Here is a 65,450-nt window from a genome sequence, read left to right as displayed (position 1 = left end):
AGACTCCATCTCCACCTGGACAGCAACTGCAGGGGAAGAACCCTCTGATGTAACCGTCTGGGAACTCTGGAGTCTGCTGATGGCTTCCAGGGAAGCCTTGGATGGTAAACCGCAGTTCATTTTGGTCAGTTTCAGCTCTTGGTACCATAGAAGCTGCCCACCCCACCTCCCCCAGACAGGAGGCCCGAGGCCAGGAGGCCATGCACCTGTTTCTGGAGCAGCCTGCCCACAGCCTGCAGGAACTGATGGGGCAAAAAAGACCCTGTACAGATATTGGGGGCCTCTGCTCTGATCACTGATTGCTGCTTCTGATCAGAGGTGCAGATGAACAGGCCATTGTTGTTGCACCTCCCCCATTATTGCAAGACCCTCCCCCTCCAGCTGAAGTGACTTGCAGGGGACTTAAAGGGCTAGTGCCTTTTTTAACCCCTCTGCATTTTTTGCTTTTTCTCCCTTTTGGGAACCAAACATTAAAGACAAGGACATTCAAAAACAACTGCAAATGCAGGGAAAATTATTGATAGAAACTGACCATGCACGCCCAGAAATGACCTGAGAAGACCTTAGGTTTACACCTTAGGCTGGTCCTCAGCACAGAGACAGCCTACAGCTACGAACAACAACAATAACACCAAACAGCAAACTCTGGGGAAGGGGGAGAATCTGATTTCCAGAATTACCACATTATGAGATCCGACTGTGCAGTGTTCAACAAAAAAGAACAATCACAAGGCCCACAAAAAATAGGAAAGGTACGGCCTACACACCTACACAGAGGAAAACATAAGTCAACAGAAACTGCTCCTGAGAAGAGATCTAACGGCAAACACGCTGGACAAAGGCTTTAAAACAACTGCCTTAAAGGTGCTCGAAGAAGTAAAGGAAGATATGGAGAAAATCAAGAAAACAATGTGAAAACAAAATGGAAATACCAGTGAAGAGATGGAAGACCCATAAAGAAACCAAAAAGAAATTCTGGAGCTGAAAAGCCTAATAACTGAAATTTAAAATCCACCAGAGGGATTCAAAGGCAGATTTTAGCAGGCAGAAGAATCAGTAAACTTAAAGCTAAGACAATGGAAATTATCAAGTTTGAAAAACAGAATGAAAACGATGAAAGAAGAGTGAACAGAGCCTGAGGGATGTGCAGGGCACCATCAAGCAGGGCAATGTGCATGCTTGGGAGTCGCAGAAGGAGAAGAGGAAGGAAAGGGCAGAGAGAACATCTGCACAAATGACGGCTGGAAACCACTGAAATCTGATAAGAGACATCAAGACAAAAAGCCCAATGAACTCCAAGTAAAATGAACTCAAAGAGACCCCCACTAATACATATTATAATCGAACTTTCAAAAGACGAAGAATCTTGAGAGCAGCAAACTGTCACACACAAGGGACCCTTAACAAGACTGTGGGGGCCAGAAGACTGATGCATTAAAGGTGCCAAAAGGAAAAAAAGCTATCAACCAAGAATCCAGTATCTGGCAAAACTGTCCTTCAAAAGTGAGGGAGAAATGAAGACATTCCCAGAAAAACAAAAGCTGAGGGGGTTCATGACCACTAGACCTGCCCTGCAAGAGCTGTCCTGCAGGTGAAATGAAAGGACCTCTCAGCTGTATGGAGAAATAAATACCCCAGTAAAGGTAAATACACGAGCAATTATAAAAGCTAGTATCATTACAACAATGGTTTGCAACTGCAACTTCATTTTCTACATGATTTAAGAGACGAATACGTTTAAAGAAAAAAATTGTTAGTGTAAAATCTAGTAATACCATAACTTTGGTTTGTAACAACAAATCTTGTTTTCTACATAATATAAATAAGAGACTAATGCATTTAAGATAATTATGAGTTTGTGTTTCGGGGCGTACAATGCATAAAAGTGTAATGTTGTGGGACCTCCCTGGCAGTCCAGTGGTTAAGACTCTGTGCTTCCACTGCACGGGGCACAGGTTTGATCCCTGGTCAGGGAACTTAGATCCCGCATGCTGCATGGCATGGCCAAAAATGATAATAATAAAAATAAAATTTCAAAATGTAATTTTGTGACATCAAAAACTGAAAGGGATGGGAAGAGTGCTGTAAAGGAGCAGAGTTTTTGTATGTTTTTGAAGTTAAGCTGGTATAAATTCAAATTAAGAGTGTTATAACTTTAGGATTTAAATGTAATCCCTGATAACCACAAAGAAAATAGATATAAAATACACGCAAAAAGAAATGAGAAGGGAATGTAAACACTCCTCAACAGAAAAATCAACTAAACACACAGAAAAGACCGTAATGCAGGAAATCGGGGCCAAAAAAACCCTCTAAGGCTTATAGAAAACAAACAGCAAAGTGACAGTAGTCCCTCCCTATCAGTAGTTACTTTACATTTAAATGAATTAATTTTTCTCATCGAAAGATGCAGATTGGCAGAACGGATAAAAACACATGATCCAACTTTATGCTGTCTGCAAGAGACCCACTTTAAATCCAAAGACACAAATAGAGTGAAACTGAAAGGACGGAAAGAGACAACGTTCCTTCCTGATTTCCTGCATTACTGTCTTTTCTGTGTGTTTAGTTGATTTTGCTGTAGAGGAGTGTTTACATTCCTTCCTCATTTCTTTTTCTGTGTACTTTATATCAATCTTCTTTGTGGTTATCACAGGGATTACATTTAAATCCTAAAGAGAGCAGGGGTGGCTATACTAATATCATATAAAGCAAATTTTAAATCAAAAATAGTTGTAAGAAACTAAGAAGGACATTATACGTTAATAAAATTTTCCATACAACAAGGAAATATAGGGACTTCCCTGGTGGTCCAGTGGTTAAGACTCTGTGCTTCCACTGCAGGGAGAGTGGGTTCGATCCCTGGTCAGGGAACTTAGATCCCGCATGCCATGCCGTGCAGCCAAAAAATCTTTTTTAAAAAAAAAGAATAAAAAAAGGAAAATATAACAATTATAAACATTTACACACTTAATGACAGAATATCAAAATATATGAAGAAAAACCTGACAAAATTGAAGGGAGAAATAGACAGTTTTACAATAATAGTTGGAGACCTCAATACCCCACTCACAATAATGGATAGAACAACCAGACAGAAGATAAGTAAGGAAACAGAGGACTTAACCAACACCATAAACCAACTAGATCTAACAGACATGCACAGAACACTCTACCCAATGACAACAGTATACACAGTCTTCTCAAGCGCACATGGGACACTTTACAGAATAGATCATATGTTAGGCCACATATTAAGTCTCAATGGATTTTCAAAGGTGATATCATATCAAATATCTTTTCCAACCACAACAGGATGAAGTTAGAAATCAACAGCAGAAGTAAAACTGGAACATTCACAACTTTGTGGAAATTAAACAACACACTCTCAAACCAATGGATTAAAGAGGAAATCACAAGGAAATTAGAAAATACTTAGAAAGGAATGAAAACAAAAACACAACATACCAAAACGCATGGGATGCAGTGAAAATAGTGCTGGGGTGGGGGGGTGGGGGGTTATAGCTATAAACACATTAAAAAACAGGAAAGAGCTCAAGTCATCAATCTACCTTTATAATCTAAGGAACTAGAGGAAGAAGAAAAAACTACACCCAAAGCTAGCAGAAGGAAGGAAATAATAAAGATTAGAGATAAACAAAATACAGAATAGAAAAACAACAGAGAAAAGTCAATGAAACCAAAAGCTTGTTCTTTGAAAATACCAAAAAAATTGACAAACCTTTATCTATATGGACTAAGAAAAGAAGAGAGAAGACTCAACTTACTAAATCAGAAATGAAAGTAGGAACATTAAAATCAATACTACAGAATAAAAAGGATTACAAGAATACTATGAATAACTGTACACCAATAAATTAGATAATTTAGCTGAAATGGACAAATTCCTGGAAATACAAAACCTACCAGGACTGGATCATAGAGAAATAGAAAATCTGAATAAAACTATAACTAGTAAGGAGATTGAATCAGTTGTAATAATAATAATAAATCTCTTGACAAGGAAGCTGGACCTGATGGCTTCACTGGTGAATTCTACCACACATTTAATGAGGAACTAATACCAATCTTCTCAAACTTTCCAAAAAAATTTAAGAGGAGGGGACACTTCCTAACTCATTCTTTGAGGCCATTATCACCCTGAGCCAAAGCCAAACAAAGACACTACAAGAAAACTACAGACCAATATCCTTTATGAACACCGATGCAAAAACCGTCAATAAAATATTTGCAAACTGAATTCAGCAGCATATTAAAAGGATTACACACCACAACAAAGCGGGATTTATTCCTGGAATGCAAGGATGGTTCAACATATGGAAATCAATCAATGTATTGAATATTATGACACATCAGTAGAATGAAGGCAAAAGAAAACAACACATGATCATCTCAAGTGATACAGAAAAACCATTTGACAAATTTCAAATTGATGCAGAAAAGCATCTGACAAAATTTCATTATAAAAACATTCAAAAAACTGGAAATAGAAGGAAATTACCTCAACATAATAAAAGTCATTTATGAAAAACTCACCACAAGCATCATACTCAATGGTGAAAGAAAAAAGCATTTCCTCTAAGATCAGGAACAAAGCAAGGATGCCCACTTTCATCACTTCTATTCAACATAGTACTGGAGGTTCCAGCCAGAGCAATTAGATAAGAAAAAGAAATAAAAGGCAACTAAATTGGAAAGGAAGAAGTAAAATTGTCTCTGTTTGCATATGTTCTTAAACGTAAGAAATCCTAAACATCCCACCAAAAATCTGTCAGACCTAATAAATGAATTCAGCAAAGTACCAGGGCACAAAGTCAACACACAAAAATCAGCTGCATTTCTATTCATGAACAATGAAAAGTCTGAAAAGAAACTTACAAAAACAATTACATTTATAGCAGCCTCAAAAAGAAGAAAATACTTAGGAATCAATTTAACCAAGGAGATGAAAGACTTGTACAGTGAAAACTATAAAATATTGCCAAAGAAATTAAAGAAGACATAAATAAATGGAAACACATTCTATGTTCATGGATTGAAACACTTAAAGTTGTGAGAATGCCAAAACGACCCAAAGCAATCTAAAGATTCAATGCAATCCCTATCAAAATTTCAATGATGTTTTTTCAGAAATAGAAAAACCCATCCTAAAATTCATATGGAATCTCAAGGAAACTCAAATAGTCCAAACAATCTTGAAAAAGAAGACCAAAACTGGAGGACTTAAACTTCAGGATTTCAAAACTTACTACAAAGCTACAGTAATCAAAACAATTTGGTATTGGCATAAAGGCAGGGATATAGACGAATGGAATAGAATAGAGGGCCCCCAAATAAACTCTCGCATATATGGTGAAATGATTTTAACAAGGGTGCCAAGACCATTCAATGGGGAAAGGACAGTCTTTTCAACAAATGATTCTGAGAAAATTGGATATCCATATGTAAAAGAATGGTGTTGGACCCTTATCTATACCATATACAAAAATTAACTCAAAATGTATCAAGAATCTAAATATAAGACCTAAAACAATAAAACTCTTAGATGAAAACAGTAGAAAAGCTTCATGACATTGGATTTGGCAATGATCTCTTGAATATGATACCAAAGGCAGAGGCAACAACAAGAAAAAATAGACAAATTGAACTTAATGAAAATTTAAAACTTTTATGCATCAAAAGACACTAGCAACAGAATAAAAAACCATATATCTGATAAGGGATTAATATCCTGAGTATATAGAGAACTCCTAAAACTCAACAACAACAAAAACAAACAACACGATTCAAAAATGGGTAAATGACTTGAATAGACATTTGTACAAAGAAGATATCAAATGGACAATAAGCACATGAAAAGATGCTCAATGTAACTAATTATTAGGGAAACGCAAATCAAAACTACAACGAGATACCACTTCACACCCAATAGGAGAGCTACTATCAAAAAACAGAAAAAAATGAGTGTTGGCCAGGATGTAGAGAAGTTGGGACCCTTGTGCATTGTTGGCGGGAATGTAAAATGGTGCAGCCACTGTGGAAAACAGTATGGCAGTTCCTCGAAATGTTAAAAGTAGAACTACCCTAGGATCCAGCAATTCCACTTCTGGGTATATACCCAAAAGAATTCAAAGCAGCCTCAAAGAGAGATCTGTACACCCATGTTCGTAGCAACATTATTCACAATAGCTAAGATGTGGAAGCAACCCAAGTGTCCACTGATGCACGAATGGATTAACAAAAGGTGCTACATCCATAAAACGGCGTAAGAAGGAAAGAAATTCCGCAACATGCTACAGCACGGATGAACCTCAAGGGCATCGTGCTAAGTGGAATAAACCAGTCACAAAAAGACAGACACAGCATGACTCCACTTAGCTGAGCTACTCACAGCAGTCAGAATCATAGAGACAGAAAGCAGAAGAGTGGTTGCTAGGGGCTGGGCAGAGCGGGGGAAGGAGAGCTACTGTTCAATGGCTTCAGCTCCATGAGATGAAGAGGATTATGGAGATGCAAAGTGGTGACGGTTTCACAACAGTGTAAATGTATTTAATACCACTGAACTGTACACTTAATATTGGTTAAGAAAGTAAATTCTGTTATGTGTAACTTACCACACACACAATAAAAGGACATAGGAGCCAAACTGAAGGGACTGCCACTGGCCAAATGTGGGGTCATGTGCGCATCTAGAAGAATAACAACTACAATATATGGGGAAAGCATTAAATACGTAACAACTCATGAGTTCATGATGATACAAGACGGAAGCCCCACTGGTCACCACAGGAGGTTACTGAGGCACCGGTGTCTCACTTTGGAAGTTGATAATTACAGGGAAAGAATCAAGCATGCAGCCTGCCTCTGCTGTGCGGACTGTACTTCAGGGTAACCAACCAGCTGATGAGGGACCGCTAAGGAGCTTGTCCGAGGTCACACAGGGGTACGTGCAGAGGAGGCATTCCAGACGGGCCCACGTCTGGGCTGTGAACACCACCCCGTAGCCCTTCTCAAAGGAGAAGCATGGTGGTTGCTATGGTCTAAATGTCCCATCAAAATTCGTATGCTGGAACCCTAACGCCCAACATGACGGTGTTAGGAGGTCGGCTCTGGGATGTGATTAGGTCACGGATGGGACCAGTGCCTCACAGGAGGCCCCACAGAGCCCCCTCGCCCATTCTGTCACATGAGGACACAGTGTGAGTGTGGCCCTCTGCAGCCCGGAAGCAGGCCCTCACCAGAACCCAACCAACCTCCAGAACCGTGAGAAACAAACGTCTATTGTCTGTGCACTGCGCCGTCTGTGGTGTTTGGTTGTAGCAGCCCAAACAGACTATGCGGGTGGTCAGGGAGGGACATGGCGTGGAGGACACGGGTCAACAGGAAGGGAAAGGCTGAAGCCCCCGATAGAGCAAGGTCCCTGACGACAAGGAGGAGGGCTCCAGTGCCAGGAGGGCTGGGGGCACAGTCACAGGTGGAGACAGAGACAGAGGACCTGTGCCTGGTGGCCACTGCCTCCCACTAGGAATGCACCCAGCAGCCACCCCACCCAGTGCCAGAAAGGCCACCGTGCACATCTTGTACTGAAGGCCTACTGTGTGCCTGGCACAGAGCTAGGACCTCCTACTACCGGCCTCACCTAGGCCCAACCACATTGCTGTGAGGTCAGTGCTACCACTAGCTCCCTGCTTTACAGATGACAACCCTGGGGTCTGCTGGCCTGTCTGTGTTCTCACAGCTAAAAAGCAGGTCAGTGAAACAACCCAGCCATAGGAGCCTAATCTCTTAATCCAAAAGCAATGCTGCATTTTCCCCGTTTTTCTACTTGTTTCAAGAGTATTCATAATTACTTGCTGAAGCATTCTTTTGACAGCACACTCACATTTTTAAAAAATGGCGGGAGGTGGGGGGAGGAGGGAGTGAAGGCTGCTTGGGGGGGGGAGAGAAACGCAAGTCTGCCGGGCCTGGGAAGGGGTGAGAGCTGGAGTCTAACAGAGTCCTCACCCCAAACTCTCTGAGTCTCATTAAAAAATGAGTGTGCAAACGCTGATGAAATCCGTGTAAGGTCTGTAGTCTAGTTAGCTGCACTCTGCCAATGTCAAAGTCCTGGTTTCCTTGACGGCTGTGCAGTCCGCTGGTCATGTAAGATGTTACCGCTGCGGGGATCTGGGCGATGGGTACGATTTCTGCCACTTTTTCTGAGTCTATAAATATTTCAAAATAAAAGGTTTAAAACGAAAACATTGCGTGCCAGAGCGGAAAGAACATCATAAATCACACTGGGCGACTTTAACTGTTTTGTTTTTTAATGAGAAAACGGAGACTCAGAGAGTTTGGGGTGAGGACTGTGTTAGACTCCAGCTCTCACCCCTTCCCAGGCCCGGCAGACTCGCGTTTCTCTCCCCCCCGCGGAAGCAGCCTTCGCTCCCTCCTCCCGCCACCTCCCGCCAAGCAGTGGAAGCGACCAGAGAATGGCCATTTGCGTTTGGTCACTCCCGCACAGCTCAGGCCATCTCTGGGCCTCTGCCGGGTGCGGCGCTTCGGGGTGTCCATGGCTTGTCCCTTGGCCTCACTTTGTCTTTCATTCCATTGGAACATTTCAAAATCCTTAAAAGGAACCGATCCAAAGGAACTCTGATGTCATCACGCTTGGCAAGGTCCCAGGGTTCAGGCGTCTTTTATCTTGTTCTCTGGGACCTGCTGCAGTCACCTGCCCAAGTGTAGCCACCATATGTCACTTCTCACAAAAATCAATTTACAAAGCTATCCAATGAAATGTAAGCACTCGGTAAGCAGTACCACCTGCAACGGACCCATTTCAAAAGAAGCAGAACCAGAGGCGCCAAAAGCAACAGAAATGCCAATGTTAACGTTTCTCTTGAGTTTTTGTTTTTCACTTTCAACGGCTTTTTATTTCCACGCAGGGGAAAGAGAGGAGAAATGCATAATAGAAGACATTCCAAGTGACACCTTGATAACAGGTGGGTTAGATGAACTCTGCTGAACGTTGAACTCGAGATGTCATCTTGCGGTGGTGTCACGCTAACCTCCGGTGGTGTCGCGCTAACCTCTTCTGTTTCTAACATCTTTATTGGACGTGCTATCCTCTTGACGTGCATGCTCTTTGGCAGAGAGCTTCAAGCTGTGCGCTTTTCTCTCGAGACACATTAGCAAATTATGCAGAACTGGCTTGAAAACAGCCTTAAGAGGGAATTGCATAATTCGTAAAACAGGAAACCCAAACACAAGACCACAGGATCCAAGCTTGATTTGTTTTTCCAGTTGTCAGGTTACCTTAAGTAAAACAATCTCTGATGCCGTTAATCATGCTAATTGTGGCTGAATTCTCAAAGGATAAGTGAGGTCTCTAGACAGGTCCAGGAACACGAGACAAAGCAGCAGAAGTCAGTGTGTCTCTGAACTTCAGCTTCCAGAGGCTGATTTAATCATCAGCCTGCTACTCACATGTGCCAAATGCTATAATAGCGTCCCCTCGACACAGTTCTTAAACATCTCCTTTAAAAGTCCTTTTTGTAAAAAATTTCATTGCACATTTACTCTCTGCTTTTTGTTCACTGTGTGCTGCAAGCCCCTAAGTCCACAGCCAGGACCTTAGCTCAGCCCATCTGCTCTGAGCGTGAACACATTCCCGACCGCTGTGGGCTCTCCGCGCTTAGGCTGCCCGCACCCCAAATACCTCTGTTTCCACTCCTGTCTCACTGAACTATCACTGAACCTTTGCTGCCTGTCAAATCCCTGACTCTCACTTAGTGATACTTGATCATAAATGCGTGTGTCAAACCCTGCCTGGTTAAGAAGTGTCAACCCAGAATATGCTAGATTTAATGTTTAGATCACCACTAAAATGGAAAAACAAATGTTAAAATTTCTGTGGATCTGTGGGGACCTGAGGCCATGCCTGGTGGCCCAAGTCTAGGAGGAGCACACGGCAGCTATGCCTTTTCTCTTCACATCTCTGAGTCCCTATGAAGTCCGATGAAACACACCGTCTCGAACGTCCAAGAGAGATGACCTCAAAGCCAGTCATTTAGTCAAATCTACCTAAAAGCGTGATTTTGTTCCTCGGGACTAAAAGTAGGCTGCCGCCTTCCCCAGGCGGAGGCCGCGCAGGGCACCGCAGGAGGACAGAGGTGTGCCGGCCATTGCCGCCATTGCCAGCAGCTTGGCAGCGACTTTGAGCCTCGTCCCCTTATCCATGAGCTGGAGGCAGCACCTGCCTGGAGCACCTGGCAGCCCCGACCAGCTGCAGGCGTGCGTCCCACTTTCTCCCAGCCTCTTGGACTCTGTTTTCAACCTGTCAACTCGGCCTCCCAGGGTCTGTCCGAAGGTACCAGAGAAGCAGGTGTGGCCCTGATTCTGGCTCCAACCCCTCCCTGAAAGGAAGGAAATTCCTGAGAAGCAGAGGAGAGCCTGGAATCCCTCTGCTGGAGGCTGAAAGGGAGACAAACCCACCTGTGCACCTGTGAACCGTGCCAGTGCAGGGCACTGCCGCCAAGCGCAGGACTAGAAATCCTTGCGCTGTAAATTGGCTTGGAAACTTCAAAGTCAAATATGTTTTGTACTTTTATACTGTTTCTCTTAGCTCCTCTTAGTAATGCTCTTTAATGATAAATTCCAGGTTGTTTTGAATGAACACAGGGGGCGAGGTTTTTAGGAGGAGAGGGACGAGAGGGACGAGGGAGCTCTGGGGGGCTGTGGGGTAAGTGACCGCCGCTGGCCCAACGAGCTTTACAACCACCTACTTGCTGGTCCTTGGAAACACTTTTTTAAAATATAAATTCATTTATTTTTCATTTATTTATTTTTTGCTGCATTGGGTCTTCCTTGCTGTGCACAGGCTTCCTCTAGTTGCGGTGAGCGGGGGCTACTCTTCGTTGCAGTGTGCAGGCTTCTCATTACGGTGGCTTCTCTTGCTGCGGAACACTGGCTCTAGGCACATGGGCTTCAGTAGACGCAGCACGTGGGCTCAGTAGTTGTGGCGCACGGGCTTAGTTGCTCCACGGCATGTGGGATCTTCCCGGACCAGGGCTCGACCCGTGTCCCCTGCGTTAGCAGGCGGATTCTCAACCACTGCGCCACCAGGTAAGTGCGGAGACACTTTTTAAACAAGGCTGTCAGTTCTTATAGAAAGCAGGTGCTGAGAGAAGGCGAGAAGTACCGCGGAGCACAGTGATCCTGTGTGGGAGGCTGTTCATTAAAAGGAAAAGAAGCAGAATTCAGAAGCGATGAAGTCTCGCTCCTGGTCGCTCCCTTTCACAGGGTCCTTGGACATGACCCTTGCACTTGGCCGAAGTCTCCAGGGTTCTGTAGTTCTTTTTCTTCAGAGTGCAAACCTTCAGCAAGACCAGGAGATGGAGGAGGAAGAAGCAAAGCTAAACGAGGATCATCGCTCATCACCACACCTCAGGGGGTCAAGGGCTGGGTGCCTGCTGAAGCCCCCCCACTCCGAGCCAAGGAGTCAAGCGCAAGTGATTCATTAAGGGGGCGTCCCTCAGGAGAAGGAGGGAGAGAGGCCAGGCTCAGACTGAGCCCGGGGAGCTCGGGAACGTGAGCCAGCACTGCAGATGCCCACCCAGTGCCCCCACCGCCGAGAGGACACCTGGGAGTGAGGCTGGGGACCCAGACAGACCCTCAGACCCCTCGTTTGGGCAGCATCATTCACAACAGCCAAAGGAGGCAGCGACCCGTGTCCGTCAACAAACGGATGCATGAACAAAATGCGGTCCATGGCACAGTGGAATATTATTCAGTCGTGAAAAAGAGTGAAATGAATAAAAATGAAATTCAGAACCCACTGTAGCATGCAACAGGACAGATGCTGTGTGGTTCCACTTGTACGAGGTCCCTAGAGGAGTCAGATTCAAAAATCAAAAAGTAGGAGTGATGTGACCAGGAGCTAGACAGGGAGGGGAAGGGCAGCTACTGCTTAACCAGGTGCAGTTTCTGTTTGGTGGAGAAGTTCTGGAAACGGATGGTGATGGCTACACAGCAAAGTGCACATCCTTAATGCCATCGACTTGCACACCTTAAAATGCTTACAGTGTTAAATTTTGTTATATATGTTCTACCACAATCTTAAAAAGTTAAAAAGTAGTTGGCTAAGAAGCCCCCCAGAGTTTTCCCACCTCCCAGCAAAGGAGCTGGTGGCCGGGCCCCACCCCACACGCCGCCTCTAACGCTCTGGACCCCTCCCAGGCCCCGCTCCAGCCTCGGGGCGCACAAGCTACGAGAGTCACGGCCGCTCTTTCTGCCGTCTCAGCGGCACCAACGTCTCTGGACGCCCCGCCTGCCCCAGGCCCTCCGTCTGCAGACACCCCCGGATTCTACGGACACGGATTTGGGAGACGTGTCTGCATGTCCAGCCTCTCCTTGGTGACACAGCTTTGACACCCAGAACGAGTGTGCAACTAAGATGCACACCTCTGCACGGAAGGGACCAGCGTGGAGGGGACCATCCATGGGAGGGAGACGCAAGCTGAAGAGCAGCAGACACTTCACAGGAGGCGGAACGCAAACAGCCAGGAGCGGGGGGAAACGCGCTTGACTCCGTGCCCGCCAGGCAACACAAAGCCCATGAAACACTGCCATGCACCCACCGGTGAGAAAACCGAGTGTGCCGGTAGGTGTGCACCGCCACCCCTGCTCCAGGCTGCAGACTTCACCCCAAAATGGTGCCCCCCCGAAGATGAACACAGGCCCAGTCCACAAGCCGGGTAAATGCAGGACATGCCCAACAGAAATGCACACACGTGCTCAGCTGCACAAGAATCTTCAGAGAGGCACGACCCAAGATGGCCCAAACCAGGCCCGTCCAGTGCCCATCCACGGACAGATGGACAATAAAGCCAGCCGTTCACATGATGAGGCACTCAGCAGCCGCAACAGGGGACGGTCTCCACCGCACGTGACACGGACGGACCCCCACACACACTGACGGTGTTCACAGAAGGACACGCGCTATATAAAGTACAAAGACACAAAAACGCTGTCTTCACAAGCCAGGGGGCTGGCGGCCTCCGGGACGGGTGGTGAGGCCGCGGGGTGTCTGGGGCGCCAGCAATGTTTCGGCTGGTGAGTTAGTGGCAGTTACTCATTGACTGTACCCTGATGGCGTGTGTGGCACAGGAAGTGTGTGCTCACGTCCCGTCAGTGACACGTCACCTCCTGCGCGCCCTCCACACAGGAAGGATCTCAGAAAGGCTCACAGGTCAGAGGGGAGCCAAGGCGCTCGGGGAGCCTGGAGCGCCTGGAAGAGGCCACTCTGTATTCACGGCGACTCTTGGGAGCAGCTGCTTTCTATGCCCGCGTTGCACCCGGGTCAACAGGATGAGCTGGCTTTGAACGCCCTCCTGTCAGGCGGCCCGTCCCAGTTCCTTCTCTCGTTCCTCAGACACTGCGTGGCCAGGTTGTCTGCAGAGCTCTGTGCTCAGCACTGGACAAACGACCCTGGATCTTTCTTCAGCTCTCTGAATAGACCTCAAGTAGGTTACAGAAGAACATTTAAGGACAGAAACACGGCCACGAAATTGGCTGGAAAACCAAATCAGAGATGTACAGTATGATTCCATTTGTTTATAAAATATACAATGTGTACTTCCAGGGAAAAAAGGCTAGAAGGATAATACTGAATACCAAAGACTTCTGGAGGGGATTTTTACTTTCTAAAATTCCTACAAGAGATGCATTTTACTTTTCTAGTATCAACTCAGACGGCCCTCAGTTCCAGGCTCAAGGACTCACAGGCCGGAGCAGAAGAGCGAGCCACCTCAGGGGTCGCAGGACGAGCTGAGTGCCTGAACGGGGCGCACACAGGGTCCCAGGGAGGCAGGTGGCCTCCTGTGGCATGCGGCTCACGCCTGGCACCCAATAGCGCCCACCCAGGGTCACTGAGTGGAGCCCCCAGGAGGAAGGGCCCCTGGGGAGCTAGGTCAGCACAGAAGTTCTGCCGGAACTACACCTGGGGCTTAACACGCGCCACACAGCCCGGGGCTGCGTGTAGAGCCGGGGTGGAGTTTGTGATGAGGGGCCGAGCGCTGAGTTGGGAACCGAGCCTGCGGAGTTTTCATCCGGGCTCAGCCTTTTATTTTCTGGGTGGTGTTAGACAAGTCCCGTAGCCTCGTCTGCAAAGGTGGGTATTATTATACCGACTTTCCAGGGTTGTAGGCCCTAATGGGCGTTGACATCAAAAGCCCAATAATAACGTAAGGAATAATTCATCAAGTGCTTGCATAGCGCTTACAACGTGATAAGTGCTGCATTAAGCCGTTTACAAATACTAACTGGGTCTTCACACCCCAAGTGGTATACACCGTCGTTATCCTGATGAGAAACACGTGAGGCAGCCTGGCCCGCTCTGGGCACCCGTCACATGTACCTGTCCTGTCCACGCTGGGAGGACCGCCGGGCCCATGCACCCGCGAGCAGTGCTACTCTTCTGCCACCTGGTGGTAGCCATAGGGCATAACACCTCCCTCTGGGCCAGGCACACCGGCGCTGTAACCAGGGGCCAAGGGTGCGCATCCGTTCAAAACCCGTTATCGAACACGGTCAAATCTTCAGCGAGCTCTGCCCTCGCTCAGTCCGGGCGCAGGAGGCCCACAGAGGAAGACGCCGTACGTCCCCAGACCCCAGCCCCTCCCAGAATAAATGCGGGGGTTGGGGGGCGGCACTGGGACAGTTGGCACGCGGACAAGAAGAGGGCGGATGGTGAGTGTGGGGAGAGTGACAAGCGCAGAGCCCTAGAGGGCAGGGAGGGGAGGCAGAGGCGGTGAGCTGCCGGGGTGAGGGTGCTCGTGGTGAGGGACGGAGACGCTGAGTGCGTCCACGTGGGCAAGGCAAGCCCCGGACGGGCGAGGGGCTGGAAGAGGCTCCTGAGGAGACCGTCGTCTCGGAGGACGGGAACCCACGCGGGCATTTCCAGGCGGCTGTCCGCCTGCCTGGTTGTGTGCTTTTCTCCAGGACGTTCGGCTGCTTCAGCAAAGGTGCCGCATCAGGTTTAGGGCTTTGTGGCCTAACTTGGTGAAAGTTCCACGTACACTTGAAAAGAAATGTGTACCCTGCTGTTTGGGGGCCGTCCCAAAAGTGCCAAGCCAGGCCCTGCTGGTGGACGGTGCAAGTCAGCTCTCCCACGTCCACTAGCCCTGTCCACGGCTGAGGAGCGCTGACGACCCATGGGGTGGACTCGTCCACGTCTCCTTTCAGCAGTTTTACTTCATGTGTTTTGAAACTGTTGATGCGTGTAGGATGGTTATGTCTTCATATTGAATTGACCCCTTTATCATTACGTTAAGGCCCCGCTCCGTCCTTGGTAACTTCCTTTGCTGTGGAGTCTACGTTATCTGATATTTATAGAGCCACGTGAGCTTTCTTTTGACTGTCGTAATGATGTCTTTTCTATCCTTTTAACTTACCTATAGCATTATACCCAAAGTGATTTTCTCAAAGACTGAAGAGTTGGTTCATTTTTTAAAAAATCCATTCTGACAATCTTTGTCTTACCTCCGTTTATACCATTTGCTTGTAACGTAATTACTGGTGCGTCAGGATTTAGGTCTGCTGTTTTATACCATTTGCTTGTAACGTAATTACTGGTGCGTCAGGATTTAGGTCTGCTGTTTTATACCATTTGCTTGTAACGTAATTACTGGTGCGTCAGGATTTAGGTCTGCTGTTTTATACCATTTGCTTGTAACGTAATTACTGGTGCGTCAGGATTTAGGTCTGCTGTTTTATTGTTTTCTTTTTGCTCCCTTTGGGTTTTGTTCCCATTTTCTATTTTGTACCTTCCTGTGGGTCACTTGAATGTTTTGTAATCCATTTTGTGTTATCTATAGTATTTTTCACTGTATCTCTTTGTATAGTTTTTGTTAGTGGTTGCTCTAGGGGTTACAATACACATACTTACCACAGTCTACAAGGATCAATATTTTACCATAGCAAGAGGAATATAGAAACCTTATGACCATGTAAATCCCTCTGCCCCCCACCCTGTAACATAGTTGTTGTAAATATTATGTCTACATACTTTGAGAACACCACCAGGCAATGTTGATTTTTTTTTTACCTTCAACCATCAAACAGCTTTTTTTTTTTTTTTATTGCGGTATGCGGGCCTCTCACTGTTGTGGCCTCTCCCGTTGCGGAGCACAGGCTCCGAACGCGCAGGCTCAGCGGCCATGGCTCACGGGCCCAGCCGCTCCGCAGCATGTGGGATCCTCCCGGACCGGGGCACGAACCCGTGTCCCCTGCATCGGCAGGCGGACTCCCAACCACTGCGCCACCAGGGAAGCCCCAAACAGCTTTTTTTTAAAGGGGAAAAGAATCCTCTATTGTGGTTTCCCCGGTGTTAACTTCCCCATTGTTCTCCCTTCATTCCTGCTATTCCAAGTTTCCGTCTTACCGTTCTCTTTCTGTCTGCAGAAGTTCCTTTAGCAATTGTTTTACAGTAGGTGTTGAAGTGAAAAAATCCTTAGTTTTCCTTGAGCTTAAGAATATTTTGACTTCATTCTGAAGGGTATTTTTGGTGGATATAGATTTGACAATTCTTTTTCTTTCAACACTTGGGAATGTGCCCCTTCCTTCTGGCCTCCATGTTTCTGATGAGAAGTCTGCTGTTACTCAAATTGTTTTTCCCCATCAGTAATGCAGTGTCTCCCTCTGGCTATTTTTCATAGGTTTCCCCCCCCTTTGGTTTTGAGAAATTTAATCATGATGTGTCCGGTGGCAGATTTGGGGGAGTCTGGCCTTGTAGGGTTCACTTAGCCTCTTGAGTATGTAGGCTTATCTCTTTCATCTCTTTCCCCCAGTTTGGGAAGTCTTTAGCCATCATTTCCTCCAGTGTTTACTCAGCCTTACACGCTTCCTCCTTTCTTCTGGGACTCGCAAATTATAGACCTTTGATTATTGTCCCACAAGTTCGTAAGACTTTGTTTTTTTTTTCAATCTATTTTCTCTCCATTGACCAGATTTGATTACTTCTATTGATCTATAGTTTTTTGTTTGTTTGTGGTTTTCTTTGTTGTTGTTTTGGCCATGCCATGCGGCATGTGGGATCTTAGTTCCCCGACCAGGAATGGAACCCACGCCCCCTGCAGTGGAAGCGCGGAGTCTTAATCACTGGACCACCAGGGAAGTCTCCATTGATCTAGCTTCAAGTTCACTGACTCTTTCCCTGTTGTCTCTATTCTTTTATTGAGTCCATTTGGTTATTTTTCAATTTCAAATATTATATTTTTCCTGTTCTAATGTGTCCATTTATTTCTTTTTATATCTCTATTCTTTTTCTGAGACTTTCTACTTTTCCATTTAAGGGTGTTCAAACTCCTTGTTGATGCATTTTTATGACGACTTTAAAATTCTTGTCAGATAATTTCAATGTCTATGTCATTTTGGTGTGTCTACTAGCTGTCTTTTCTCATTCAAGTTGAGGCTTTCTTGGTTCTTGACATGGTATGTAATTTTGTAATGTATCCTGGACATTTTGAGTATTATAACTCTGGTTCCTATTTAAATATTCTATTCTAACAAGTAGTCAACCCATTTAGTTTCAGATCACACAACCTAACCTTATTTTTCTGAGACTCTGCACTACTATTCTGGCCTACCCTGCTTGCATACTACCCAGGGGCCAATCTGAAACCTGGGTGTTTTCCACACCATGATTGGATTCCCAGAGTTTCTGCTGTACTTATTCTGGTTGGTCTCATGCATAGGCTGCTTAGGGGTGTGCCCAGGACACCCATACACAGATTTAAAGATCGCCTCTCCAGCTCCCGCCTCTCTGTCACCCTCCCCATCTCTGCCTCTTCACTGTCCTTCACTAAGTGCAGGTCAGGCATCTCCACAGGTCTTCACCCCAGTCCCCACATGAAGCAGCCGGTGGAGAGGGTGCCGTTCCTTTCACAGGGTTCGTCTGGAGTAGGGCGGGTGTAGTCAAAGGGGTTCCACCCTGTTGGGTCACCCTATTCCAGATCCTTTTGCACGAGAGCGCAGACTTCTCCTGAGCGGGTTCTCTTTCCTCCTCGCTGCCTCTCTTTCAGTTTCATGGGGACTGCTGTTTGCTCCAGCACCCAGGCCAGGATATGGGGGTGGGGGACAGACAGGGAACTCACAGCTGAGTCACACTTTGAGTCCTTGGCAGTCACCTTCTCTTCTCCACCTTTCAGAGTCTTCTGATACTTGCTTTAGACATTTTGCCCAGGGTTTTTAGTTGTAATTAGCGGGAGAAATAGGGTGGAATGGGCTTACCCCATCTTTTCTGGTATCACCAATGACACCTTTTTTAAAGATCCTCTTCAGCTGGAACATTCTAACAGTCTATAACGTACACGACACAGAGTTAACAAACTTGTGGAGACAAGACAACCAGCACTGCTCAGTGAGGCCTGAACTGAAGCCGCTCCGAAGTGCAGGCAAGGCTCAGGGGCGTTGCCGCCCGCCTGTCCCAGGAAACCCGTCCTCTCCCCAGGGCTGCCCGTGCGGTCGTGTCCAGGGTGAGGTTCCCGTCAGGGATGCGTCTCCCTCTGCCTCCCAGGGAGTCAGTGTGGTTCTGGGCTTCGGGATCAAACCACCTCGGATCTAATTCTGCCCCTACAGCTTATTCACTGTGTGACTTTGGGCTGTGACTCTGACACTCAGTTTCCGCCTTGTGAAATAGGGACAATACAGAATCCAACACTTTTTACAACCTCTGCCACTAGCACCTGGTCCAAGCCACCTAGACTATGATGACAGCCTCCCTTCTTCCACTCCTATCCTTCTTCATTCCTTACTCCATGCGAAAAAAATGTTTAAATGAAAGCCACATCATTTCACTCACCTGCCCAATTGCTTCCCCCCAATTTTTGGGGGGGGGGAATAGGGTCTTTTTTTAAAATTTATTTATTTTTGTCTGTTGGGTCTTTGTTGCTGCACACGGGCTTTCTCTAGTTGCGGCGAGCGGGGTCTACTCTTTGTTGCGGAGCGCGGGCTTCTCATTGAGGTGGCTTCTTTTGTTGCGGAGCACGGGCTCTAGGCACACGAGCTTCCGTAGTTGTAGCACATGGGCTCAGTAGTTGTGGCTTGCAGGCTCTAGAGCACAGGCTCAGTAGTTGTGGTGCACGGGCTTAGTTGCTCCACAGCATGTGGGATCTTCCCGGACCAGGGCTCGAACCCATGTCCCCTGCATTGGCAGGCAGATTCTTAACCACTGTGCCACCAACAAAGCCTTTCCCCAAAATTTTAAAAAGGATTTGTAGACCATCCACGATCTGGCCCCTGTTACCCCTTCAGCCTCATCTCCTGTGATTTTCTTCCTGTTAACTTCACTCCAGCACTCTGCTGTTCCTTGAACACTCCAAGCATTCTCCTGTCCCAGGACCTTTGCATGTCCTCCTGCATGGGACGATCTTTCACCAGTGGAGGGAGCATCACGAGGTAGTAAGGAAAAAGGCACTACACTGCCTAGATTGAATCTTGACTCTGCTACTTGCTGGGTACGTGACCTTGGGCAAATTACTTTATGCTTGGGTGTCATCACACACAAGATCGTCATAAAATATTAGCTACCTACATAGCGCTGTTGTCATGACAATTCAGATTACATGTGTAAGTTTCTTAGAACGGTGCTTGGCACACAATTAGCACTGAATGTGATGTATAGATAGATATGGATGTAATCTGCATGTATGTGATAAACAAATATTATAGAAGCGGATATATTTTTACTCTCCTATCCTTTCAGGTCTTTGCTCAAATGTCAGAGAAGCCTTCCCTGACTTCCCCACATAATGCTTCCAAGTCCCCTACCACTCCCACCCTGTCTGTTGCTGCTTCTTGTAGCATATATAACATCTTCAACGTTATATATTTACTAGTTGTATGTTTCTCAATGGGATTTAATAAAGACTTAAAAAAAATAAATAAAAATAAATGTCTTATATTTTTGAAACAGGGACTTTCAAGATACAACAGTGGGACTTGGGCAGACACGATTTCCTTGAATCTGCTCCTGGTCTGGGAATGGTTGTGACTGTTACAACTTACAATGATGAGGTAAATCACACTTTTTGTCTTGCTACTGAAATCTTTTATTTTCTAAAAAGCCACGTGTCATGTACACCCACACACTTCACATCTCCACACAGCGCTCACTGTCCAGCATCTCATTTTTGACATGTGTAGCCCTGACAGAGGCACTGCACCAAGACACAGATGCCTGCCTTCAACGGGCCTACAGTCCAGCTGAGGAGCAGAGACTCCTTAACACACAAGGGAGAGACAGTACAAAGGGCCGGCCTCGCACGCATCATCCCGAGGTTTTGCCGGTCTTGCTGGGCAGGGGGAACCCACAGGGCCAATGCATCCCTCTGGTCGTGCAGGGCCAGGCTTCACCTGCTCTGCAGGTGCCACAGCCTCACCCAGACACGAGGGTCGGCTAGGCTGCCGCTCCCTCCTCCCGTCTGGTGGGGTTTCTGTAGGAATGCTGCCTCTGGGTCTGTCTGGCCTCACGGGGCGCCTCCTCGCTGGGAGCTGCAGAGTAGAAAAGGCACCGCGGTCAAAGGGAAAGAATGTGGCTCTTGGGGTCGGAGCCAGGTGTGAGTGCAGATGGTCATCTACAAGCTGAACCTCGAGGGGTTACTTGGCTGCTTTAACCCTCCATTTTCTCCCCTGTCCAACGGTCGCAGCAGATGTTGTCCCCACCGTGCCAGCTCAAGGGACTGTGACCTGCTCCGTCCAATAATCCCAACGTGACTGCAGGAACTACTTCCCTTTGGACTTGCTGTCCTGGGGATGTGCTCATGACGTAGCAGGATGGTGGTGGAGCAGAGCCTCACAGAACAGACAGGCATCTCTCTAGCCGGCAAGGAGAGGGTACTTGGTGTAGACGGGCCCAATTTCCTGTCCTCATGAGGGCTGCGCTCAAGCCAGACACTGTGACGCCCCCACTCACGTGGAGCCCAGGAGACTCCATTCCAACTGGACTGGACACCTGATTTCGGCCCGCTGTAGCAGCCTTCTCCTGGTACACCAGGCACCTCCCTGACAACAGTTCCACTGCGGCCATTTTCCTAATTCTCGTACAGCTACCCTCTCCTCCTGACACCTCCGCCTCCTTCACTTCCTGCCCAGTTAAACCAAAACAGAATTCTCTGCTGTCCTTCCCTGTAACCTTTCATGACTGATCTGGAAATGTCTGCATAGCTTGTTAAACCCAGAACCCAAATTTTAGTTGGACAAAACAGCTTCACAGAAAAACCTGTTCACTGTTTTTAAGACAGAGCTGTTTCATTCTCCAAAAAATACATTTACTCGAAACAATACCCCCTTCTAGATGGGAGGAGAAGTGTTTTCATTCTGCAAACATCCAACAGATATTCGCCACGGGCCTAGGAGAGAGAGAAAATTCTCACCGCAAAGGTCTGATTTTCAGGAAGGCTCTCTCCCTCTGGAAGTAAGAGGACCAGACACAGCTCTGGTTTAACATTCCTAACAAGCTAAGATCCTCTTTGAAGATCCTGAACAGCACCCCGCCAAGGACGCGGACTGCTCCTACCCAGGTCGATGTGCCTGGACGCAGGGTACTCTCGGATGCTAACCTGAACACATGTCCCTTCCTACGGCAGGTGACTGGCAGGCCAAGGGGTAACATGGCTGGTAGGGTAGGCAGGGCAGACAATGACAATATACATGCACCATTCAAACTATGCATTTTGTATTCCATTGTCCCTTATTCCGTGTCCAATATTCCTATTCCATTTTGTAGAAGAGAAAACTGTGGTCCTGAGAGGTAAAATGACTTATACAAGATCACATCATCAGCAAGTGGAAACACAGAGGTCTAAATTCAAGCATGTCTTTTTCCAACACACCAAACTAACAGGCATTGCTGACTAACATGTTTGCTGACGTGAATATTCACTGGAAGCAGACTATGTAGAACCCTGACCCAACACTAAGGGTCAGAAATGGAATTTAACAGGTGATGAGTCATCACTGCATATTTTTCCAGGGAAGAGTAACTCTGTTATTCATAAAAAATTAGAAATCAAATGCAAAATCTGATTCTTGAATGCAGTTGTATTTAACAAAGTTTCCCTATCAACACTCTGTTAAGTGAAATTAAGTACATGGCAAGATCCTTTAATTTTCTCCAAATCAAAATTGAAAGATTTAAAAAAAGAATCTTGGTTGCATTTTTCTATGTGTAATACATACTGGTTTTTAAAGTGATTTAATAGACTATCTTTTTGAGCAGTTTTAGGTTCACAGAAAAATTCTGCACAAAATACAGAGTTCTCGTATGTCCTCTGCCCCCATGTGAACAGAGCCTCTTCCACTAGCAGGCCTGGAATGGCACAGCTGTTACAACTGATGACCTGCACTGACACATCACAGTCATTCAAAGCCCACGGTTCACATTAGGATTCCTTCTCGGCGTTGGACATTCTATGGATTTGACAAATGTGTAATGACATGTATCCATCATCATAGTATCAACAGAGTAGTTTCACTCCCGTAAAAATCTTCTGGAACTCGTCTATTCATCCCTCCCCCCTCCCTAACCTTTGGCAACCACCGATCCTTTTACTGTCTCCACAGTTTTGACTTATCCAAAATGGCATACAGCTGGAGTCGTACAGCAGGCAGCCTTTTCAGAGTGGCCTCTTTCACTTAGGAATATGCACTTAAGTTTCCTCCGTGTCTTTTCATGGCTTGATAACTCATTTCTTTTTAGCACTGAATAATATTCCGTTGTCAGGATGTATACCATGGTTTACTGATCCATTCACATGCAGTGGGACATCTTAGTAGCTTCCAAATTTTGGCTATTATAAATAAAGCTGCTGTAAACATTTGTGTGCAGGTTTTCATGTGGACATAAGTTTCCATCTTATTTGGGTAACTAAATAGTACAACTGCAGAACTGTACGTAGAAGTATGTTTAGTTTTGTAAGAAACCACCAAACCGTCTCCCAAATGGGAACAACATTCTGCGTTCCCGCCGGCAGTGACAAGCGTTCCTGTTGCTCCACATCCTCGCCAGCATTTAGTGTTGTCAGTGTTCTGGATTTTTGCCATTCCCATAGGTGTGAAGTATCTCGTTGTTTTTAATCTGCAATTCCCTAATGACATACGATGGGGAGCATCTTTTCATGTGCTTGTCTGCCATGTATATGTCTTCTTTGGTGAGTCGTCTGTTCAGATCTTTTGTCCATTTTTCAAATGATTTGTTCAGTTTCTTGCTGCTCTCAGAGCTCTTTGTATATTTTGGGTAGCAGTCCTTTATCAGATGCGTCTTTTACAAATAGTTTCTCCCAGTCTGTGGCCTGTCCTTTCATTCTCTTGACAGAGAGACAGACAGCTCTCTCTTCTGCAGAGCAGTTTTTAATTCCAATGAAATTCAACGTTCAACGTTCAACATTAATGTCAAATGTTTAATGAAGCTTAATTTTAATCAAGTCCAGCTTCTCAATTCTTTCTCTCATGGATCGTGCTCTTGGTGTTGTACCTAAAAAGTCATAACTAAATCCACGGTCTTCTAGACTTTCTATGTTACCTTTTAATAGTTTTATAGTTTTGCATTTTACATTTAGACCTATGCTCCATTTTAAGTTAATTTTTGTAAAAAGTGTAAGGTCTGTGTCTACATTCATTTCTTTGCATATGGATGTCCAGTTGTTCCAGCACTTTTTGTTGGAAAGACTACCTTTTTCCATGGTATTGCCTTTGCTCCTTTGTCAAAGATCAGTGGGTCTATATTTGCGTGGGTCTGTTTCTGGGCTCTCTGATTCACTGATGTCTTTGTCTGCTCTTTCACCAATACCACACTACCTTGGTTACTGTAGCATGATAGTAAGGCTTTTTTAAATTAACTTTTATTGGAGTGTAGCTGCTTTACAATGTTGTGTTAGTTTCTGCTGTGCAGCAAAACGGATCGGCTCTACATACACATATAGCTCCTCTTCTCTGGATTTCCTTCCCGTTTAGGTCACCACAGCACATTAAGTAGAGTTCCCTGTGCTACACAGTTACAGTAAGTCTTGAAATCAGGAACGTCAGTCCCCTGACTTTATTCTTACCCTTCAATATTGTATTGGCTCTTCTGGATCTTCTGCCTCTCCATAGAAACTTTAGAATCAGCCTGAAGATATTCACAAAATAACCTGCTGGCGCTCTGACTGGGATTGTGTCAAATCTATAGATTAAGTTGGGAGGGACTGACTTTTTCACAATATCGAGTCTTCCTGGCATGAACACAGAACATCTCTCCATGTATTTTATCTTCTTTGATTTCTTTCATTACAGTTTTTTAGTTTTTCTCATATATCTCTTAAACATACTTTGTTTTATTTATACCTAAGTATTTCATTTGGGGGAGACGCTAATGTAAATGGTATTGTTTTGATTTCACATTCCACTTGGTTCACTGCTGATACAGAGAAACTGATTAACATATTAACCTTGTATCCTGCAACCCTGCTATAATCACTTATTAGTTCCAGTAAGTTTTATTATTTTGAATTTTCTACATAGACAATCCTGTTATCTGTGAACAAACACAGCTTTATTTCTTCCTTCCCAACCTGTATACCATTTGTTTTCTTTTCTTCTCTCACTGCATTAGCTAGGAATTGAAGTATGATATTGAAAAGGAATACTGAGGGACTTCCCTGGTGGTCCAGTGGTTAAGAATCCACCTTCCAATGCAGGGGACGCGGGTTCAGTTGGGGAACTAAGATCCCACATGCCGTGGGGCAACTAAGCCTGCGTGCCACAACTAGTGAGCCCGCATGCCACAACTAGAGCCCATGCACCCTGGAGCCCGAGTGCCACAACTACTGAGCCCACGCACTCTGAAGCCCGCATGCCACAACTAGCGAGGAGGCCATGTGCTGCAATGAAGATCCCACATGCCACAACTAAGACCCAAAAACAGCCAAAAATAAAATAAATAAATAATAAAAAAGAAAAGGAATAGTGAGAGAGGAAACCCTAGCCTTGTTTCTGGTCATAGTGGGAAAGCCTCTAGTTTTTCACTATGAAGTATGTTAGCTGTAAGGTTTTTATAGATTTTTTAAATCAAATTGACAAAGTTCCCCTATTCTCAGTTTGCTGAGAGTTTTTGCCCTGAATGGATGGTGGATCTTGTCAAATGCCTTTTCTACACCTATTGTTATGATCAAGTGATCTTCTTTAACTTGTTGATATGATGAATTACATTAACTGATTTTAAAATGTTGAACTAGCCTTGCGTATCTGGAATAAATCTGACTTGGTCATGGTGCCTGATTGTTTTTACACATTGTTGGATTCAATTTGCTAATATTTTGTTGAGGATATTTGTATCTATGTCCATGAGAGATAATGGTCCATAGTTTTCTTGTGTCTTTCTCTGGTTTTGGTATTAGGCTAATGATGGCCTCAGAAAATGATTTAGAAAGTATTCTACTTCTGGAAGAGATGGTAGAGAATTGGTCTGATTTCCTACTTAAATCTTTGGTAGAATTCACCAGTGAACCCATCTTGGCCTGGTGCTTTCTGCTTGGAAAGTTATTATCAATTCAGTTTCTTTACTAGCTATCAGCCTATCCAGACTGTCTATTTATTTTTGTGTGAGTTTTCACAAATTGCGGCTTTCAAGGAATTGGTCTATTTCATCCAGGTTACCACGTTTGTGAGCACAGAGCTGTTCATCGTATTCCTCTACTACCCCATTGATGTCCGTGAGACCTGTAGTAAGCCTCCTCTTTCATTTCTGATGTTATTAACTTGGGTCTTCTTTTCTTAGTTAGCCTCCCTAGAGGTTTACTGATCTTTGCAGAGGACCAGCTTTCTGTTTTGCTGGTTTTCTCTGCGTATCTCCTGTTCTCACTGGTTTCTGCATTAGCTTTATCAGCACGGATCTTATTTCTCTTCTTATGCTGATTTTGGATTTAGTCGCTTTTCTTGTTCTAGTTTCCTAGGCTTAGATGATTAATTTTAGACCTTTCTTTCTTTTTAATATATGCGTTCAATGTTATAAATTTCTCTGTAAATGCTTCTCTCACTGTATCCCCCAAGTTTTGATTAAGTTGTATTTTCATTTTAATTCAGTTCAAAATATTTTTTGAGATTTTTAAATTGTGGTAAAATACACATGAAATTCATCATCTTAACCATTACTAAGTGCACAATTCAGTGGTATTAAATATATTCTTAATGTTGTATAATCATCATCCTCATAACTCTTTAAATCTTGTAAAACTGAAACTCTATACTCGTTAAACAATAACTCCCCTACGACTAAATACCCCGTATAAGTCGAATCATACAGTGTTTGTCTCTTTGTGATTGGTTTACTTCAGTAAGCACAATTTCCACAACGTTCATCCATGCTGCAGCACGTGTCAGAATCTGCTTCCTTTTTAAGGCTGAATCATATGCCACTGTTATGTATGTACCACATGTTGCTTCTTCATCCACCTGTCAGTGGACACTTGTGTTGCTTCCACGTCTTAGCTACTGTGAACACTGCTGCCATGAACATGGGGGTACAGACATCCTGATACCCTGCTTTGGATTCTTTGGGGTATATATCCAGAGTGGAATTACTGGATCATATGATAATTCTATTTTATATTTTTGAGGAGCCACCATACTGTTTTCCACAGCAGCTGCACCATTTTACATCCCCACCAACAATGCACAAGGGTTGAAATTTTTCCACATCCTTGCCAGTACGTTTTTTGTTTGTTGTATAGCAGCCATTCTAATGTGTGTGAGGTAGTGCCTCACTGTAGTTTTGATTTGCATTTCCCTAATGATCAGTGAAGTTGAGCATCTTTTCATGTGCTTGTTGGCTTTTTCTGGTTGTTTGGGGTTTTTTAAGCACTTTGACTGTATCCGCCCACTGCCTCTGGTCTCCAAAGTTTCTGATGAGAAATCTTCTGTTAATCTTATTGAGAATCCCTTCTATATGATGACATCAAAAACCCCTGACAGGGCTTCCCTGGTGGCGCAGTGGTTGAGAGTCCGCCTGCCGATGCAGGGGACACGGGTTCGTGCCCCGGTCCGGGAAGATCCCACATGCCGTGGAGCGGCTGGGCCCGTGAGCCATGGCCGCTGAGCCTGCGCGTCCGGAGCCTGTGCTACGCAATGGGAGAGGTCGCAGCGGTGAGAGGCCCGCGCACCGCAAAAACAAAAACAAAAACAAAAAACCCTGACATTTGGAGGACAGGGTCCTTTTTGCCTACCCTGGCTTCTAAAAGATGCATGCGAGCTGCTCCAGGAACACCTGCGCAGCTGCCTGCCATGTGGCTGGCAGGGGGGTGGGGGGTGGGAGGTAGGCAGCTGCCACTGTTCTAAGAGCTGATATTGACCAAAATTAACCACAATTTACCATCCAAGTCTTTCCCTGGAAGTTGCAAGCCTTCAATAGACTCCAGAGTTCCAAAACAGTTCCATCAGACAGATTCTTCCAGTGTAATTGTTGCCTAGAGACAGATTCCTGGTGCTTCCTATTCCACCATCTTCCCAGAATTCTCTTCCAATTCAAAATACTGTTAGTTTCTCTTGAGATTTCTTTCTTGACTCCTGTGTTATTTAGAGGTATGCTGTTTAATCTCTAAATATTTGGGGACTTTCCAGCTATCTTTTTGTTATTGATTTCTACTTTAATTGCATTATGGTCTAAGAGCATACATTGTATGGTTTCTATTATTTTAAATGTGTTAAGTTGTGTTTTATGGCCCAGAATGTGGTCTATCGTGGTGAGTGTTCCATGTGAGCTTGAAAAGAATGTGTATTCTGCTTTGTTGGATGAAGTAGTCTACAGATATTGATTATATCCAGTTGGTTGATGGTGCCATTGAGTCCAACTGTGTCCTTACTGATCTGCTGCTGGATCTGCCCACTTCTGATAGAGGAGTATCCAAGTCTCCGACTATAATACTAAATTCTTGTATTTATCCTTGCAGTTCTATCAGTTTTTGCTTCATGTATTTTGACACTCTGGTGTTAGATGCATACACATTAAGGTTTGTCTTCTTGGAGAAATGACTTGGAGAAATTTATTACTATGGTCCATTATGTAATTATCCGTGATAATTTTCCTTGTTTTGAAGTCTACTCTGTCTGAAGTTAATATAACTATTCCAGCTTTCTTTTGATTAAGGTTAGCTGAAAGTTGACATATACATCTTTCTCCGTCCCTTTATTTTTAATTAAAGATTTTTTTGATGTAGACCATTTTTAGTCTTTATTAAATCTGTTACAACATTGCTTACGTTTTGGATTTTTGGCCATGATGTGAGATCTTAGCTCCCCAACCAAGGGATCCAACCCGCACCTCCCACATTGGAAGGCAAAGTCTTAACCACTGGACCACAAGGAAAGTCCCTCCATCCCTTAACTTCTAATATATATGTGTCTTTATATTTAAAGAGGGGTTCTTGTAGACAATACATAGTCGGGGTTTTGGTGTTTTTTTTGGATCCACTCTGACAACCTGTTTTAATTGATGCATTCAGACCACTGACATTCAAAGTGACTGTTGATACAGCTGAGTTAATATTCATCATATTTATTAGTTTTCTAGTTGTCATCCTTGTTATTTGTTCCTATTTGTGTTTTCCACTCTTTTTCTGTCTCTTGTGGTTTTAATTATTCTACGATTCCATTTTATCTCCTTTCATAGTTATCACTTATACTTCTTTTAACTTTTTGTCGGTGGTTGCCCTAGAGTTTGCAACATACATTTACAACTACTCCAAGTCCACTTTTGAATATCACCATATCACTTCACAGGTAGTACAAGTACTTTATAATAACAAAGTAATCCTAATTCTTATCTCCCATCCCTTGCATCTTTGCTGTTGCTGATTTCATTTATATATAAACTATAATCATCAAATACATTGCTATTATTTTGAAAGACGTATCTATTAACTCAGTTAATAAGAAAAATAAAAGTTTTAATTTTACCTTCACTGATTCCTTCTCTAATGCTTTCCAATCTTCACATAGATCTGAGTTTCTGACCAATATCATTATCCTTCTCTCTGAATAACTTTTAACATTCCTTGTACGACAGGTCTATGAGGGACAAATTCCCTCAACTTTTGTTTGAGAAAATCTTTCTCTTTTACTTTTGAAGGAGAATTCTGCAGGATACAGAATTCTAGGTTGGTGAGTTTTTTTCTCTCAACACATTAAATGTTTACTCTCTCCCTGCTTGCATGGTTTCTGAGGAGAAGTCGGGTGTAATTCTTAGCTTTGCTCCTCTATAAATAAGGCTTCTTTCTAGATTTCCTCTCTATCTTTGATATTTGCAGTTTTAATATGATATGCCTAGGCGTAGTTTTATTGGCATTTATCCTGCTTGGTGTTCTCTGGGCTTCCCAGCTCTGTGGCCTGGTGTCTGACACTAATCTGAAATTCTCAGTCTTTATTTAAATATTTCTTCTGTTGCTTTTCTTTCTTCTCCTTCTGGTATTCCCATCATGTGTATGTTACACCTTTAATAGTTGTCCTGTAGTCCTTGGATATTGTTCCTTTTTTCCCCCAGTCTGTTTTTGCTTTGTAGTTTTGAAAGTTTCTGTTGCCATAGCCTCAAGCTCAGAGAGTCTCTCCTCAGTCCTGTCCATTTACTAAGGAGTCTATCAGAGGCACTCTTTATTTCTGCTACAGTGTTTTTGATCTCTGGCATTTCTTGTTATTCTTTCACAGAATTCTGATCTTTCTACTCACACTACCCATTTGTTCTTGCATGTTGTCTACTTTTTCCATTAGAGACCACAGACTATTAATCATAGGTTTTCTAAATTCCCTATATGACCATTCCAATATCCCTGCCATATCTGAATCTGGTTTCGAGGCTTGTTTTGTCTCTTCAAACTGCGTTTTTTGTCTTTGAGTATGTCTTATTATTTTTCTGTTGTTGTTGAAAGTTGGACCTGATGTGCTGGGTAAAAGGAACCCGTACTGGTTCCCACAGAGGTTTGTGCTCAGGCTAAGCTGGGACTCTTCGCATTCACCTCTCCCATTTTGGGGGCAGCAGTTTACCCTGTGACCTCAATTCTCTGACAGATCTAAGAACTGATTTTCTTTCTATGCAGCTTTTTACTTGTTAAGACAGAGGGACAACTTCCAAGCTCCTTATATGCCAGACTTGAAGTCCTATACCTGTTTTTAAAATGCCAAACAATACAGAAATGTACTAAGCAGAAAAGTCAAAGTTCCCCAACAAATATAACTGCCTAAAAGCTTGGTATATATTCTTTAGAATCTTCTTCTAAGCACGTGTAATTTTACAAACGATACTTTTTACAAAAATAGGATTCTATACAGACTCTCCCTGAATATTGTGGACACCTTTCGTATAGATATGGGTGTAATATCTCTTTTACTGCTACCTAGCACTTCTTCATTTGGCTTTGCCTAAATTTAATCAATCCACACTAAAAGGTATTAGTTATTTCAAAACACAATTTTTTAAATAAATAACATCACACTGAATATCCTTTTACATATAACTGTCCATTTGGGCATTCCCATAGGATAAATTTCTATATGTAGCGCTGCTGGGTGAATGGTGTTATACGCTTGGCCAAAGCACTCTCTGAAACGGGTGTTCAACTTACATTCCCAAAACGGTGTTTACAGATAGTATTTCTCCATACTGTCCCCGCCCCAGGTACTTTTAAGTCTTTGCCAATCTGAAAACCAACAAGGAATATCTTACTGTGGTCTGTATTTTTTTGATTACCAGCAAGACTGAGTATTTTTCATGTTATTGGCCACTTGATTTCTTCTTCAAGAACTGCACAATTTTCACTAGATTACATGGGGATGATTTTTTTTAATGGAAAGTAGAGAATAATAAACTTAAACTATGGAACTCCTCAATCCTAGGTATTACTGTCAAAGTTATATGGCCCACAAGGAACATTCTACTTCACTTCACATTCACCTGGCGAACACATCATTTGCTTAGAGTCTAATTCTACGAGGCTCGTGTCATTTGGAGGGAGTAAGCTGGTAAGTACGTGCCTCCGAGCACTTGGTGATGAGCAGCGTCAGCACTATTCAGGCGCGACAATGATATGCAGACCATTATACCCAGACCTCAGCACAGCAACCAAAGAGGGAGCTGGAGAGCTTGGAAGGGGTTCAAAGGAGAGCCACGGAGTTGATTAAAGGGCTTGAAAAATGAGAACTGGGAGGGAAGCTTAAGAGAACTGTGATTATTCAGGCTTGAAAACAATTGAAGGCTGAAGGGTGAATTAATAATGGAATTCCAATAAATAAAACTCTTACATGGTAGACGGTGATTGGCTATTTTCTAAATGTGCTGAGAACAGATGAAGAGAATTTGTACTTTAGCATCAGAAATTTAGTTATATGTAAAGAACATTCTCCTGAGTAAATCAAATTCTCTCGGGGCAAAGGCTCTTGCCTAACAGTCTATTGTTAATATAAGTACTCTTTCAGGTCAGCAGGTACTGTTTAATGCATTATTATTACAAAGAAAGACTACTGGGTATAACAGGGAATAGAGTGGCGGTGAAGAAAAACAGAGAGCTCGAGAATGAAGTAGTGTTTGCTCTCAAAAAGGAAGAGTGGAGAAAAGGAAGGAATGGGAGGACACAAGGAGGGAAAAAGCAAAGAAGAAGAGTGAGCCACGTTAAAAACATGTTTCTTCCCTTCACTGTTTGCACAGCGGATCCACTTAGATATTCGAGTTGGAGAACATGACCTTGATGCAGCCATTGCTCAAGCAAAGGACAAAGTTAATGAAGTTAGCTTCAAGCTTGAACATCTAATTGAGCAAATGGAGCAAACAGTCAAAGAACAAAACTATCAAAGGGTCAGTCTGCCTATTCAGCTTATGCTCCCTCTTCCTGCCCAGTACGTAATTCTCCACGAAGCCCGCGAACCAAGGAAAGAGTAGACTGCCGGTTCCCCGGGGCTCCTCTGAGCTAGGACTGCGTGGACATGCAGGGGATGCGGGGACAGTGCTCTCTCACCGTTCGCTGGACCACGAGCTCCTCTAGGAAGGGGACCGCGGCTCACTCGCCTTGGGGTGTGAGCTCACAGAATGAATAAATAAGCGTTTCCAAACACACCCCACATGGCCGCAGCGTCTCAGTGTGCCCACTTTCTAAATCACCATTTTGTTCTTGTGACATTATGCATTTCCTGGGTCACTGTGCTCAGTGGACCCTGGTCAGACGTGGGCTCAAATCTGCCCCCCCACTCACTAACCTTCGGTCGTCTCTGAGCTTCTGTTTCTTTATCTGGAAAATAAAATGAGCACAGTGCCCAGCTTAAAGTAAAGTAAGAACCTGAATGATGAACATCTGTCAATTAGGTAATGTTCACTTTGTTTGATGGTAACAAATAAAACATATAAAGTAAGAGATCAAATATCTGATACTTTACGCCAAAACACAAAAGTGTGTTTTATAAGGTTGACTCTTCTTCCTTGTCTTTGACTAACAACACCCCTTGGCTTAGAAAATGATACTGCACTTTGGCATAAGAGATTACCTGGGTGACATGAAGTACCGTGAATGCATACAGCACCTTCCCCTCAAATTCATGCATTAGTACCTTAAGAAACTTAACCTGCCTATTTCTCTTCTGCGTAGGACCGTGAAGAAGAATTTCGAATGACCAGTGAAGATACAAACAGCAACGTTTTATGGTGGGCCTTTGCACAAACACTAATCTTCATCTCAGTTGGAATTTTCCAAATAAAGTACCTTAAAGACTTCTTCATAGCTAAGAAACTTGTTTAAAAATATTAATAAAGGCAAATAACTACCTTCTACCTTGCATGTTTGAGTTAATATCAAAATATATTCATAAGTGTGCATAACTTTTCTGATTTCAAAGACATCAGAGGTTGGAATTGATGTTATATCATTGTAACACTGATAAAATGTCACTTTAACAATGTGGCTTCTGAGTTTGATAAAATAAATACACGATCCAGGCCTTATTTTAAAATTGGTATAGGTCAGCACTGTCCAACGGAAATAAATGTGAGCTATATATGTAAATTTTAAGTTAGCTTCAAGCCCAGGTCAAGCCTTTTCACATGTGCGTGTCAGAGGCAAGCAACGGCGCCTGGCCCGACCCGGCCCACCTCGACCATGGGGTCCAGACAGCGGGCCCCGGGCCCCACTCACACCCCATCGTGATCCTGACATTCGTCCTGGGCTACCAGGTCTCCTAATGCCCCGGCCCCAGAGTTTCCCATCCCCTACCTCCGACGGCCCAGACCCCCTTGCTGTTCCTCCGGTCCCTCCTGTCTCCCGGCCCTCATCCTCCGGGGCCCCAAGGACCCTACGCCTCCCACTCCCAGTACGGCGAGCACCGAGGGGCCCTCCCCCTGACCTCCCCACGCCCTGCAAAATGGAGGGCACGAGGGGCCACCTGGTCCACCTAGCCGGTCCGCTCAGCTCACCGTGCCTCAAGGTCGATGCACATCCCGCCTCCATGTGATTACTTCCACCCAACCCTCAGGCGTGGGTCTCACCTGACTCTGGCGGCCCGCTGTCGGTCCGTGAGGTGCAGCGGCCTCCCACAGCTCTGCGCCTGCGCCGGCGTCCCGGCGCACCCACCTCGGCGCCGCCTGGGGGCCCACATAGGTCCTGGACTATAACGCGCTGCCCTCAGGAGAATCGCTGGAGGTTGCAGCGCTGGAAAGAGCGAGGCCAGGTCCTCGCCTGTATGTTCCTCCTCCCCGACGTCCAGCCAAAACAACCCTCAGAGAGGAAAGTCTAATTCTAACCTCCCTCTCTTCCCGGGTTGGTACCTTCCAACACATGAGTTTTGGCGGTGCGCAGGCGTGGAATTGCAGCCCTCGGGCCACGCCCAGATCCCGCGTCCAGGTCTCGCGTGGGTCTCAGGAGGGCTTCGGTTGGGCAGCAGCATTGGCGGCAGCGGAAATCGCTGCGAAGCATGGCCGGCTGGGTGTTCTGTAATCGCTGTTTCCAGCCACCGCAGGGGGCGGCGTGCTTCAGCCTGACTAACTGCGGCCACGTGTACTGCGATGTCTGCTTGCGCAAAGGTCAGGGCGGGGTCAGGGCTTTGAGGGCCCTCGGGCCAGGCTCACACCTGGACCCCTGGGCTGGTGGGGGGGGGCGGGGGGCTTCCGGGGGAGGGGCCCTTGGGGGAGAGAGTCAGCGGGCCTGGAGGGTGGGGAGAGGACCTTCGGAGCAGGGGGCCTTGGGGGAGGGCGGGGCGTGCGGGGGTGGCGGGGCACAGGCCGAGAGGCTCCCGTTGGCGACTCTTGGGCGCTTGCCTGCGGGCTGGGGGGGGCAGGGCCTGTAGGGGCCACAGGGAGGGCGGGCAGCACCCCGGCCGAGTGTCTCAGTTCCGGCACTGGCCCGCCTGCCACGTGGGGTCCAACCTCAGGCTGGTCCCTGTAAGGACAAGCGCAGCCAGAAGCGGGGGGGGGGGGGGGGGGGGGGGTGTGCAGAAGTGGCCCCGGCAGAGGGGGTGGGAGGAAGGAGGAGGCCTGAGGCGGGAGAGGACTGCGAGGGAGGCCCCGGCCCCCGCCCCCCGTGGGCAGCGGGCAGTGACGTGATCAACGTGTACTTTTTTTCTTGTGAAATGTTTTTATTGACGTATAGAGTTTATAGAGGAAAAAAACCTAAATGGAAACACAGTGAATTCTCATAAAGTGACCTACCTGTGAAACCAGGTCACAGATTAAGAATCAGAACATCTCACACACACACACCCCAGGCCTCCTTAAGGGAAACCACTGTCCTGACCCGCGTTGGTGTCCATCGCCTTGGACTGTTTAACGCCGGTGAGCGGGTGGTCCAGCGGGCAGCAGGCTCCCCACACACACGCCCGCCCCGGGTGGCCCCTGCCTGGGCCCCTCGCTGCGGGATCCTCGGTGCACACTTGCCCCTGGTGCCCCTTGCCTGCTGCTCGGGACCGACACCGTGTCCTGGTGTATTTCCCAGCTCGCGGCTGACCCTCGGGCTCTTCCAGGCTTTGGCTGTCACCGGTGGTGCTGCAGGCATGTTCATGCGGGGTCTGGGGGTGAGCACCGTCGCGTGCCCAGGGGTGGGCTGGCTGAGTCTCGGTCTGCGTGGCCGGGGGAAGTGGAACCTGGTGGGCGGCAGGACTTGGGGAAGAAGCGGCACCCTGCACAGGGGAGAGGTGTCAGAGCAGGACAGCCGCCCACGGGGCTGGACAGAAGCAGCGGGCAGGTTGGGCAGACCTGGGTGCAGAAAGGCATCTCGGTTTCCAGCGTGTGGAGCTCGCCGGGGTTGGCGGTGGGGTTCCCGTGGCCATCCAGGACGCTGCCGGGAGACAGCGGGTTTGGGGTGAGGCCCAGGACCTTACCTTTGGACACGGAGGTTCCAAGGAGAGCCATGCAGGGAGAGACCGAGGGGCTGTGAGGACACGCGAGGGTCTGGGAGTCCGGGCAGCTGGAGCGCAGCAGGGAGAGGTTAGTGCAGAGAAGAGAGTGGAGATGCTGCGGTGACGGGAGGGCTGAAGGCAGGGGATGGAGGAGCCTGTTCTCACCTGGGGAAAAGCATTTCCTAGAGAAGGTGGGTGGAGACAGGAGGAGGCTGTGAGGAGAAGAGAAAGCAGAAACGTCAAACCAGGCATCCCAGCACAGTCAGCCAGCACATCCGCATGTGGCCCTGGCCTTAGTGGCTGGGTGACCTGCGTGATGCTATGGGGATGGTGGGGACAGGCTGGCTCGGGGCTGGGAAGTACCAGGGAGGGCTAGGGGCGGAGCTTAGTGGGAGGGCGTCTGAGCCAGGACGGGAGCCCTCAGGGCTGTGGGAAGGAGAGGAGGTGAGCACAGGGTGGAGGGTTAGGCCTGGCCTGGGGGGCTGTTGGCCTAAGACAGAGGAAGGAGGCCGAGTGGTGCAGGCGGAGAGAGGTGCGCATGACGGGCCTCTTCCTCAGTAGACGACATGGGGGCTTGTTTGAGTACCCCCTGCAGGGAACTGGGGGAAAATGACCAAGAAAAGCAGAGGGGTGCCCAGCAATGCTGCAGATTCCGCAGTGTTGGAATCCTGCTTCTCAGCCGTGTTGAACTGGGGGGGCGGGGAGGCAGCCCCGGGTTTGGGCTGCTGTGCTGCCTGGAAGGACCCGTGGCGGTGGATGTGGACCGACGGCTGGCCTCCAAGCTGCCTAGTGGAGAAGCCAAGATCAGAGGCTGTGAGGACCAGGCAGGGCCGAACCAGGAGCTGGAAGCGAGGGGGACGGAGTGGGAGGAGCCCTGGGGGTGCGGGGCCAGCCGGTGGGGGAGGAGCCTGTGGAGGCGGGCACCCCACAGGGAGGAGGCCGAGCGAGGGGTGGGGGCGGCCCCGGGGACGTGACACCTCCGTGCTCAGCCCCGGCACTGCCTGGCCTGTCTCAGGAGCTCAGTAAATGCTCCGACGACGCCAGGCGAGCTGTCCCAGCTGCCGCAGGGGTGAGGCCGCGGGGCAGAGCAGAACACTGTAGCCCCCAGGTGGGTGGGAGGAGCTTTTCATTTTGTAGAGTTTAAAATTTTAAGTTTTTCCTATAAAACCTGATTGTAAGAAATATCTGGGACTGATCTAAGTTTGTGTTGTTGATCTTTATGGCCACCATTTTGGAGCATATTTGCAAAACAAGAAAAAAAAGATTGTTACTTATGTAAGTCTTTTCGGCTATGTGCACGCCCACAGGCATGTCCACTGCAAGTGCTGTAATTCTGTGTACTTTTGCAAGAAGGTCTGCATTTATACGTATTTAAAAGCACTATTCACTCTAATAGAATAAAATATGCTTTCTATTACAGGTAAAAGGGATGAATGCTTGATCTGTAAAGTTCCATGTCGTACAGTTCTGCTTTCGAAACGTGTAAGTTGAAATCTGTAGTATCTGAAAGTTAATCACAGTGTTTCTTTTTAAATGTGACGTTCAATTTTTAGTCATTTGCGGTGTCTAAAACTTTTGTTTGTTTTGCTACGTGCAGTAGGAGATCTTACAAGCTTTCTGCTTAAAGTCCAATAGCGTGGTTCTGAATACCTTGCACAACTTTCTCTTTAGCCAGAGCCTGGCCCCATTAGGAGGTGTGGTGCTCCTGGGAACAGAAGTCGGGTGCCTGTGTTTCTTCAGTACAACACCAGCTCCTCAGGAAGGTGGTGCAGTTTGGTTTTCCTGGGGTCATTTCCAATTAAGAGGGCTGAGGGAAAGTCGGTGAATTGATTCCTTCACATTTAAGGTCTAAGATGTGTATTTGATCTGATGTTTAATCTATAAAAATTGCTTTTCTGATTACAAATATAAAATTACACAAAACTCAAACGTAGCAGAGAATCATAACAGAGAATGTGCAAGTCCCCCAGGCCCTACTTCCCGAAGCTGATGACAGCCAGGAGTGTGGGTCCTTCTCTGGATCCTTCTCTGCGTGTTAGTGTGATTTACCTTTTATGGGGTGTTTCCCAGTTGACACTACATTTTCTAAAATGTACACACCCACATTCTCTAGAAGTGATTGCACGGTATGACAGTATTTTCCTATTGGTAAACCTTTGGGTTTTTTTCTATTTCAAACAATCTTACAGTGAACATTTTTTTTTTTTACCATAGTTCTGCATACTTGTAAGACTATTTCTAGAGCATAAATTCCTAGAAGTGGGAAAGCGAGGGCTTTCTGTTGGGGTCTCCGTGCGTGTGGAGTGCAATCACTCCCTCTCCCTTCTGTCCCATTCGGGGACTCCATCCGTATTTCCCCTCAGGAAGGCCCTGGGCCTTAACTACAGTGAGGTATCACCTCACATTGGTCAGAATGGCCATCATCAAAAAATCTGCAGACAGTAAACGCTGGAGAGGGTGTGGAGAAAAGGGAACCCTCCTACACTGTTGGTGGGAATGTAAATTGATACAGCCACTATGGAGAACAGTATGGAGGTTCCTTAAAACACTACAAATAGAACTACCGTGCGACCCGGTAATCCCACTATTGGGCATATACCCAGAGACAACCATAATTCAAAAAGACATATGTGGCTTCCCTGGTGGCGCAGTGGTTAAGAATCCACCTGCCAATGCAGGGGAAACAGGTTCGAGCCCTGGTCCAGGAAAATCCCACATGCTGCAGAGTAACTAAGCCTGTGCGCCACAACTACTGAGCCTGCGCTCTAGAACCCGCGAGGCCACAACTGCTGAGCCCGCGTGCTACAACTACTGAAACCCGCACTCCTAGAGCCCGTGCTCCGCAACAAGAGAAGCCACCGCGATAAGAAGACCGTGCACTGCAGCAAAGAGTAGCCCCTGCTCACCGCAACTGGAGAAAAGACCTCACACAGCAACAAAGACCCAGTGCAGCCAAAAATAAATAAATAAATTTTTTAAAAAAAGACACATGCACCCCAGTGTTCATAGCAGCACTATTTACAATAGCCAGGACATGGAAGCAACCTAAGTGTCCATCGACAGAGGAATGGATAAAGAAGATGTGGTACATGTATACAATGGAATATTACTTAGCCATAAAAAGGAATGAAATTGGGTCATTTGTAGAGATGTGGATGGACCTAGAGACAGTCATACAGAGTGACGTAAGTCAGAAAGAGAAAAACAAATTTCATGTGTTAATGCATATATGTGGAATCTAGAAAAATGATATAAATGATCTTATTTGTAAAGCAGAAATAGAGACACAGACGTAGGGAACAAACGTATGGATACCAAGGGGGAAAGGGGTGGGGTGGAAGGAATTGGGAGATTGGGATTGACACATATATACAATTGTTACTGTATATAGAATAGTCAACTGATGGGAACACACTGTTTAGCACAGGGACCTCTACCTAATGCACTGTAGTGTCCTAGAAGGTGGAGATATATGTATACATATGGCTGATTTATTTTGCTGCACAGTAGAAGCTAACACAACATTGTAAAGCAACTATACTCCAATAAAAATAAATTTAAAAAAAAAAAAGGAAAGCCCTGGGCCCTGACAGGTCAGTGCTGACACCCTCACCTCCCTCCTGGCCCATGGAGGTCTTTGTGTAGAACCGGGTTCTGTGTGGGCATCAGTCTGGTCTCCACTCACTGGGGCCCCTGCCCCTAGGGTGTAGGCCTCACCCAGGCCCTCAGGGGAGGTGTGGCTTCTGTCCTGTTTCCCTTGGAAGACGGGGCTCGAGACATTGGGTGCTGTCCAGCGTCTCGGGTAAAGGTCAAGCGCGGGGCTCACGTGCACACGGAGCCCTTGCCACGGGCCCCCTGCCCTCTTGGCGCCCTGCTCAGCCCTCTTCCGAGCCGGCAGTGGATTCTGGAGCCGCCTCCCCTGCAGCCGCCCCTCCACAGGGTCCTCCAGAAGCTCCTTGGGGGCCCTGGCCCTTCGAGTGCATTTCCTAGTTTCTAGCTCGGATCACGCTTTCCCTAAGTGCAGTGTTCCTGTCATTTCAGCGGAGATGGGGAGCGGCTGGGCCTGTACGCTTGGTACAGACTGGGAGGGGCCCAGGCTCCTGGTCTCATCGGCCTGTGTGTGTCCTTGTCCCGGCCCTTCTGTGTCTCTCGTGCTGCTGTGGCCGGGTGGTGGGTGGCGGTGGGAGGCAGGTGTATCTGCACGAGGAGTGTACGTGGGCAGGTGCCAGTTCGTAAACCCTACTTTTTCATGTTTGCTTTTTAAATAACTCAACACGGGGCTTCCCTGGTGGCGCAGTGGTTAAGAATCCTCCTGCCAACGCAGGGAACATGGGTTCGAGCCCTGGTCCGGGAAGATCCCACATGCCACGGAGCAACTAAGCCCATGTGCCACAACTACCGAACCTGCACTCTAGAGCCCGCGAGCCACAACTCCTGAGCCCATGTGCCACAACTACTGAGCCCACGTGCCACAGCTACTGAGCCTGTGAACCACAACTACTGAGCCCGTGCGCCACAACTACTGAGCCTGCTAGCCACAGGTACCGAAGCCCCCACGCCTAGAGCCTGCGTGCCACAGCTGCTGAGCCCATGTGCCAAAACTACCGAGCCTGTGCTCCGCAATTAGAGAAAGCCCATGCACAACAACGGAGACCCAACGCAGCCAAACATAAATAATAAATTTATTTTAAAAAATAAAATAAATAACACGTACTTGTGAGCAGTTTGAAGTCGTGCCCATCGCTCTTCCCACTTCTGATTTCACTGTTTCCTTTGTACGCGGCTCCCCCCAGCCGTCTGGAGCCCCTCAGCACTGCCCTTGGTCCTTGAGGAGGGGGCACCGTCCCTCACCCGCGCCGTGGAGTACTCGGTGCCCCTTGGACGCAGCCGTGACGTCCTTGTGGCTGAGTCTGGGCCCTGAAGCACGTAGAGCCCTGGCCCGTGGCAGAGGAAACAGCCTTTTCTCTTTCAGACGGACTCCGACATCCAGGCGCTCTTCATGGGCATAGACGGCCTGTGCAGGAAGTACGCAAGGGAGACCTCCCAGGTGAGTCCTAGGCTTTGCCCTCAGCCCTTGGAGGCTTGGTGTTGTGGAGACCAGTCCACTCTGGGCACACGGTCGGCGAGTGTCTCCCACCCCCGCTGTGGCGAAGCCGCGCTCTCTGTCCCGTGGTCTCTGTGCCTTTGCTGGGTGTCAGGACACAGTGGTCGCTTGGTCAGGACGCCCCACTGAGCCTCACGATGCGAGGGACGGACCTTAGATCTGGGGTTTGGGAGGTGGGGCTGGGGCTGTCTGGACTCCGGGCGGTGGGCCGCTTTGTGACGCTGTCCTCTCCTGGGGGTCACTTGTGCAGCCCTCGCCCACCCTGTGGCCCCCGTGGCATCCGTGCCTGCCCGACCCTCCTCGTCACTGTGCACGTGCCCCCTTTGCTGCTTCACACACTCGCCCCGCCCCCGTGCCCAGCCTCTAATGCCGCCATCCGTGCCCTCTGCACGTTCCTCCCTGGACGTCACTGGACAGCCTGTGGTCCCCCCGGCTGTCCTTCTGTCAAAGGCGCAACCCCCACTGCTGGCTGCCTGCCACCTGCCCTCGGAGGCCGTGTGGAGGAGCAGCCGGGAGCTGCCTGAGGCCAAGGCCCTTCCCTGGGGCAGCGCCGCTCGCCTGACCGTTCTCACCCTTTGGCCTGCATGTCTGGAGGCCGTGGTCAGCCAGCTTGCAGAGACCATCCCCTCCCCTGGGATGCTGCTCTCTGGCTCCGACGTGGCCAGAAGCACCGGTGGGATCATGGCTGTCCCCCATCATCCCGGGACTGCTCCAGGGGGACGCAGGGGTGCCCCAAGACTCAGCATCAGCACGCGGTGAGTGCTGGGGTCGGGGGTCAGGGACTGCCCGCATCGCCCCTTTTGCAGTGGGACCCTCTTTCCGGCCAGGTCCCCGGGGCCAGAGCTGCATGAGGACTCGAGCCCTTTTTCATTTTGTTTTGTTGGGACCATCTGACCCCTGCCGAGGCCGCAGCGCTCAGCCTCGGGCGCCCCAGCCAGTGCAGACGGCGTGTGGCCACAGGGTCCGGGCTGCCCCCGAGCCCGCGTGAGCCTTGCGCCCTCAGTGGGGCTGCTCTCGCCTGCCGCTCAGGCACCCACCGGCCGGCCCCTCTCCCAGGGCCAGCTTTGCCCGGGGCCCCGCCCCTGCTGCGGCCTCACCTGTCCTGTTGCGTCTGTGTCAGCCACAGAGGGCCTGCACTCTTGTCCTCACCAGGGTCTTCATTCAGAAATGGCCTGCCAGAGTCGAGGTAGCCACTGGCCTGTCCACAGGCCTTGCTGAGCCCCAGTGCCTGCGAGGCGGGGTCCCGTGTGCCAGCCGCTCCAGAACGGCCCGGGACTGCTCCCAGAGGCGGTGCTGCCTGTTTCTCAGTTTGGGCCCTGCACCAAGACAGGAGGTCAGGGGTCAGCGCGGGACATTAGTCTCTCGCTGCAGGCGTAGGACACACGGAGGAGTGAGCTGTGGAGACAGGTGACTGTCACTGTGTCTTGCTGAAGGTGCTTGGGGAAGGTGGCTTGAGAGCTGTCTGTACAAACCCCCCCAGCTGTGCGCGGCCCTGCCTCAGTGCCCTGCACGCTGTGAGGAAAAGGCACCCGGCCACGGGCTGACGGGGGCTTCACCTCGCCCGGAGTGAGGGCTCAGAAGTCTGCCTGCTGAGGCCCAGGGGCAGCAGGACTTGAGAGCCGTTGGTGCGGTCCCGAGCCTTGCTGGGACAGGACCTCGCAAATCATGAGGACTTTGTGCAGCGGCGGCCTTGGGGTCCCCTTGGGGCACCCTTCCACAGGCTGACGCTCTGGGCAGAGCCTGTGCCCGTCGCCCCTCCCCTGGGTGGAGACACGCGCCCCTGGTCTCATGGAGTGGGGGCGCTCACTGGAGCACTGTGGAGCATGTCCCCTGCCCCAAGGGCTCTGAATCCCTCAGGATGTAGGAGCCAGGAGGTCAGGAGACTCTGAAGAGGGTTTGTCCCTCCTGACCACAGCCCCACCCTCTGGAGGTGGGCTGGGCCAGCCTCCTTTCCCTCAGTTTGGACCAGACCAGTGAGCCCCAGGGAAAAGGCCACCGTCCCTGGATGTTTGCACTCACGTTGGCAGATTCCTGGGGGGAATGAAGTGGGTGACGCGTTTATACAATGTGGACTTCAAATCCCAGCTTGCCCCGCACCCGGTTCTGCTGTGTGTCAGCTGTGCGCAGACAGCGACAAGAATTAGCTTTAAGCAATTCAGTGTGGTGTTTTGAGAGAGTGGGTGTCGTTGTCTGAAACTCTAGTGGTGAAAATAGCCTCTTCCCTTGAGGAAATCACAGTCGCCGTCTTCTAATGTACACGGGCACTCTCAGGGGCCGGTCCAGGCTCTGGGCACCACAGACAAGGAGGTTGGGGCTCGTATAAATGGAGGACCAGGGACGCTGCTGGTTGCAGGTGCTGCTGGCCCCGGATGTCCAGTCAAGGTCGCTGGGCTCCTGGAATGGTACGGCCCTGCCTGTCTGCCTGGTGGCGTTCTTGCCCGGCACAGGCCCAGTCGGGGTGGCAGGTCAGGGGGTTCCTGGTTGGTCTGTCTGGTCAGGAGGCCATCTGTGATCCAGTTGCTGTTGCCTGAGGGACAGCACATGGTGATCGGCCCTTGTGAAATGTGTCGCATCCCATGGCCTGGGCCCCAAGGGCCACTGAAGCCACACGGAAGGGAGGCACCGCAGCCCCCTTGCCCACGCGGTCCTCACGTGGAACCCGCGGCCCTCGCTGCCTCTGGGTGGAGTGCGCCTGGCCGTGACCGTCCTCAGCCTGGGCTCTGCCGGCATCTGCTCTGGCTGCCAGGCTGCAGTGGGGCCACGTCCTGGGAAGAGCTGGCGGCTGCAGGAAGCCCTCTGCGGCAGCCGCCACGCGCGCATCAGCCGCTGACACGTGTTGTCTTTGCAGGTTTTAGAATTTCAAGAAAAGCACAGGAGGAGACTGTTAGCCTTCTACGGAGAAAAGGTAACTCCAGTTGGCTGGCGGCGAGGAGAACAGCGGTCGCGTCACCCAGCGCTTATTCCCTACACACCTGGTGACCTGGACTTGGTGCACGTTCACTCATAAATAGTGTGAGGGCCACTGCCACATAAGTCACGTTCTGCTTTGTGGTTTAAGAAGTTGAGGATCCACGTGTTCCGTCTAAACTGTCGCTTGGTGTAGTGCGTGTGGTAACTGGAAGTCGTTCAATTGTGTTTAGATTTCTCAGCTGGAAGAGTCCCTCAGGAAGTCAGCGCTGAGGATGGGGCAGCCGCAGAGGTGAGGCCCGGGGCGCGAGGGTGGCAGTGGGCCTGTCATGACTGCTCGTCTGTCTCAGCCCTGTCGTAACCAGGGGTGCAGAGAAAAGAGCACTTCCGTTGGCTAGAAACTTCTTTCAAAGCAAAAGTGCAGGAAACGGGAGGGGAGGAAAGGGAGACAAAAAAGAAGATTTTTAAAAAACATGAGTGGTTCCCCTTGGGGGGCCCCCCAGTGATTCCTGGGGTGACGGGAGGGGGCCTGGAGGAGAGTTAACCCCGTCTGCAGTTCCCCGGAGAGCGCGTGCAGCACACCCGTGCCCTGGTCCGGGCCCTGTGGCAGCCCTGGGCCCACTGGCCCCCGGGGGTCAGTACGGCACCACCCGTGTTCAGCCACGTTCTCGGTTTCATGAGACCTGGTATGAACGCAATGGACGTTCAGAAGTCCCAGCTTGGGGGCCACAGGTTAAGCTGCGGGATTGCTGTCTGCCAGCAGTGACCCCCCCGCCCCAGTGCGTGGACTCCTGCCTCCTCGCTGCACCGGGCAGCGTGGGCGCCCGGGGCCACCAGCCAGAGTCGGAGCTGGGCGCCTGCCAGTGTGGACTCAGCCTCGTCTGGGGTGAAGAGGCCTCCACCCACCCGCCTTCGTGATGGGGCATGAGCTGCCGGTGCCGCCCGTGAAGGCGTGTTTAGGGTCGGCGAGCTGCGGGCCAGCGCCGCGGCAGAGGAGGCCCTCCCTTCCCTGAAGGACTGCGGGAAACAGCGCGGCTGACACCTCCTGTGGCGGGCGAGGCCTGACCCTGACACGGGGACAAGAGGCCCCCGGGCCAGTCCCTGGGATCTGTCCTCCTTGGTGTGCAGTTCGCTTTCTTTCTGTGGAATCATGTCTTTCCTTAATTCTGGAAAATTTCCAGCCCTTACCTTTCCCATTCTCCCTGTGTGGCTCTGTCCCACCTGGTGTCTGCACCTGGTGGCCTGCTCCTTCAGACCCCGGTACCTGCGGCGCCCTCTCCGCCCCACCGCGCACGCCTTCTCCCCGCGTCTGTCCGGCTGCTCTCACCCTTCCAGCCCATCCCTGGCCATTTTTGGTGCTGTATTCTCGCTCTGCCTCACAGCACTTTGTTTCCCACCTGGTGTCTTCAGGGTCCCAATCTGCCCGTTTCCCTCGGCCTCCAGGTGGAGCGTTCCTGGCGCGGTGGTTCTGTGCCAGGCCCACCCGCTGACGGCTCTGCATGCACCACTGGCCTGCGTCTCCCTCTGGGGGGGAGCCTGTGCCCCCGACGCGCCTGCCTGGGTCTGCCCCGCCAAGCACGGCATGGTGTCACCACTGCTGACCCTGTCACAGGGCCTGTCTCGGCGGGGCCTTGGACACTCGCCCTCCCCACACACCCAGCGTGGCACCCAGTTTGTTCCACTGAGTCACTTGGAAGCGGGAGTGAGTGCCCTTCAGGGAGCTGGGCCCCAGCACGGCCAGTCCCCCTGCCGGTCGATGGGCCGCTCAGCAGGCCTTTATTCAGCGCCTGCTGTGTTCTCAGCACTGTCTTGGGTTCTGGTGAGTCAGAAGGAGCTCCCTCCATTCCTGTGGGATGCAGCTAGGCGTGTGCAGTCACTGAGGCTGTGGAGGGACCAGGGGGCAGCGCCATGGAGAACAGAGGCTGTTTCTGTTTTCTTTACCTTCAGGTTGGAAGGAATTACCTGGAAGTAAACGTTTATGGCTCAATTAATGCCTTTTCTCCATCTATTTAGTGTGAGATTGTCACAACAAACGGCTTTCAGCACCATAAAAACTCCAGTTTCAAGTAAGTAAAGTGACGCCCGGAAGGGGAGGGTTGTGACGCGGTACGGAGTGGACCCCATCGGCTCCAGCACCAGGTTTCTCGCCACAGCTCCTTCGACAAAGCCCAACGGGCCGCTCTTCCTGCCGCCTGACTCATCAGCCTCTGCAAGGTGTGCACCCCCAGCCCCCAACCCCCGAACGTCAGCGGGCAGTGTTTCAGACGCAGGGGTATGTGGCCGCAGGGATCGGTGGGGGTGGTCACGTGACCCGGGCTGGGCAGCTGGGCGTCGTCCCCAGGACCCTCCTCTGACACTGGGACAGAGGGACGTGGAGGAAACAGGACGAGAGGGGGGGTGTTTCTCTTGGGAGGTTGGAGTCGAGCCCACGGGCAGCAGTGGGATGAGGGCGCCCGAGGCCCCATCAGCCAGGCCGCCCCCACCCCAAGCTCGTTCAGAAAGTAGGGAGCACGCCCTCTTCCCGCCGCCTTGTGCTCCTGCGGGGACGCCCGGCCACATCCCACGCCAGCCTTCGGGCTGATTAATTAGGGAACTGCCGTGGGTCGAGCCCTACCTGCATGAAACGTGTGGGCCCGGCAGTAGGGTGGACGGAAGTAGTACTCCTGCTTCTGGGAAGCCCAGCAGGAAGTGGAGGGGCCCAGCGACAGTGGCCAGAGGGGGCAGCCAGCCAGGAGGTGGCCACGCGGGGGCCTTCGGGGGGAGGCGGCGGGAGGGCAGACAGCGGGGGCTTCCGTGTCCTCGGGTGGGTGCGCGGTGGTTTGCAGGTCTCGCTGGCCACGGCAGGGCTGTGATCCCCGGGCTCCCCTGGTGCTCAGCAGCTGCCGGAGGGAGAGCCGCCCGCGGGGCCTCGTGTGTTTTTGTTACTTGGTCGTAACCAGGCCCGTGACCGTGTTTCACTGTCTGTAACAGGGTGGAGTCCATGGAGGTTGACCTCACACCCTCCCCGAGGAGAAAGGTGAGTGCCCCTGCTCTCCGCGTGCCTGGTTCCCACATGCTCTGCGTGGGTGGTTTTCTCGTCGCTGATGACCTTCGAGCACGCCAGCTCCGCAGACTCTGGGCGGCCAATCTCCAGACGGCTCCCAGGAGGGACCTGGGAGGGAGGCTGGGGGGCGGCTGTGGGGCCACTGGGCTTTCGGGGCTGGGGCGGGGTGGGTTGCCCTCCTCCCCCCGCTGGCGTCTGAACTCAGTCCTGCCTGGAGGCCTCGTGCTGCTGTGGTCACCGAGTACACACGACCTGTGAGGTGGATGCCAGCATGTGGGCTGGTTGGCGAGAAGCGGTGCTCTGGGCGGGTGGGCAGCAGAGCCACTCCGGGCTCCGGTGGGGAGACGCTTCCCACCCACTACCCTCGTCAGCCATCTCCCGGCACCAGAAGGGGGCGTGGGTACACCTCCGCCCTGCCCCAGGCCTCAGCCGCTCATGAGGCAGTCCCCCCAGCCTGGAGCTCACAGGTCCCTGCCAGCTCGCCTTTGCCGCAGCAGCTGGGCCTCGAGCCTCGGCCCACACGTGGCCCCATTCTGGAGGTTAAACGTTCCAGAGATTAAGGCTGACGGCTCAGCGATGATGTGTTCCTGGGCGGCACATTGGAAATTGTGCCTTGGGACCAGAACGCCACAAACTGATTTGAGATTCCAAAGTGAGGTTCTAGACCAACATCTACGTGGGCTTGGGTCGACCCTCGTGGGCCCATGTCCCCATCTCAGCACTCACTCCTCGCGGTAGGGAGCAAACAGGCACGGCCACGTCCCAGGAAAGCCATCAGTCACAGGCTGTGGCTGCCAGAATGGGACGCGCGTTTTCAGGGAAAGCTTGTCCACCCAGTGGCCCACCTCCTGGACACCCCCATCAGCCCTGGGGTGGGTGTGCGCACGCCTCTCTGGTGGGGCTGCCCTGAGACCCCGAGCGGGGCAGTGAGGTGTCTCCTGGAAACCCCAAGACCCCCCAGGAGGTCCCGCAGATGGCATGGCTGGGCCCACCCTGTGGCCGTGGAACAGAGGGCAGTGCCCACGCTCCCTGAGGTGACCCTGGAAGGAGTCTGGTGGCCTTGGTGAGGGAGATCCTGGAGGAGGAGAGCGGGATCCTGCCCCCCTCCCACCCCCCTGCACTGGGCCTGGGTCCTAGGAGGGAGGGAGAGGCAGAGCCTGCCACCTGCCCTCGGCCGCGCCTGCGAGCAGAGGGGGACCCACCGGTGAGGTTCCGCGTGGGGACTTGGACCGTGGGTGCTCGAGGGCTAGCTCGGCAGGTGCTGGTTCCCCGGAGGGGGTGACCCACGTGTACAGTGAGGGCGTGCCTGAGCCCGTGAACCGTGGGGAGGCGGCGCTGCGGGCAGCAGGCAGGGGCCTCCCGGTCGTCCCCTCCAGGATGTGGCCTCCAGTGAGGACGTGGCCCCGTGGAACCCTGAGGGGCCGCACACGCGCATGGCCCCACCACACCTTCCTGGCACGGGGCCTGGGCCTCTCCAGAACACCCGTCCTCTGGTGGCAGGAGCTCCCCGCGGAGTGAGGTGTGTGGAGGAGGCCGTGACGCAGCATGTCAGTCACGTCCCACAACCCAGCCCGGTTGCATTATGGGGACTTGGTGGCTGATGGGCCGGTGGAGAATGCAGCCCAAGGTCGGGGCCATCCCTGGCCTTGGCGGCCCTGGTCGGGTGTGGTCCCACTCTGCCACACCGGCCTCACCACCTGGCCGTCCACGCAGAGATGTGCTCGCACCGAGCCCGGGTGACCGTTGAGATCCTGAGGGCAGCCGAGTACGGCTGCCAACAACCCAGATCCTCGACAGCAGCTCCCCGGCGCGCTCGAAGAAGCGGGGCCTGTGGGGGCCTGTCTCGGCACCTCCGCTTCCTGGAGGTGCTGCGCCCGTGCCCTTCCCCGGCCTGGGCCGCGGCCGGCGCTCACCTGCGTCACAGCCACCATCCTGGACACTCTGCATCTTTAAACTCTTGCTGTTTCGCCTGTTACTGGAGCCTCCCCCAGATAGGTGCTAACCCGACAGGAGCGATTTCGTCTCCTCTCTTCGATAACTTTTCAGAGTTGGCCTGTGCTGGACACTCGTGGCCTGACATGTAGGACGTGCCGGAGGTGGGAGGAGGGGCAGAGGCCGGTGCACAGGCAGCCGCAGAGGGGCCGGGGAGGGTGGCCGAGCTGGAGGGAGGCTCTGAACGCAGCAGAGAGACAGCAGCGGCAGGAAGGGCTGTGAGGTCAGGCCCTGCTCACTGCGAGCCACGTTAAAGCAACTGCAGCAATGGGATGAGGGCACCCTGAGCAGTGAGCGTCCCCAAGCCAGCCCTGCCGTTCTCGCAGACCCTGGAGAGGCCTTCGCCTTGGGCACGGGCCTGGAGTGGGTGGGCCGGGGAGGGAGGCCAGAGGGAGGGGAGGCTGCTCCGGTGGGTGGGCAGCAGCCTGCCAGGCAGTGCGACGTTCGAGGGTGGGGGCCAGTCCCTCCAAGGTCAAAGTCTTGCCAGCAGGCGTGAGCCGGAGGCAGGGCCAGGGTGGGGACGTTTGCAGAGAGTGCCCCGAAACGAGGCCGCCGCTGAGCTGGCGGGGAGGCTGCTTGACAGGAGCAAAGGACCGTCGTGGGCGCGGGAGCTGGGAAGGTGGGCCCGAGGTCGCAGCAGGGGCGCAGGTGGGGCGGTGGCCGAGTCTAGGGCCCCAGGAAGGGCCAGGACGGGCTGTGGAGATGAAGAGATGGGCACAGAAGCAGCGCCAAGCCTGGGCTCCTGGCAGCGGCTGTGTGCCCCGCCCCAGGTCCCACCGCGCAGTTACAGTGAGGGGGGCAGATCCTGGCAGCGGCTGTGTGCCCTGCCCCAGGTCCCACCGCGCAGTTAGAGTGAGGGGGGCAGAGCGGGTGGGTGGGGCGCCACCTGGCGGACGCTGCCGCATGCGTGGCATGGAGCAGGCCTGGCACCGGGCACTGCCCGCCAGCCCTAGCCACGCCCGTCAGCATCTGGATTTCAAGGTGACAGGACGCTCCCCAAGTGATTTACTCAGGACTTTGCAATTCCTAATGTCAGCCAAGAAGTTGGGTTACTTTTCCTCTTCTGAGACTCTTAAAAGCACTCGGTGGGTCCTTCGTCCACTCACCGCCGTGGGCCCTGCCTACTCGGCCACGTTCCCGCACAGCACGTGGTCAGACAGGTGTTTGTTTCTCAGGCAGATGAGACTGAGGGACTGTGTTCTTAGCAGATGAGGAGATTCTCTCCTCCAGAGTGGCAGGTCTGGAACGTTACCAATTGTTTTCCTCTTACAACCTAGCGTGAGGTCGCCACCGGCCTGACAAGGATCTCCCTGCTCAGTCCACCTCGGGATGGACGCATGGGTAAGTGGAGACCCGCCACCTTACCCCAGTCCACACGTGCTGAAGGACTTACCCAGTGGGTGTGGGTCCATGTGGAGGCACGTTTCCCCCAGAGCGGGCCCCTCCTGGGTCCATCCAGGGCCCCACCAGACCCGGCACAGGGGAGGCGGGCCCTCGTGGCCCGTCTCCTGGGCTTTGAACAGGAATCCTAGGGCCTGCCGTGCTTACTGGTGCTTGCTGGGGTGGCTGCTGGGGGAGCACCCGGGCCTTCCCCGGGGGTCAGCGTGAGCCTGCCCGCCTGCCCAAAGCACTAGGCTCTGGCGCACGCCCATCTCCACCCCAAGTCCCTCCCTCACCAAACTCGGGCCAAGGCCCTGGAAGTTTCCTCGGTGTGTGTCGTCATGGAAATATTTACATTTGAGATAGATGCTTATCCATTCTTAATCGTCAGCCCCTCTGTTTTCCTTCTTGCCATTGCTTCTTGCATCTCCGTCCTTAGATTCACTTTTTTTCGTGCTGAAGTTGAGATTCTGATAGTTGCCTCTGAGGTGTACGTTTTCTGAGCCGCGGCTGTCTAGGGCCTCTTGCTGCCGCCCTTGCACCTGAGCACCCGGTTGGGGCTTGATTTGCTTCTGCACTTTGGAATCGCTGCTGCACCTGCCCCTTCCTCCCTACCCCTCCCCTCCTCTCCCCTTCGTGGACGCTGTGCTCCCAGCCTCAGCTCACAGGTCAGGCCTGTGTCTTCCTGTCCCCCTTCCCTGCCCTCCCCTGGGATCCCAGGCCATCTGTCACTCCACGGCCCTTTCCTCACGCTTCCCGCCTCCATCCTCCTGTGCAGCTGGAGTGTCCGCCCATCAGGGTTCCCTTGGTTTTGGAGGTGGCGTTTCCCCTGGGCCCTGGGGTGTCCTGTGGGCATCAACGTCCTCTCCGCCCTCGTGCCCGGCCCAGCGTCCCCACCTTGTGCCCCCACCGTCACGCTGCCGTGTGGGTGTGGGTTTCAGGTCAACGTCTGCAGGCCGGCCTGTGGGGCAGAGCCCGGCGCTGGGAGCATCTTTCCCTCAGGAAACGGGCGTCTGGCAGATACTGAATGTAGTTCCCTGTGCTGTACAGTAGGACCTTGTGTATCCATTCTGTCAACATCCTGTAACAACCTAAAATGGAAAAGCATCTGAAGAAGAATATATATGTGTGTATAACCAAATCACATAGCTGTACACTTGAAACTAGCACAGCATTGTAAATTAACTATACTTCAGTTTTTTAAAAAACAAAAATGCAGTTTAAAAGAGGAACTGAAATAATTACATTGAAAAGCATTTAGAAGGCGACACGGGCAGACTAACAGAAAAGAGAGTGAGGTGCAGCCAGTAAATAGAATGGCAGGCGCAGGTGCACGTCAGCCACCCAGTACCAGTGAGCAACTGGCCACACCAGGGAAGAGATGCCCGCACGCTCCCCACGAGAGACGTGCTTGAACCACAGCAGCACAGACACGTTCCAAGTGGAAGGACACCGTGCGTGTGGCAGCCAGATGAGGGCTGGGGCGCGGCGTGAGCACCAGAGAAACAGACCGGGACGAGGACTGCTCCTGGAGACCAGGAGCAGAAGGAACACCCCGTGGTAACGGGGTGTCAGGAAAACAACAGTTACCAATGTGTTTACACCTGACAGCAGAGCAGGTACGCGGACAAAAGCTGCCCATGGAGAGAAGAGCCAACCATCTGGTCTGGGGAGCTCAGTGCTCTCCCTTCAGAGACGGAAAGCTGTGAGGGAAGCAGGAACGAAAAAGACACGAGACGTGTAGGGAACAAAGAGCAAAGTGGACACGCTGATGTCAGCCACGGACAGCATCGGGCATGAGTGTGCAGCAGACGCAGAGACGTCAGACTGCTGCGCGCTGTCTGCGAGGGACACATCTCGGAGCCAGAGGCGCCAATAGGCTGAGACGAGATAACGCACAGGGTGCATCAAGCCAGCAGCCGGTGCAGAGCCGGAGCAGCTGTCCTCACGTCACACACACGGTCGTAAGATGGGAAACGTCTCTAGAGACGGGCATTTCATGATGAGTAAAGGTCATTTATCAGGAAGACGTAACCGTTAGTGCAAACACGCCACAAAAGAAAGTCCCCAAATGCACGAGGCCAGAGTTAGAAAGAATTCAACACCTGATTTGAGCACTGCAGTAGCCCACTATCAATAGTTGGTGGACAACTAGACAAGTGATCAGAAAGAAGACAAGAGACTGCCTCTCTGGCAAACGCGATGCCACCAGCAACAGCAGAGTGCACAGTCTTTCCAAGTGCAAATGGGACATTCTCCAGAAAAGGTCACACAGTGGCACATAAAACAGGTCCTGATACTTAGGACTGTTCATATGGAGTGTATTTTGGGGCCACAATGGAATTAAATTGGAAATCAACAGGAAAAAAAATTCTGAGAATAAAACAAATATTTGGAAATTAAACAATGCAATTATAACTAGCTTATGGACCAAAGAAAAAACGTCAACAGTAATATCAGAAAGTAGCTTGAACTGAGTGGAAGAAAATACAGTGTACCAAATTTATAGGATGCAGGTAAAGCGGGGCTTAGAGGGAAATGTATAACTTTAAATGCTTATATTAGGAAGGAGATCTAAAGGCAGTAATCTAAGCCTCCACCTTAAGAAGCTACAAGAGAACAGAGTAGAAAGCTACAAAACAGGAAACAAAAACAATAGAGAAAACCAATGGAACCTAAAGTTTATCCTTCGAAAAAATTAGCAAACTCTTGCCTAGACTGACCAAGAGAAAAAGAGAACACAAATTACTAGTATAAGTATTATCCTACAGATAATAAAAGGATTATAAGGAATATTATGAACAACTCTGCCAACGAAGTAGATGACTTACACGCAGTGGACACATTCCTAGAAAATACCAAAACTACCTCAAGAGGAAATAGTAAGTCTGGGTAGACCTGTATGAAGTAAAGAAGTTGAATTAGTAATTTTAAAATCTTTGCACAAAGAAAAGCCTAATTCTCACTGGCTTCATGGGTGAATTCTTTGAAACATTTAAAGAAGAACTAATACCAGCCCTACATAAACTCTTTCAGAAAGTAGGAGAGGATCAAACTTCCCCGTTCATTTTATGTCAGTGGTGTCTTCATAGCACAGCCAAAGATAACATGAGGAGAAAACTGAACAATAATCTTCGTGAATACTGGTGCAGAATTCTTTAAAATGTACGAGGCCATCAAATGTAGCAACATATAAAAGGATTTATATACCATCACCAAGTGCGGTTTATCTCAGGAATTCAAGGCTATTGACATCTGAAGATCAGTTAACTATATTAGCAGAATGAAATACCTAAAAAACAAGATCTTTACAACAGAAAAAGAATTTGACAAAACTCTGCAACCATTCGTGGTAGAAACTCTTAGGAGACACGCACTAGAAGGGCACTTCCACAGAGTGGCCAAGACCCTAGAGGTGGAACCCTTTCCCTGGAGACCAGGAACAGGGCAAGGATGCCCACAGCCGCCACGTCTGCTTGCCTTGTCCTGGAGGCGCTAGCGGAGCAGAAATTAAGGCGCATAGGTTGGAAAGGAGCAGGTGTAACTACTGTGTAGACAGCTGGTCTTACTGTAGAAGATCCCAAGGGGTGTGTAAGAATACTGTCAAGCATTATAAATGAGCTTGGGGAGGCTACAGGGTGCGAGATCCATACGCAGAACTCCGTTGTAATTCTGTATACCAGCAACCAACAGTCCAAAATTGCACGTAGCTGATAGATCGTAACTGTCACGGTTTCCTTCTGGACTTCCTATTCTGTCAACGAGTATACTCCATCCTTCCTTTCATAGATGCCACGTTGTTACGATTACTTGTGCTTTACGGTTAAGTTTTGAGATCAGACGCTTTGTTCTTAATTTACCAAAGTAATCTTACCTCTTCTAAGGGCTTTGCATGTCCATGTGAATCTTAAGGTCCACTTGTCACATTCTACCAAAAAAGCCTGCTGGGATTTGTAGGAGCTCATCGGTCTGGGGGGAGTTGCTCTCTCAACACTCCTGCGTCTTCCAGTCCATAGACCTGACGTGTCTGCCTCTCTGCTTACCGGACCCCGATTGACGTGAGGGATCGTCGTTTTCAGTGTATGGGTCTTAGGCGTTATCCATAAGCTGGTACCCGAGTAGTGAGTTATCTTGATGGTGGAATTTTCTTTAACTTCACATTGGGTACAGTTTACGTGGGGCGTCTTTTCGTTCCTCGCTTTCGCCTGATTGTGTCTTTGAAGCCAGAGTGTGCCTCTTGTGGACAGTGTGCTTCTTGTGGACAGTGTGCCTCTTGTGGACAGTGTGTCTCTCGTGGACAGTGTGTATCTCGTGGACAGTGTGTCTCTCGTGGACAGTGTGCGTCTTGCAGACAGTGTGCCTCTTGTGGACAGTGTTCCTCTTGTGGACAGTGTGCGTCTTGTGGACAGTGTGCCTCTTGTGGACAGTGTGTATCTCGTGGAAGTGTGTGTCTTGTCTTGTGGACAGTGTGCCTCTTGCGGACAGTGTGCCTCTTGTGGACAGTGTGTATCTCGTGGACAGTGTGTATCTTGCGGACAGTGTGCGTCTTGCGTACAGTGTGCCTCTTGCGGACAGTGTGCCTCTTGTGGACAGTGTGTATCTCGTGGACAGTGTGCCTCTTGTGGACAGTGTGCCTCCTGTGGACAGTGTGTGTCTTGTCTTGTGGACAGTGTGCCTCTTGTGGACAGTGTGTCTTGTCTTGTGGACAGTGTGCGTCTTGCAGACAGTGTGCCTCTTGCGGACAGTGTGCCTCTTGTGGACAGTGTGTATCTTGTGGACAGTGTGTATCTTGTCTTGTGGACAGTGTGCCTCTTGTGGACAGTGTGTATCTTGTGGACAGTGTGCGTCTTGCGGACAGTGTGCGTCTTGCAGACAGTGTGCCTCTTGTGGACAGTGTGCCTCTTGTGGACAGTGTGTATCTTGTCTTGTCGACAGTGTGTATCTTGTCTTGTGGACAGTGTGCCTCTTGCGGACAGTGTGCGTCTTGCGGACACTGTGCCTCTTGCGGACAGTGTGCGTCTTGTGGACAGTGTGCCTCTTGTGGACAGTGTGTATTTTGTCTTGTGGACAGTGTGTATCTTGTCTTGTGGACAGTGTGCCTCTTGTGGACAGTGTGCGTCTTGTGGACAGTGTGCCTCTTGTGGACAGTGTGTGTCTCGTGGACAGTGTGTATCTTGTGGACAGTGTGCCTCTTGTGGACAGTGTGCGTCTTGTGGACAGTGTGCGTCTTGTGGACGGTGTGCCTCTTGTGGACGGTGTGCGTCTTGCGGATAGTGTGCGTCTTGTGGACAGTGTGCCTCTTGTGGCAGTGTGTATCTTGTCTTGTGGACAGTGTGCCTCTTGTGGACAGTGTGTATCTTGTCTTGTGGACAGTGTGCCTCTTGTGGACAGTGTGTATCTTGTGGACAGTGTGCGTCTTGCGGACAGTGTGCCTCTTGAGGACAGTGTGCGTCTTGCGGACAGTGTGCCTCTTGCGTACAGTGTGCCTCTTGTGGACAGTGTGTATCTTGTGGACAGTGTGTATCTTGTCTTGTGGACAGTGTGCCTCTTGTGGACAGTGTGTATCTTGTCTTGTGGACAGTGTGCCTCTTGTGGACAGTGTGTATCTTGTGGACAGTGTGCATCTTGCAGACAGTGTGCCTCTTGCGGACAGTGTGCGTCTTGCGGACAGTGTGCCTCTTGCGTACAGTGTGCCTCTTGTGGACAGTGTGCCTCTTGTGGACAGTGTGTATCTTGTCTTGTGGACAGTGTGCTTCTTGTGGACAGTGTGTATCTTGTCTTGTGGACAGTGTGCCTCTTGTGGACAGTGTGCCTCTTGTGGACAGTGTGTATCTTGTCTTGTCGACAGTGTGTATCTTGTCTTGTGGACAGTGTGCCTCTTGCGGACAGTGTGCATCTTGCGGACACTGTGCCTCTTGCAGACAGTGTGCGTCTTGTGGACAGTGTGCCTCTTGTGGACAGTGTGTATCTTGTCTTGTGGACAGTGTGCGTCTTGTGGACAGTGTGCGTCTTGTGGACAGTGTGTGTCTCGTGGACAGTGTGTATCTTGTGGACAGTGTGCCTCTTGTGGACAGTGTGCGTCTTGTGGACAGTGTGCGTCTTGTGGACGGTGTGCCTCTTGTGGACGGTGTGCGTCTTGCGGATAGTGTGTGTCTTGTGGACAGTGTGCCTCTTGTGGCAGTGTGTATCTTGTCTTGTGGACAGTGTGCCTCTTGTGGACAGTGTGTATCTTGTCTTGTGGACAGTGTGCCTCTTGTGGACAGTGTGTATCTTGTGGACAGTGTGCGTCTTGCGGACAGTGTGCATCTTGTGGACAGTGTGCGTCTTGTGGACAGTGTGCGTCTTGTGGACGGTGTGCGTCTTGTGGATAGTGTGTGTCTTGTGGACAGTGTGCCTCTTGTGGACAGTGTGCCTCTTGTGGCAGTGTGTATCTTGTCTTGTGGACAGTGTGCCTCTTGTGGACAGTGTGTATCTTGTCTTGTGGACAGTGTGCGTCTTGCAGACAGTGTGCCTCTTGTGGACAGTGTGCCTCTTGTGGACAGTGTGTATCTTGTCTTGTGGACAGTGTGCCTCTTGCGGACAGTGTGCGTCTTGCGGACACTGTGCCTCTTGCAGACAGTGTGCGTCTTGTGGACAGTGTGCCTCTTGTGGACAGTGTGTATCTTGTCTTGTGGACAGTGTGCCTCTTGTGGACAGTGTGCGTCTTGTGGACAGTGTGCCTCTTGTGGACAGTGTGTGTCTCGTGGACAGTGTGTGTCTCGTGGACAGTGTGCATCTTGTGGACAGTGTGCCTCTTGTGGACAGTGTGCGTCTTGTGGACAGTGTGCGTCTTGTGGACGGTGTGCCTCTTGTGGACGGTGTGCGTCTTGCGGATAGTGTGTGTCTTGTGGACAGTGTGCCTCTTGTGGCAGTGTGTATCTTGTCTTGTGGACAGTGTGCCTCTTGTGGACAGTGTGTATCTTGTCTTGTGGACAGTGTGCCTCTTGTGGACAGTGTGTATCTTGTCTTGTGGACAGTGTGCGTCTTGCAGACAGTGTGCCTCTTGTGGACAGTGTGCCTCTTGTGGACAGTGTGTATCTTGTCTTGTGGACAGTGTGCCTCTTGTGGACAGTGTGTATCTTGTCTTGTGGACAGTGTGCCTCTTGCGGATAGTGTGTGTCTTGTGGACAGTGTGCCTCTTGTGGCAGTGTGTATCTTGTCTTGTGGACAGTGTGCCTCTTGTGGACAGTGTGTATCTTGTCTTGTGGACAGTGTGCCTCTTGTGGACAGTGTGCGTCTTGTGGACAGTGTGCCTCTTGCGGACAGTGTGCGTCTTGCACAGTGTGCCTCTTGCAGACAGTGTGCCTCTTGTGGACAGTGTGTATCTTGTGGACAGTGTGCCTCTTGTGGACAGTGTGTGTCTTGTCTTGTGGACGGTGTGCCTCTTGTGGACAGTGTGCATCTTGTGGACGGCGTGCCTCTTGTGGATGGCGTGTATCTCGTGGACGGCATGCCTCTCGTGGATGGCGTGCCTCTCGTGGACGGCGTGCCTCTTGTGGACAGTGTGCGTCTTGTGGACGCTGTGCCTCTTGTGGACGCTGTGCCTCTTGTGGACGGTGTGCGTCTTGTGGACGGTGTGTGTCTTGACGGTGTGCCTCTTGTGGACAGTGTGTATCTTGTCTTGTGGACAGTGTGCCTCTTGTGGACAGTGTGTATCTTGTGGACAGTGTGCCTCTTGTGGACAGTGTGCCTCTTGTGGACAGTGTGTGTCTTGTCTTGTGGACGGTGTGCCTCTTGTGGACAGTGTGTGTCTTGCCTTGTGGACGGTGTGCCTCTTGTGGACAGTGTGTATCTTGTGGACAGTGTGCTTCTTGTGGACAGTGTGTGTCTTGTGGACAGTGTGTGTCTTGTCTTGTGGACAGTGTGCCTCTTGTGGACAGTGTGCGTCTTGTGGATGGTGTGCCTCTTGTGGACGGTGTGTATCTTGTCTTGTGGACAGTGTGCGTCTTGTGGACAGCATGCCTCTTGTGGACAGTGTGCCTCTTGTGGACAGTGTGTGTCTTGTGGACAGTGTGCCTCTTGTGGACAGTGTGCCTCTTGTGGACAGTGTGTGTCTTGTCTTGTGGACGGTGTGCCTCTTGTGGACAGTGTGTATCTTGTGGACAGTGTGCCTCTTGTGGACAGTGTGTGTCTTGTGGACAGTGTGCCTCTTGTGGACAGTGTGTATGTTGTCTTGTGGACAGTGTGCATCTTGTGGAAAGTGTGCCTCTTGTGGACAGCGTGCCTCTTGTGGACAGTGTGCGCCTTGTGGACGGTGTGCATCTTGTGGACGGTGTGCCTCTTGTGGATGGTGTGCCTCTTGTGGACGGTGTGTATCTTGTGGACGGTGTGTATCTTGTGGATGGTGTGCCTCTTGTGGACAGTGTATCTTGTCTTGTGGACAGTGTGCTTCTTGTGGACAGTGTGCCTCTTGTGGACAGTGTGTGTCTTGTCTTGTGGATGGTGTGCCTCTTGTGGACAGTGTGTGTCTTGTGGACAGTGTGCCTCTTGTGGACAGTGTGTATCTTGTCTTGTGGACAGTGTGTATCTTGTGGACAGTGTGTGTCTTGTGGACAGTGTGCCTCTTGTGGACAGTGTGTGTCTTGTCTTGTGGACAGTGTGCCTCTTGTGGACAGTGTGTGGTGGGATGCTGCTTGTAATCTCTGCCTCTGGCTGGAGTGTCCAGTCCATTGAGTCAGCATGGTTACTAATAGGTTTGGATTGATGTCTGCCTCTTTGCCGTGTGTTTTTGGGATTTTTTGTTTATCTGTATCTCCTTAACTGTCTTCTTTGGCATTAACTATTTCTAGTGCCCCGTGTCCCCTCAGAGCTGTGACTGCATTCGGAGTCGGGGGTCTCTAGGAGGTCAGCGCCGTCCTGAGGGTGGGCCCTAATCCGATAGGATTCGTGTCCTCACGAGAGACGGCACGCGCGGGAAGAGGTCACGTGTGGACACAGCAGGAAGGCACCGTCTGCAGGCGGGAAGCGGGATCCACTGGATCGCCAGGAGTCAGGTCTGCCGGCGCCTTGATCTTGGACTCCAGCCTCGGGGACTGTGAGAAATAAGCGTCTGCTGAAGCCCCAGCCTGCGCTGGTGGCGTGGCAGCCAGAGCGGACTGGGAGACTCGGCCTTCCGTTGATGTTTGCGCTGTCTCGCTGTTGTCTTGCCTCGGGGGCAGCCTTGCGCCTTACCGGCCGCCCAGCTGGATTCTGGTCACATGCGGCAGCTTTGCCCGTGCGGTCCGCTTACCCGCTGCTCTGGGATGCTTTGATTACGTGTAGCCACTTAGGTTACATAGAACCCCAGCGACAGGCCTGTGATGACGTCCCTTACAGAAGCTCACATGCCCCAAAGATCAGGAGAGGAGGCAGACGCACACGCGCCCCTCGCGCTCGTCAGGTTTCTGGGCCCACGTCCTTCCTGTGGGACCATGTGCTTGTCGGTGGGTGTTCCTTTCAGACCCAAGTACCGTGTTATTGTGGGGCAGTTTGGCCAGCTGTGAATTCTCCCAGTTCTTGTCACCTTTGAATGATGATGTGTTCATTTTGAGGATAATCCCACTGGGAAGAGAATTCTCAGATGACTGCTCTTAGCACTTTGCTGAGTCGTCCTGCTGCCTCTGGCCCCTCCTTTGTTTCTGGTGAGGGGCCGCCGCCCTCAGCCGTGTCCTCGTGTGTGGCGAGTCACTTTTCCCCTTCGCTCTGAGGACTGGCTCTGCCCTTTGCTCGCTGTGGCTCTGGAGGACTTTTCGAATTCGTCAAGTGTGAGTCCTCTGGCCTCGCGCCTCTCTTCCAGGGTGACCGTGGCCGCTCTGCGGGTCTGCGCGAGCTGGCGCCCAGGCGTCTCTCAGGCAGGGCAGCCTCTCTGTGCTCAGTCTCTGCTCTGCACGCAGCAAAGCTGTACGCTCCCAGGTCTGCAGGGTCACCCCCGGCCGTGCTCTTTGCTCCTGCTCTCACCCCCAGCGCAAAGGCGCAGGTGCACAGGGGCCCGCTCACGGCCCAGGCAAGGCGGCAGGGGCCGCCTCGCGGCCCCTTCCCAGGCAGGCGGCAGTGGGCGTCCGGGCACAGGCGCTGTTGTCTGTCTTAGACGATGTCCTAAAATGGTCCCGTCTCATGCTCGGTCTTGGGAAGGAGCTTCGCGGATGTCAGCTCCATCCAGCTGGAGGCCCCTTCTCGGCAAGCGCTGCCTGGGTGAGTTGACGAGCCGCGGGCACCTCAGCCTTGCCCCCTGCCGCTCTGTCCCACGAGCTTGTGCACGAGGCCGACCCGCTCCCACGTCTCGGGCCGCCCACCCGTCAGTGCCCAGGTCTCGTCCACAGGACGCAGCCTGTCCACCTGGCAGCACAGGGACACGAGCGTCCCCACATTCTCGACCTGGAAACTTACCCTCTTTAAATGTCACCATGTTTTCCATTTAAATTTTTCAATGGAAATCTTTCCAAATGCACTGAATCACGCCGCTTTCCTGAACAGAAGCTCGGCCCTGACTTGGATGTGTCCTGTTGGCTGTGGGGCCTTGTCCGGTCATTGGCTTTCAGTAGCACCGGCCCAGGGGGCGGCTCCTCGGTGCTGCCCGGGCCTCCTGCAGCGCCCGGGGTCACTGCCCTCAGGGCCGAGACCTGCCGTGGCCCATGGTTCTCAGGCAGGACCCGAAAGACCCCCTACTGAGGGCCTGGCACCCGCTGCTCCTGTGGCCAGAGCGCTGCCCACACGACCCATGAGTTGTTGACTTCCTGAGGCCTTGGTAGCCTCAGCTGTGTTGACAGCCGTTGTCCCCATGAAGTCCTGTAAAGCGTACGTGAGAAAGTGCTGCTGCCTGCCGTCGTGGGGCCGAGCGTGTAGCCACTGAACAGAGGACTGTACCCGGGACCCGTCGGGTGTGTGAGGCCAACAGATCAGGAGCCACCGCCGTGCAGGAGGAAGGTGGACTCACGGTCCCTGGAAGCAGGCGGCACGGCCGCCAGGAGGGCTGAGGCGGAGGCCTGGGCAGAGCCTGGGCCGCGGTTTTCAAGGGAGGAATGGCAGGGCCGCGGGAGAGGCTGGCAGGCTTGAGGTTGGCTGGCTTGAGCCGTCTCTGTGGTTGCAGGTGTGGGGGCCGCCCCGCTTGTCTGAGGTCCAGCCGGGCTGATGAGGGCCGAGTGGGGCAGCGGATGGAGGGGGGCTCAGAGCCGGCTCCGGATTGGCGGCTCTTCACATCAGAGGCCTGCTGCGCTCGCTCACAGGCAGACCGGCGCCACCTCTGGGAGTCAGCAAGGCACCCAGACGCCAGACCCTCATAAAGTACAGAAAACAACAAACACGGTGAACGCAGCAGCCCAGATGGTTTGTCCGCCTGGTTCTCAGCTGTTCTCTGGGGCTTCCTGAGGGTCACCTGCAGTGGGCAGTGTCCTCACAGTCCGCACGGCCCAAGACAAAGAAATGAGACCCCCATTGCCCACTTCGTGCTGTGCAGCCTTGGGAAAGGCACTCACCCTCTCTGGTCCAGGTTCTTTGGTTATGAAAGGGGTACCATGAAAGGACACAGAGGGAGCCTAACCTAAGTGCTGTCTACCCTTCTTTCCCTGGCTTCCTTCTGTTGAAACTCTCCAAAATTTAGATGCAGAGGGGTTCAGGTATTGAGGAGGAGCAGTCTCTTCATGTCTGCTCCCTGGTGTGACTAAAGCGTACCAGGGATCATTTACATCTTTAAAAGAAGCTTCTTATTAGCCCAGAAGCTGTCAACGGGCAGAAGTCGAGCTGTGTAAAACTCCTGTGGTCTGGGTGGAGGTGACACGGCTGTCCTGGCGCCAGGGGTCGCCCGCAGCCCCACGCCCTCCCTCTTGCACCCGGAGTGGTTGTCAGAGTAACAGGAGCCAAGGCTTAAAGCAGGTGTCAGACATTTATTGAGCGCCTGCCGCATACCAAGGGTGGCCCCCAACGGAGTCCGCAGGCAGTGTGGGTGTGGGCGGCGGCTGAAGGTCAGCCCCGGCCGGTCTGGGCATGAGACTGCGCGGCCAAGGACGGCGCACGTGGGTGAGAAGATGGGGAAGAGGGTGGGGTCCGCACCCTCCCGGGGCGGGGGCAGGGCTCCACCTGTGGCAGGGATGGGGAAGCAGCTCGTTCACGTCTCACCCGCCCCCAGGCAGCGTTGCCCACCGCTCTCAGCACCTCAGCCTGACACCACGTCACCCCAGCGAGCCCCAGGCACTCAGGTAGGTCCCGCTCGTGGCTCCTGTGGGGCGACAGGGTTAGGTGGGGGCGGGAGGGACCCGCTCGTCCTGGCGCCGTCTGCGGGCCCCGAGTGAGGCGGTGCCCAGAAGACCACGTCATGTTCTTGAAGCTAAAACGTAACTTAAGCAGGTGCCCTGTCGCAAGAAACCGCGGAAGAGCCATTACGGCTGCAGGACGTTTTACTCCAGGACAGCCCGGGGTCGGCAGGGTTTCCTGAAGGGCAGGTGGCCGCTGTGGCCAGTGCTGCCCCTCTGCCTGGCCAGGTCCCAGCGCCACCATTTGCACAGGAGCAGCCGTGCCCTTCCTGGACACAGGGCCGCCTCCACGCGGGGCGCTCTCCTCAGCGCTGGGCACTCAGCTGCTGTCTCCAAAGGTGGACCCTCCCCTGACCCCTGACCCCTGACCCCTCTCGCAAAGCCTGTCCACGCTTTGCGGCTCGGCACAGTCCAGCCACTGGCCTCCAGACTGCGTGCCCGCCGCCCCTTGACTCACAGAGCCACCCACCTACCTCCCTGACCGCAGGCTGCGCCCGTGGCCTCTGTGAGGCTGCCGCACCCCACTCCACGGCAGGAGCTGCCCCAGCTCCGTGCCCTCTGACTGTAACTTGCCTCTCTCAGCATCAGCACAGAGGGGCCCTGTGGGAGGGTCCAGCGACACAGGTCCTGGCCCTGGTAACGGGCAGCAGTTCTCGGGGGCCCTGCCACGGTCCCCACGGCCCAGAGAAGCCCTCCTGCGGGGCTGCCTGCCGTGGCCCCAGGCTGGCCGCGCCACCTTGAAAATGACCTCGTGGCCAGAGGCGCTGGTGATTTTGTCTGTTGAATTTACCGCTAGGATCCCAGCCCTGCAGACGCCCTGGAAGTGGCCCAGCCAGAGCCCTGCGCCCCAGGCGGCAGGCAGAGCCGGGACAGCGGCGGCACCCAGGCAGCCCCTCAGCATCTCGGGGCTGCTGCAGAGGCGGCATTTAGGTAAGTGCCGCGGGGAAAAGCAGACGCTGTGTGAGGAGCAGACACAGCTTGGGGCCCCCGAGAGCTGTGCTTCTGCGCCCTTGGCAGCGGTCCAGACCCCAGCCACGCTCACCGGAGCGTCCCTGGGGCTGTGACTGCCGCTTCCCGCAGGGTCTGCCGGCCGCGGGGGGCTCGTGCACGAGCACTGAGCAAAGTGCCCGCCCGCCTGGCGTGGGCGCTGCGCCCGCCTGCAGCACGTGCACGTGTCCACTACCGGGATTCTGCGTTTTCCTGATGGAGTGCCTCAGTGATACGAGCGAATAAAGTGCTTTTTGGACTCTCTCGGGGCAGCAGTGTATGATGCGTTTGCAATTGGTACCTTAGAACTTCCTTAGGGGCGACCGTCCCCTGCCTCCTCCCTGCTGGGGGCTTCCAGCCTCGGCTCCTGGGTAGGCGAGCGGGGGGTCTGGGCGCTGACCACCGAGGCCTGCGGGTGGCCACGTGGGTCAGACCCGCCCCAGGGCCGGGGGTGCCTGTCACGTGAGGCTCATCTGTCTTCAGACGTGGGCTTCGTGTGTGGCTTCTCCCTGCAGGCCGATGTGCCCTCCTCACCCCAGTGTCGCTCTGGACAAGGCCGCTGCAAAGACGGTTATGATTATGATCCTTCGTGGTGCGGTTACCTGAGACTTGCCCCCAGACTCCCGGCTCCTCTCACCTGGGTCAGGCCCACAGCCTAAGGGCGGGAAGCAGACGCCACGCGCTGCGCACTTGGGAAGCCGAGGCTGGGCAGGTTGCCCTTTGTAGCTTTGTAGCCGGGCGGGGCGGGGCAGGGAGGAGCCCTCCTTCCCCAGGGGCTCTCGGTGTGCAGCCCTCCCTGCAGCGAGACAGCAAACGCCGTGGGCGTCTCGTGAAGTCCCTGCCCTGTTGTGTCCTCTGCGCGCATTCTAGTGTGGCGAGCGTGACGACCTCAGGCGGGAAAACGTAGGCACGTGTGCAGAGCAGAGTTCACCTGTTTGCCACTGGGCACGGGGGCGAGGGGGAGGGGCTGGCGGGAGCCGAGAGGGGGCGCGGTGGCGCCTAAGAGGAGTCCCGCGCTGCCGCCCCCGGCTTCCTGCAGATGGAGCCCTGGCTCTGCGGGTTTGGGGCCTGCACGTCGGTCCACGGTCCTGAAACCCCACTCTTCCATCACCTCACCTCGCTTTTCAGACAGAAACTCTGATGCCACGTTTTTCGCATATTCTGTTCTTTATCTTTGCTGTTCTTCCCAGTTGGGCTTCAGTCCCGTGGGCATCTGGTCAGCACTTGTGCCACCTGCCCTTTCAGCTCAGCTGACCACTCACATCAGCACATCGCTTTCCTTTTTCAATTCTTCTCACCGGAGGGGCAGAATTAAATAACACATCCAGATAGTAGCGCACCCCCTGCTGTAGACAAAGGCGACGTCGCAGCCCAGCACCTGGTGTCACGCCAGCTCAGACCCTCTGTCTGTGGACGCACGGACGTCCAGATTCAGCCTGGACGTTGACCGACAAAGGGGAGTGTGAGTGCAGGAAAACAGGTGGCGGGGAAGCCCAGGGCCAGCGGCAGGGTGAAGGGTCGTCGTGGGGTGGCATGAGGGGCGGGCCACAGCCAGGGCCTGGGGATGGGGAGACGGGGTCGCCGGGCCTGCACGGGCCGTGTCGGGACCTCAGTGTCTTGTCTGCGATGTGGAAATTAAGTGAGACCGTCCCGCCCCACGTGTCACACAAGGACAGTGGCAGGCGTCTCGACACCTGTAGCCTGGGGGGGTCGTGTGACCGCCAGACTCACCACCCGGGGCCTTTCTGTTCCTGCAGCACCGCGCAGACGCGTGGGCCCCGTTCTCGGGAAAGGGGGCTGCTGCCGGGGCTGCCGGGCGAGTCTATGAGAGCTTTAGGCCAGAAAGAAGGAAAACCAAAACCACACAGACAGCATGGGCGACGTGGCTACGCCCCGAGGCTCGGTCTGCAGCGTGAGGACCACGGAGCAGGCTGGCGGGGACGTGCCCCCGAGGCGAGGGGTGGGCAGAGCGCGCCACAGCCGAGAGAGCGCCGCAGCGTCGGCGGCAGCAAGGCGCCCGCACAGCCCGGTTCGGTCTCGGTACCAAGAGCCCTGTGCAGAGTGCGGGTGTGAAATCACGGGCCTGACCGCAAGCTCGGGGCGGAGGGTAGCACCTGTTTTCCTTTCTATAGCGTGTTCTATTCAGAGGTGCCGTTGCTGTTATTTGCATCCTATACCTGATCCGTTTAGATACGGCGCACTCAGCGGGTGCTGACTAAATACTTGACGGTGTATCTACCACCGTGGTTTTATCTTGTTTCTCATCTTCTTTTAATTACAAGGTGATGCCTATTCATCCAGCCCCAGGATGGAGGGAGCGGAAGCGAGTCCCATCAGGCGGACCCCACAGGCTGCCCTGCCCAGGCAGCACAGCCTCTTCCAGAGC

General features: G+C 51.4%; 1 protein-coding gene across 1 annotated transcript; it reads left to right on the top strand.

The window, feature by feature from the left end:
• Positions 1–8,752: 8,752 nt before the first annotated feature.
• Positions 8,753–32,801, top strand: LOC309961480 (transmembrane emp24 domain-containing protein 11; the record flags this gene model as incomplete). The annotated part of the gene is made up of 5 exons (XM_082838792.1): positions 8,753–9,002; positions 19,973–20,073; positions 30,913–31,038; positions 31,721–31,867; positions 32,652–32,801. The coding sequence occupies 5 exons, from the start codon at positions 8,753–8,755 to the stop codon at positions 32,799–32,801; spliced, it is 774 nt and encodes a 257-aa protein (XP_082694918.1).
• Between the last annotated feature and the right edge of the window lie 32,649 nt (positions 32,802–65,450).

The sequence above is a fragment of the Leucopleurus acutus genome, assembly GCF_964270905.1.
Source record: "Leucopleurus acutus genome assembly, chromosome: 4".
In the NCBI taxonomy this organism is placed as follows: domain Eukaryota; kingdom Metazoa; phylum Chordata; class Mammalia; order Artiodactyla; family Delphinidae; genus Leucopleurus; species Leucopleurus acutus.
The sequence above is the reverse complement of the archived record's forward strand: the minus strand, read 5'-3'. Positions and strand labels throughout refer to the sequence as shown.